Source organism: Cetorhinus maximus, chromosome 8 (genome assembly GCF_964194155.1).
Source record: "Cetorhinus maximus chromosome 8, sCetMax3.hap1.1, whole genome shotgun sequence".
In the NCBI taxonomy this organism is placed as follows: domain Eukaryota; kingdom Metazoa; phylum Chordata; class Chondrichthyes; order Lamniformes; family Cetorhinidae; genus Cetorhinus; species Cetorhinus maximus.
In genome coordinates this window covers 975,132-1,047,220 of record NC_135886.1, presented here as the reverse complement: position 1 = coordinate 1,047,220, position 72,089 = coordinate 975,132, and the positions used below count along the sequence as shown (strand labels likewise).

At 45.6% G+C, this 72,089-nt stretch overlaps 1 protein-coding gene across 1 annotated transcript; it reads right to left on the bottom strand.

Annotated features, from left to right (window-relative positions):
* Positions 1–36,515: 36,515 nt before the first annotated feature.
* prelp (proline/arginine-rich end leucine-rich repeat protein) lies at positions 36,516–69,189 on the bottom strand. Its single transcript, XM_078546287.1, has 3 exons — positions 69,058–69,189; positions 38,902–39,935; positions 36,516–36,949 (listed from the first exon to the last, which is right to left on the bottom strand). The coding sequence occupies exons 2-3, from the start codon at positions 39,914–39,916 to the stop codon at positions 36,774–36,776; spliced, it is 1,191 nt and encodes a 396-aa protein (XP_078402413.1). The 5' UTR covers positions 39,917–39,935; positions 69,058–69,189; the 3' UTR covers positions 36,516–36,773.
* Between the last annotated feature and the right edge of the window lie 2,900 nt (positions 69,190–72,089).

Sequence of the window (72,089 nt, the reverse complement as noted above, 5' to 3'; positions counted from 1 at the left end):
TGCATAAATGCAGAGGATTAGCGGCAGGAAGAGCATCCAATTGTAAAATCACCTGTCAAATCCAAGTGACGGTTGATGTGAATGGAAATAGCACACATAGGGCCTACCCTGCAAGCAACGTGTCCCTGCCCGAGTGCTATCAAACAAAGCTTGGGAGATATTAGGACAGATGACAAAATCTTGGTCAGACAGGTGGATTTTAAGGAGCATCTTAAAAGGAATAGAAAGGGGTAGAGTGACGGAGACATTTGGGGAGAGTATTCCAGAGCTTAGGGCCTAAGGAGCTGAAAGCACAGGCAGCAATGGTGGATCAGTTAAAATAGGGCATGTGCAAGAGGCGAGAATTGAAGGAGCGCAGACATCTTGAGGAAGGGGTTAGAGGAGGATACAGAGCAAGGGAAGGGAAGACGAACTATTTCCAAATCAGCTGTCATTGAAACTGAACATTTTCACTCTTCACTTCAATAGTAACAAAGTCAGTCAGTGAATTTATTCTTTAATTTTGGCATAAAAAGCAACTTGCGAGTGGAGTATTGCCAGCAGATAGGACATGCTTGAATGTAGGCTGTATTCCTTCTCATGGGTTGTGTTCCATTAGACTCCTGGATGAACTAGATCTCAAGTTAACAACAGTTCATTTTGGGGTGGGTGATGCTGGACTGTAGGGACTGAGTGCAGGGGATCGAGTCCAGAAATTGGTCTGGCCATCCTCGCACTCTTATAATTCCCCCAAGAAGTCAAGTCTGTGTTTGCAGACATTACGGCACTGACTACACTTCCTTCAGTGGTAATTCATGAATCGTGAAATGCTTTGGATGTCCCGAAGTCATCAGGGATGCCGTATAAACACTAATCCTCTCGTACTTGCTGATTGGAAGAAAATCTCACCAAAGTAGAGGGAAGAGAGAAAACTGGCACAAAGGGTTCCGGAGGTCAAAAAACAGGGGAGGACAATTCTCTGAAGGTCATTAAATGATGTAAGAGCAAGTCAGTATGCCAAATACTCAAATCACAACTGAATATAAAAAACAGCACAGCTCAATGATTCATGTCAAACTTTTTCAGAAGCACAGATATCTCTTATCAAAAGCAATAAGGTAACTTAGACTACATAATGAAACACAGAACTGGAGAAGATAAAAATCAAAAGCGCTTCACGGATTTGATCTATGACTAATCTCTATGAATCCACCTTTTGATAACATGCCCACTATCCCCTCCAGAGGATGGTGCTCATTGTGTTGTTAAACAATGGAATCGAAGCATCACTGGTTAAAATATATATATATATTTATACATTTGAACAGACGATCTTTATGTGCACTGTATACTTTGAATGAGCTGATCCAAAGGGAAGAAAAAAAGAGCTAAAGTGCAATTGTGCGTGCAACAAGCCACCCTGCACTGCTGATGGTAGGTGTGCTGTCTGTAATAACCCACTGATGTGATGGCAACATTGATGTTATATTTGTTTGTGTGGGAGGTGAGGCAGAGACAGAGAGCTTCTGGTAATCAGTTCTTCTACCACGGTAATTTCAGCCACAGCTTTCAGAGCTAATGGAAAACCTGTTGGTGCAAATACAAAACCACCAAGTGGGTGTCTTTCAGTTAGCTGACTGCTCTGTCCTTTCCATCAAGTGCAGCCTTGCACTTATTATTGCGCAGTGACGTCCCATCAGCCATTGTCAACTAATGTATCCAGAGTCAAGATTGTAGAGGTAATACTCAATCCATTGTCTGCAGAACAATTTCAAGTCCACATTTGCGTCTCTGAGTGAGATTGACAATTAGTGGATGATTAATGACAAATTTAGGTCCTTGCCGAGTGGGAACTGGATCGAGTGTTTCCAGAGTTCTTTCAACTTGGATTCTCAAACCCCCACCCCTGACTGGAGAGGCTTTTGTCCCAACATTCCGGGCTGAATTTGGTGTCCAGCTGTGAAAGGCCAGAGTCCAATCGTCAAGGCCCCAACAAACATTTTCTTTATTCCCGCCAGTTCTTTTAAGCTGTCAAGTTTAGTATTTACAAAACAGAGACAATGAGCTGAATTTTCACCATGGAGGCCATTTGTTGTCGGGTCAGAAACCTGCCTCCAGTGGACAAATAATTAAAGGTTTTCACATGGGAATGCCCTTAATTGGTAAGGATACAGATTTCCTGTCCACTCAGAGCCAGTGGAAGGGAGGGGGTCAGTTGAAATGTGGGAGTCTGTTAGAGTCCTTATGACAGCCACCATTGAGGCTGCTGGTTGTCCTGAGGGAGAAATCTGTGAGATATCACAGGGTGGGGCTGGAGGCCTGGCACTCGGGGCACATTTGCCTTTCACTTCATCAATGCTCACTTGATATCATCCTGGAGGTTGTAAGGGAGAGAAGGGAGGTACTCTTCCCAGGTGGTAGCAGGAGGAGGCTGTCTTACCAGGCAGTAGTCTGTTCAGCATCATTTCCCTCTGCCTCCAATTTCTCCCCCTCTCTCTCCTCCTGCTTCTGTTGCCCCCTCCCCCCGCCCCCATGAACTGCCCCTTCCAAGGCCTCACCAACGAGGTCCATACCTCTCAGGTGGACCATGTTATGGAGAGCGCAGCAGACCACAATGACTGAAACCCTTGTAGGAGGGTATTGGAGGGTGACACCTGACTGGCCCAGGCATCAGAATTGGAAAATGGGATTAGAATAGTTAGGTACTTGTTTGCCCGGCGCAGACTCGATGGGCCGAAGGGCCTTTTTCTGTGCTGTAGATCTCTATGACTCGATGACTCTAATTGCGTCTTCAGTAATTCGATGTCCTACTAAGCAAGTGGAATTGGTTGTATCGTGTCTGTGCCTCTGTCTGGAACTCCCATCAAGGGTGAGTTGCCACCTCTTCAAAGGATATCTCTTGTCCCATAGGATCTATCCATGCACTTTGAGGGTTGGAGTGAAAATCGGGCAGCCTGTACTGCTGGAGAGTCACAGTCTCCTCTGCTACTGGGTCTTTGTCATCTCCAGCTATCTCTGTCTTCGGCAGTAGATGCTGTGGTGAGGGAATGGCCTCTGTTACCTTCCTGCCCCTCTTTCCTCTCTCATGCCTTCCTGTTGCTCTAGGTTCTTCCCTTAGTGTGGAGGGTGTCCCCCCCTCATTGCTACTGAGCCCAAAACCTGTCATGCCCCCATTGCCAGCTGCAGCCTTCTTCCTGGGCAGGTGGCTGCCCAATTGTTTTTGGCAGCATTGGCACCTGCTCTTCTGGCCTCGTGAGGGCAAGGGGTTGGGGAGCGGGTGTTGAACACCCACTCTCCCTGCTATATACCCTACCTGAAAAATCTGACATCGATTCAGTGTTTATAAAAGCTCGTAAACAATCACTGCTGATCTGACTTCAAAGGGTGTAATTTGGAATGAGTATTGAAGTGCTCAAAAAGGTAGTGGCATAGTGGTATTATCACTGGATGAGTATCCCAAGGACACAGGGTAATTCTCTGGGAACCCAGGTTCAAATCCCACCACAGCAGATGGTGAAATTTGAATTCAATAAAAAAAAATCTGTAATTAAAAGTCTGATGATGACCATGAAACCATTGCCAATTGTTGTAAAAACCCATATAGTTCAGTAAAAATCTGCTGTCCTTGCCTGGTCTGGCCTACACCTGACTCCAGACCCACATCAATGTGGTTGGCTTTTAAATGCCCTCTGAACAAGGGCATTTGGGGATGGGCAATAAATGCTGGTCTAGCCAGTGATGCCCACATCCCATGAATGAATTTTAAAAAAACAATCCTGCCCTACAGGATTCATTAAAAACATTCGAAAGCCATTGTGCCTTGTCAAGGCTGTGGAAGCGATCTTCTGCATTTGGAGATGATCATTAGTAATTGGAAGCACTTGGGAATTCAATATAGGCCTTCACCAACTCTGGGGGAAAACAAGAGACGCTTCACCAGGGGTGGGAGAGGTGGTGCGGCCAAGTAATAGTCAACAATGTTAGTAGTAAAGTAAATGTGGCACTGTTGAGAAGTAACAGTGCAGTGGAATTAAATATAAAAGTTAGATAATGAAACAAAAAAAGCTAGCAATTCACCAAGGCTCCGCAACAGCACCTTCCAAACATGTGACCTCTGCCACCTAGAAGGACAAGGTGACAGCAGCTTCATGGAAACACCACCACATGGAAGCTCTTTGCCAAGCCACTCATCCTAATTCACCATTCCTTCATTGTCACTGAGCCAAAATCCTGGAATCCCTTTCACAACAGCTCCTGGGCAGAACTTTCCGCTTGGCGTGTGAACGTGCATCCGATGTGCTCGAGCGTAAAATAGTGCGTGATGACATTGGGTGAGCGTCCCGGCGTCATCGCGCACTCGCGTGATATTTCACTCAGCGGCCATGCACAGTTGCCGCAGTCGTGTCCACCATTAATTAAGAGGTCAGTTCAGGCCATTAAAAAAATCAATTGACGTCAATTTTTCATTGCCCATGTCATTTTGCGTTTGTCGCACAGGCAAAACGGGCAGGTGGCCAGTTTCAAAAACCTTATCCAAGGGCGGGATAAAAAGGGTCAACAGCATTGCCAGTGTGAGTAATGAGGAGTTTGGTAGATAGTTTGTGCTGGTGACTTATTGGTACTTGGCAGCTTCATCTCTGTTCGGGGCTTCATTGTTAGCATTTCCAGGCTTCATTCAGGACTCCTTGGTGCCCCCAAGGAACTCAGACAATTCAGACCATGTGGACGCTTCCAGGTATCAGACAGCCTCCCCTTACCCTGGTAATGGGGATTGTGGTCTCCGCTGGAGGCACCACCTCTGAGGAGGGAGGGGCAGGAGGGAGAGGAGGCCAGGTGTCCCAATGCAGCTTCCAGGAGAGGGACCTGTGGGAGGAGAGGCGCAGGCACAAGGGGTGCAGGGCCAGCAGGAAGTCCAAGGCGGAAGACGCCATAGCAGATGCCACTATCCTGCTGCCAGGGTTTACAGGCGGCGATGTATCTACCTCAATATGTCCAAGGTGCAATGCTGAAGGAGGCTCCACCTCTCAAGGGAGACAGTGACCTCCATCTGTCAGATAATTGGGCCTGAGATCACCTCTGACTGTGTGGGTGGACACCCCATGCCAGTGGCTCTGAAGGTCACAGTGACTCTCAACATCGATGCCTCCGGCTCTTTCCAGGGGTCAGTGGGGAATCTGTGTGGAGTCTCCCAATCAGCTGTCCACAGTTGGATGGCTGCTGGGTGACAAGGGTTATCCCTTAAAAAGGTGGCTTGTGATGCCTCTCCGCCACCCAAGAACAGGGGCAGATAAGCGTTATAATAGGAGTCATGCCTCCACAAGGGCGGTGATAGAAAGGACCATAGGTCTTCTCAAGATGTGCTTCCAGTGCCTGGACCATTCAGAGGGAGCACTGCAATACCCCCCAGAATGGGTGTCACTGATGGTGGTCGCTTGCTGTGCTCTCCACAATCTGGCACTGGCAAGGGGGGGACGCACTGGAGGTAGAGGATGTTGACACAGCTGCACAGGCCACAGAGGATGAATCCTGCAGTGAGTCAGAAGAGGAGAACGGTGAGGGGGATGCTGAGGGTGTGGAGGCAGACTTCAGTAACCTCCAGGGAGGCAGGGACACCGGGGATGCCATATCCAATACTGCTTCAGCTCGGCTGCCAAATAAGCGCTACCAGCTCATGCCAGGGCTGCTGCCTCTATCCCAGATGTCTGAAATGACCCTTTCCTTTGACCCCAAAGTCCACTCAATATTTGTGCTTTGAGCCACCCATGTCCAGCATTACAGACCGGTGTACCCTGCACCACAGTAAATAAAAAGGTGTAGCACACTCAGGTCATTACAACAAATGAAAATTTATCTCATGTTGACAGTCAAAACAAATTAACAGAAACTTCTCTCGTCTTCAACCCCAGACCAGTTAAAATAACCAAAACATTGCACAACAGAAGATCACCTGTGACCAGTCCCTCTTGTGCTTGTGGTGCTTAACCCTATGTTTGCGGGTGTTACGTCTGGGTGCTCCCCCCTCGCTGGCAACGGTATTGGAGACAGCTGCTGACTCTGCTGTCTTGTCCCTCCTTTTCTCTCTCCCTACCGCTCCCCCTCTCTCTCTCTACCCCTCCCCCTCTCTCTCTACCCTTGCCTCCATCTTTCTCTTGACCCCTCCCTCTCTCACTACTCCTCCCTCTCTCTCCACCCTTCCCTCACTCTCTCTCCCTATCTCTCTCTATCTCTATCCAGCCCTCCCTCTCTCTCTCTGTACACCTCCCTCCCTCTCTACCCCTCCCTTCTTCCCTCTCTCTCCCTTTACCCCCCTCCATCTTTCTCTCTTGACTCCTCTCTCTCCCTACCCCTCCCCCTCTCTTGCTACCCCTCCCTCTCTCTCTATCCTCCCTCTCTCTCTGTACACCTTCCTCCCCCTCTCTCTCTGCTCCTATCTCCATCTTTCTCTCTTGACCCCTCCCTCTCTCTCTCATTATCCCTACCTCTCTCTCTACCCTTCCCCCTCTCTCTCTCTCTACCTCTCCCTCTCTCTTTATCCTTTCTTCACTCTCGCTCTACCCCTCTCTCTCACTACCTCTCCTCCCACCCTCTGTATCTTTCTCTCTCTACCTCTCCCTCTCCCTTTCTATCTTTCTCTCTACTTTTCTGTCTCTCTCTACCCCTTCTTCACTCTCTCACTACCCCTCCCCCTCTCTCTGTACTTCTCACTCTCTCTCTCTCTACCCATCCCCCTCTCTCTACCCCTTCCCCTCTCTTCCTCTACCAATCCCTCTCTCTGTCTCTACCCCTCCCTCTCGCTCTCTATCTCTCTCTACGCCTCTCTCTCTCTCGACCCCCCCTTCCCTTTCGCTCTCAGAGTCACAGAAAGAGTATTCTACTGAGTCCCACTCCCTGCCTTATTCCCATAACCTTGCATATTCTCTCTTTTCAGGTAACAATCCAATTCCCTTTTGAACACTTCGATCGAACCTGCCTCCACCACCCTCTCAGGAAGTTCATTCCAGACTCCGACCACCCTCTGGGTGAAAAAAAAATCTTCAGATCACTTTTACTGCTTTTGCCAATTATTTTGAACCTGTTCCCTCGAGTTCTAAATGTTCTCTTGAGTGGGAACAGTCTCTCACTATTCTTATCCTTACCCATCAGGATCTTGAATACCTCCATCAAGTCTCCTCTCAGCCTTCTTCTCTCCAAGGAAAACAGTCCCAACCTCTCCAATCTATCCTCACAGCTCCAGTTCTTCATCTCTGGAATCATTCTTGTGAATCTCCTCTGTACTCTCACCAATGCCTCCACATCCTCCCTCTAGCATGGCGCCCAGAACTGGACGCAGTTCTCCAGATGAGGCCTAACTAGTTTCCTATACAATCTCGCATTCTCATGGCTGCTGAGCAAGAGAAGGAGTTGGCTGTAGTTCCCTCCATCTTTCTCTCTACCCCCCTCCCTCTCTCTACCCCCCCTCCCTCCCACCCTCTCTCTTTTCCCTCTACCCCCTCCCTCCCACCCTCTCTCTAACCCCCTCCCTCCCACCCTCTCTCTTTTTCTCTCTACCCCCTCCCTCCCACCCTCTCTCTAACCCCCTCCCTCCCACCCTCTCTCTTTTTCTCTCTACCCCCTCCCTCCCACCCTCTCTCTAACCCCCTCCCTCCCACCCTCTCTCTTTTCTCTCTACCCCCTCCCTCCCACCCTCTCTCTAACCCCCTCCCTCCCACCCTCTCTCTTTTTCTCTCTACCCCCTCCCTCCCACCCCCTCTACCACTCTCCCTCTCTCTCCCTGTCTCTTGCTCTCTCTACACCTCCCTCTCTCTCTCTCTACACCTCCCTCTCTCTCCCTCTGTAATCCACCCGCCCTCTCTCTCAACCCCTCCCTCCTTCCCTCTCTCTCTCTACCCCTCCCTCCCACCCCCTCTACCCCTCCCTCCCACCCCCTCTACCCCTCCCTCCCACCCCCTCTACCCCTCCCTCCCACCCCCTCTACCCCTCTCCCTCTCTCTCGCACTCTCTACACCTCCCTCTCTCTCTCTGTACTCCACCCGCCCTCTCTCTCAATCCCTCCCTCCTTCCCTCTCTCTCTCTACCCCTTCCTCCATCTTACTCTCTTGACTGCTCCCTCTCTCTCTACCCCTCCCTCTATGTTCTCCCCTACCCCTCCCTCTCTCTCTCTCACTACCCCTCCCATTCTCTCTCCCTCTCTGTACCTCATGATCTCTCTATCTCTACCCCTCCCTCTCTCTCTACCTCTTGCCCTCACTCTCTCTCTTTCTCTATCCCTCCCTCTCTCTCGCGACCCCTTCCTCGCTCTCTCTGCCCTCTCCCTCTCTCTCACTACCTCTCCCCCCTCTCTCTGTACCTCTCACTGTCTCTCTCTCTCTACCACTCCCTTTCTTTCCTTATCCATCCCCATCCTCTCTCTCTACCCATCCCCTCTCTCTCTCTACACGTCCCTCCCGCCCTCTCTCTCTACCCCTCCCTCCCTCTTTCTATCTTAACCCCTTCTTCTCTCTCTCTCTATCCCTCCCTCTCTCTCTGTCTGCCACTCCTTCTCACTTTCTATCCCTCTTATGCTCTCGCTTTCTCTACTGCTCCACCTCTCTCTCTCTACCACCCTCTACCCCTCCCCTCTCTAGCCCTCCTTCATGCCCTCCCTCTCTCTCTCTGTACCACTCCCTACCTCTCTCTCTACCTCTCTCTCCTCTTTCTACCCTATGCTCCACCCTTTCATTAACCTCTCTCCCTCTCTCTCTCTACTCCTTCCTCTCTCAATCTCTGCTCCTCCCTCTCTCTCTCTACTTCTCCCTATCTCTCTCTCTACAACTGCCTCTTCCTCTCTGTCCCTCTAGCTCTCCCTCTGTATCTCCCTGTTCTACGCCTCTCACTAACCTCCCTATCTCTCTCTCTACCCACCTCCCTCTCACTCTCTCTAACCCCCTCTCTCTCTATACATCTATCCCTCCCTCTCTCTCTCCCTACCACCGTCTCTGTCCCTCTACCCCTTCCTCTCTCTCTTTACCCCTCCGTCCCTCTGCTTCTCTCCATCTACTCCTCCCTCTCTCTCTCTAGCCCTCCCTCCCTCTCTCTCTCTCCCACATCCCCCTCTCACTCTCTTTATTCTCCCTCTCTCTCTCTCTCTCTCTCTCTCTACCTTTCCATCTCTCTCTACGCCTTCTTTGCTCTTTCACTACCCCTCCCCCCTCTTTCTCTGTACTTCTCACTCTTGCTCTCTCTACCCATCCTCCCCTCTCTATCCTTCCCTTTCTCTGCTTCTCTCTCTCTCTCTTCCCTTCCCTTTCTCTCTCTCTCTGCCCCTCCCTCTTTCTCTACCCCCCTACTTCCCTCCCTCCCTCTCTCTCTACCCTTCCCTTCCTCTCTCTCTCTCTACTTCTCCCTCTCCCTCTCGGGCCCTCTGTCCCTCTCTCTCCCTTTACCCCTCCTTTCTCTCTCTCTCTCATTCTACCACTCCATCTCTCTCTCTCTACCTCTCTTTCTCTATCCCTCTCTCCCTCTCTTTATACACCTCCCTCTCTCTCTACCCCTCCTCTCTCTCTCTCTCTACCCTCTCTCTCTCTATCCCTCCCTCTATCTCTATACACCTCCCTCTCTCTCTACCCCTCCTTCTCTGCCCTCTCTCTCTACCCCACCCTTTCTCTCTACCTCCCCCTCTCCCTCTCTCTCTCTCCCCTCTCTCTCTCTTTACCCCTCCCTATCTTATTCTCTATCCCTGCCTCTCTCTCTCTCTCTCTCTCTAGCCCTCCCCTGTCTCTCTCTGTCTCTACCCTCCCTTTACCCCTCCGTATCTCTCTCTCCACCCATCCCCCCTCAATCTCCCTAACCCCTCTCTCTCTCCCTATCTATATGTATCCCTCCCTCTCTTTCTCTCTGCCCCTCCCTCTCTGTGTTTCTACCCCGCTCTCACTCTCTCTACCCCACCCTCTCTCTCTACCCCTCTTCTTCCCTCCCTCTGTCTCTCTCTACCCCTCTCTCCCTCCCTTCCTCTCTCTCTCTAGCACTCCATACCTCTCTCTCTACCTCTCCCTCTCTCGCTTTCCCCTCTCTCTCTCTCTTTACCCCTCACTATCTTATTCTCTATCCCTGCCTCTCTCTCTCTGTCTCTCTACCCCTCCCCATCTCTCTCTCTCTCTACCCATCCCACCTCAAGCTCTCTACCCCCCCTCTCCCTCTCTCTATATATATATATCTATATGTATCCCTCCCTCTTTCTCTCTCTGCCCCTCCCTCTCGGTCTTTCTACCCCGCTCTCACTTTCTCTACCCCACCCTCTCTCTCTACCCCCTTCTTCACTCCCTCTGTCTCTCTCTACCCCTCTCTCCCTCCCTTTCTTTCTCTCTCTCACACTCCCTGCCTCTCTCTCTACCTCTCCCTCCCTATCTCTCTACCCTTCCCTCTCTTTCTATTTCTACCCCTATCTCTCTCTCTAATCCCTCTTTCTACCCCTCCCTATCTCTCTCCATATCCCTGCCTCTCTCTCTGCCTGTCTCTCTAGCCCTCCCTCTGTCTCTCCCTGTCTCTACCCCTTCCTCTACCCTCCCTATCCCTCCCTCTTTACCCATCCCCCTCTCACTCTCTCTGCCCGCCCTCGCTCTCTCTCTCTCTCTCTATATATATATCCCTTCCTCTCTCTCTCCCTACCCTTCCCCCTCTCTCTACCCCTCCCTCCCTCTGCTTCTCTCTCTCAACCCCCCTTCCCTCTCTCTCTAGCCCTACCTCTCCCTACCCCTTTCCCTCTCTCTACCTGCCTACTTCCCTCCTTCTCTCTCTCTACCGCTCCCTCTCTCTACCCTTCCTTCCTGCCCTCCTTCTCTCTCTCTCTACCATTCTCTACCTCTCTCTATCCCTTCCTCCTTCTCTCTCTACCTCTCCCTCCCTCTCTCTCTCTACCCCTCCCTATCTCTCTCTATATACACCTCCCTCTCTCTTTCTCTACCCCTCTATCTCTCTCCACCCTCCCTCTCTCTCTCTCTACCATCCTTCTATCTTTCTCTTTCTACCTCACCTCTCTTTCTATTCCCTCTTTCTACCCCTCCCTATCTCTATCTCTACCCCTGCCTCTCTCTCTCTGTCTCTCTAGCCCTCCCTCTGTCTCTCCCTGTCTCTACCCCTCCTTCTACCCTCCTTATCTTTTTCTCTACCCATCCCCCTCACTCTCTGTGCCCTCCCTCCCTCTCTTTCTCCATATCGCTCCCTCCTGCCCTCCCTCTCTCTCTACCAGTCCCTACCTCTCTCTCTACCCCTGCCACCTTCTCTCTCTCTCTCTACCCCTCCCTTCCTCTCTGTCTCTACCCTCCCTCTATTGGTCTCTCTCTCTCTCTATCCCTCCATTCTTCTCTATCTATATACCTCTCCCTCCTTCTTTATCTATCACTCCCTCCCACTCTTTCTCTCTCTGCCCCTTACTCCCTCCCTCCCTCTCTCTCTACCCCTACCTTCTCCTATCTCTCTCTACCCCTCCCTCCCTCCTTCCATCTCTCTCTCCCTACTTTCCCTCCCTGTTTCCCTTGGTCTCTACCTCGTACTCCCTCTTTCCCTCTCTCTCTACCCCTCGGTCTTCCCCTCTCTCTATCCCTCCCTCCCTCTCTCTCCCCTTTGTCCCAGTCCTGTCCTCTGCAGCTTCTGATGGTGCTGGGTATAGAGAGCTGCTGGTCGATCTGATTGTCCGGCAGCTCTCTGAGGTGGGACTTCATCCCGAGTGAGGTCCCGTCTCCAGTCAGTTAATGCTTTATGGAGAACCGAGGGGTCAAGGGTGGGTTTTTGGCGAAGGTGGCAATGATGGCAGATTTGAAAGAGAATAATGGCTGAGGAAAGGGAACCATTTAAAATATCAGTTGGCATAGGTACCAAAAAGGGAAGCTGGGTGGTCAGCGATTTAGAGCAGGAGATGGGTCTCATGGACAAGATGAGATCAGATAGGACATGAAGGGAGTAGATTAGAAAAAAGACAGATGTAATTTTTTGGGTATTGGGGAGGGGGAACCTTGGGGGAAACTCGTCTTGGTGGGCAAGGGAAAAGGATGAATGTGGCAAATGCAGCTGAATGAATACATTTGTGAAGAAAGATGCAGGTTCAGTGAATTAAGATCAAATTCCTCCCCATTCCCATTCAGCTGGTCTGTTGATTGGATGCCTAATTTGTCTAATTATTTTTTGGAAAGGAGCTAAGCCCAGACTTAAAGATTATGATGTTTATTCCGGGAGTTTATTCAGATAGGCATATGAGCTGCTTCCTCTGTGTGCAAGAGAAGGGGTAGTATAAATCAGTGCAATTTTGTCTGTCACATACGTTAATTCAGGCCCACTGCACTCTCAGTACCATAAAGAGGCCTTCACTGCCTATCAGTGCAATGCCAGTGCAATGTTTTCCTACATAACTGATTGTGACTGATTTCAAAAGCTGAAGCCCTGTGAAATATCCCTCTGGGTGTAATCTTCCCAGTCCTTTGGGGGTGATCTCCCCACAGGTGGGTCAGCACTGACAGAGGCTAACGCCTGGCAGCCCACAATTAAATGAGCTGATTGGGGTCACTGCCTGAGTCTTCTCAGTGACAGACAAGACCCCTGCCTGAGGGCCAAGCCTAGCAGGTGCCTGGAGGCAGCTTGCCAGAGCCTGGCCTTGAGAGTCTGCGAGGCCACCTGCTTTAATCCCCCCACTGGAGCTGCAGTAGGTCCCAGCTGTTGGCTGCTGGCCATCCTGGGGAGGGCCATGGGGTTGTCCCGCAGCTTTGGTCATTTTCATTTAATTAGATTTAGTGCCTCTCCTTAGAGGGCGCCTCGAGATGGAGGTGCCTTGCAGTCCCCTCCAGCAGAGACAATAATCTTTGAATGGGCCTGCAGTCTCAAGAACACGCCCACCATCCTTAAGTGGATGGCAAACCCTGAGGTGGACTTTTAATTGGCTGCAGCCAGGAAAATCTCAGGCGGGCGCAACGAGTGCCAGTTACATGGTCAGGACCAGAAATGACCCCAACCCTTGACTGCCTTTTAAAGACCACAAGATTGTACCTGGGTCCGTCAGGTAATTTGGTTTGAAACAGATTATGTGGTTTCAAAAGATCACAGAACTCTAGGGTAAGTGAGTTATGCACAAAACCACATGGCCAAGAGTCCTTGAATTTTTACATCTTTCTATCAAAAACTGGTCCCAATGCAGGCTCTTGAATGTGAGAATTCTCCAGTTGTGCTTGTCTTAGATTTTCAGGCACATCAGGAAACAAGGCTGTGGTGGGACCTGCTGTGGGGGATGCAGCAGGCCAGACAAATATCCTGCCCAAGGTCATCTTCCAGATCTTTTAATTGCAATTTTAAAAATAAATCGACCCTCATTGAGACCCTCTGCTAAATTTTCTGTTTCTTTTAATCCATTTTTCATGGTCTAAATATATCACATTAAAAATGGAAAAACTTCCCTGATTGCAGCTTCCTAAAGCTGCTGTGCCTGATGTACCTGAATGATGGTTAAATGAATTGAAACTTAAAGCAGAAATACACTTGTAGCATTTCCTTGCTGATTCTTCATGCTGATTTATGCTGATTTGAAGTTCAGGTGTGTTCTAAAACAATCCTTGTGGGTACATTAGCAAAATGGGCACAGCTTTGGCAGCAATTCTCAGTTGCACCCAGAAGGAAGCTTCAGATCTCTATTTCACCCCTGCCCATGGTTGGCAAGTTCATGGCCTCATGATGTTCTGCAGTGTCACCCACCTATGAACCAACCTTCTTAATCTTAGAACCCTTCAAGCCCATTCTTAACCAGCCATCTTGAACATAAGAACATAAGAAATAAGATCAGGAGTAGGCCATTCGGCCCCTCGAACCTGCTCCGTCATTCAGTGAGATCATGGTTGATGTGATTGAGGCCTTCACTCCACTTTCCTGCCTGCCTCCCATAATCCTGACTCCCTTGTCAATCAAAAGTCTGTTTAACTCAGCTTTGAATATATTCAATGACCCAGCCCTCCACTGATCTCTTGGGGAAGAGAATTCCAAACAGTCGGGGATCTGTATCATGTTGAACACAACGTACATTAATAAGAGTAAGAGCAAGCTGACCGTATGGAAATCATTTAAGCATGGAAATTGGCTCATTAATATAGTAAAATGTGCATTAGGCCAAAATCTGATGGGAGCAAGACATACAATTTTGTTCCCAATTTGTTCATATGAATTTGTGGATGAGAGAGTGAGGAGAAATGTAAAGACATATTAATGCCAACTTTGCAGTTACTGGAATGGATCAAGAAACATAATCTAACGTACAGTTAGTTGATTAAGAAGGGAATTCCACATCAATAATCTGAAGAAGATTTTATTGCGGTGAAATTTTAATAAGTACGAGTGTTCGTGACTATTAATTTGTGTCCCAGACAATCACATAGAATTTACAGCAGACTCAAGCTATTCGGCCTATGCCAATATTTAATGTGCTACAGAATCCACCTCCCACTCTATTTTCTTCACTTCATCCTATCAACTTGCCAACGAAAGCAACGTTATTAAGATGGAGACATAAATTATGGGTTTGTTCAACATTTTGAGGTTTTGAAGTTAGTCTAGGAAAGTTAGGGCTATAATCGCTATGTGCTGTGCTTACTCACTAAGGTTTCAACTAGGATTCAAATAAATGAACGCGATTCAATTATTTAAAAACAAATAACTGCAACAGGGATATTAATAAAACATTAGACTTGTCCTTTTAGGATCTAAGTGGTTTAAGAGCCAGCAGTGGGTACAGCCCCTGCTAATAACCTGTTCTATGCATGCTATATATATGCTATATATATGCTCACTGATACTGTTATGTGGAATTAGATCGGCCCTTAAATGCCAATGAATAGAGAGGCCCAAAAACAGTCAGAGCTTTTGGGAGGGCTGGGAGAGTAGAATCTGGAAATTTAAGCAGATCCACCCCCAATATATGTTCTGTAATGTCCTGTCCTGGTGCCAGTTGCTTGTTAAAATGTATCTCCCTAAACAGTTTTTTTTAACTGGTTTATTACATACTTTTAATTAAATGAAGGGAGTAAAATCATGCCAAAAATAATAAACAAAGTTTGACTAACAAACAACCAACTTAGTCACCACATGAGAATCATAGCCAAAAAATTCTCTACATGTTATCTTCTTGGCATTGTTTAATTTGATGGTGACTTTCACAGCAGGTCCCAACAACCATCCTGTCCCATATCACTGAAGTGTGATCGCACTGAAGAATTAATAAGTGTGGCACAATCAGTAGCAATATATTAACCCAGAATGCTTTAACTAGGAAATAAAATGTCAGTTGCAATAATAACAAGAGGAGCTTAACTTCATTTCGCTTCCTGGAAGCCAGACTGCTCTTAAAATGGAATAGAACAATTGACATTTCACATAATGTGCTAATGGATCATCTATGCCACTGAAATATTGGGTGATTTTATCAGAGTAGCAGTAGTGTGCCATAAAATGCACAATGTATAAATCTGCTGCAAAGGAAGGTTGAGATTAAAGTATTATGTAGAAAGAAAGATGATTTGCATTTCTATAGCACCTTTCATGATGATAATACGTCCTAAGGTACTTTATAGCCTATGATGCACTTTTGAAGTGTAGTCACTGTCATAATAGAAACATAGAAACTAGGAGCAGGAGAAGGCCATTCGGCCCTTCGAGCCTGCTCCACCATTCATTATGATCATGGATGATCATCCAACTCAATAGCCTGCTCCCGCTTTCTCCCCATACCCTTTGATCCATTTAGCCCCAAAAGCTATATCTAACTCCTTCTTGAAAACATACAATGTTTTGGCCTCAACTACTTTCTGTGGTAGTGAATTCCACAGGCTCACCACTCTCTGGGTGAAGAAATTTCTCCTCATCTCAGTCCTAAATGGTCTACCCTGTATCCTCAGACTGTGACCCCTGGTCCTGGACGCCCGCACCATCGGGAACATCCTTCCTGTATCTACCCTGTCTAGTCCTGTTAGAATTTTATAGGTTTCTATGAGATCCCCCCTCATTCTTCTGAACTCCAGTGAATATAATCCTAGCCGACTCAATCTCTCCTCATATGTCAGTCCCGCCATCCCAGGAATCAGTCTGTTAAACCTTCGCTGCACTCCCTCTATAGCAAGAATATCCTTCCTCAGATAAGGAGACCAAAACTGTACACAATATTCCAGGTGTGGTCTCACCAAGACATCCCTGTTCCTGTACTCGAATCGTTTGGCTATGAAGGCCAACATACCATTTGTCTTCTTTACCGCCTGCTGCACCTGCATACTTACCTTCAGCAACTGGTGTACAAGGACACCCAGGTCTCGTTGCACATTCCCCTCTCTCAATTTATAGCCATTCAGATAATAATCTGCCTTCCTGTTTTTGCTACCAAAATGGATAACCTCACATTTTTCCACATTATACTGCATCTGCCATGCATTTGCCCACTCACTCAGCTTGTCCAAATCACACTGAAGCATCTCTGCATCCTCCTCACAGCTAAACCACCGACCCAGCTTTGTGTCATCTGCAAATTTGGAGATATTATATTTAGTTCCCTCATCTAAATCATTAATATATATTGTGAATAACTGGGGTCCCAGCACCGATCCCTGCGGTACCCCACTAGTCATTGCCTGCCATTTGGAAAAAGATCCGTTTATTCCTATTTTTTGTTTCCTGTCTGCCAACCAGTTTTATATCCATCTCAATACGCTACCCCCAATCTCATGCAGTTTAATTTACACACTAATCTCTTATGTGGGACTTTGTCGAAAGCCTTCTGAAAGTCCAAATAAACCACATCCACTGGCTCCCCCTCATCAACTCTACTGGTTACATCCTCGAAAAATTCCAGTAGATTTGTCAAGCATGATTTCCCTTTCATAAATCCATGCTGACTCTGTCTGATTCTGCCACTGTTTTCCAAGTGCTCAGCTATTAAATCTTTTATAAGGGACCCTAGAATTTTCCCCACTACCAATGTCTCGCTGACTGGTCTATAATTCCCTGTTTTCTCTCTACCTCCCTTTTTAAATAGTGGGGTTACATTAGCTACCCTCCAATCTGTAGGAACTGTTCCAGAGTCTATAGAATCTAAGAAGATGACCACCAATGCATCCACTAATTCTCGAGCTACTTCCTTAAGTACTCTGGGATGTAGATTATCAGGCCCTGGGGATTTATCGGCCTTCAATCCCATCAATTTCCCCAACCATTTCCCTACTAATACTGATTTCTTTCAGTTCCTCCCTCTCACTAAACCCTGTGTTCCCCAACATTTCCGGTATGTTATTTGTGTCCTCCTTTGTGAAGACAGAACCAAAGTATGTATTTAGTTGGTCAGCCATTTCTTTGTTCCCCATTATAAATTCCCCTGTTTCCGACTGTAAGGGACCTACATTTGTCTTCACCAATCTTTTTCTCTTCACATACCTATAGAAACTTTTATAGTCAGTTTTTATGTTCCTCGCAAGCTTACTCTTGTACTCTATTTTCCCCTTCTTAATCAATCCCTTGGTCCTCCTTTGCTGAATTCTAAACTGTTCCCAATCCTCAGGTCTGTTGTTTCTTTCTGGCCAATTTGTATGCCTCTTCCTGGGATCTAATACTATCTCTAATTTCCCTTGTAAGCTATGGTTTGGCCACCTTTCCTGGTTTACTTTTGCGGCAACAAATTTGCGCACAGCAAGCTCCCATAAGCAGCAATGTGATAAATAACCAAAATCATCTGTTTGAGTGGTATAGGTTGAGGAAAGTACGTTTGCTGAGACATCGGGAAGAATAATTTTACGCCAAGAAGATATCGTAAACACTTTAGCCGCGAATCTCACTTTTAATGTCTGATCTAAAATAGAGTTCAGCACTCCCTGTTTACTGCTCTGAAATGCCAACCTAGATTTCTGTGTTCAAGCGTCTGGAGTGAGACTTAAGAGTCCATGACATTCTGACATGGTAGTAGCCCTGAGCCACTACTGACACTTATATTTGTAACAGCGTGATTGATAAATGTTTAGCAGTGTATTGTTAACTAACCGGCAACTGCTGGTTATTTCTACATCGCTACATGTCTGTTTAAAGTCACAAAGTGTAATTGCTGTCAATAAGTTAAAGGTCAATTGGATTGGTGAGGGAAGTGGGTTTGCCAGATATTCCTGTATGTCTAGATCCAGGAGCATCTGTAAACTTCCTTCAACAGCAGCAAATACCCTTCACATTAATGATTGCTTTTGTTTCTTTTCTTTGATATTTCGAACTGTGATAGCTGAAGTATAAGCGACAATTTCAATCTCTCAATCTTTTGCTGAGGATGATTTTTTTTTTAAAAAGAAAGACCTTTGGCCTCTCGCCTTTAAAAACAATAATGAAGGGAATCGTCCGCTCATGATTCCTTTGTTCTGAAAGATGCTGAGGTGCTTCTGTGGATTCTGCAATTCAGAAAGACAAGGGCAGGTGTGTGGTGAACAGATTGGATTGGGCTGTGACTAAATACATTGCCCACATAGACAGGTGGCATTCGTGGTAAAAGGAGCAGCTTTGTGGGCTTTTTAACCAACAACAACTTGTATGGGCGGCCTGTTTGTATGGGCGGCCTGTTTGTATGGGCGGCCTGTTTGTATGGGCGGACTGTTTGTATGGGCGGCCTGTTTGTATGGGCGGCCTGTTTGTATGGGCGGTCTGTTTGTATGGGCGGACTGCTCCATTAAAGGCTTGGGCTGTTGCCATGTTTTATGGGAATTTTACCAAAGGGCAAGATAGTTTGGAATGAACTAGGGAAAATGCACAAAGAATATAATGCCCTTTCTGTTCAACACTGCTTTTGGAGGTAACTTCTACTGTCTACAGTGTGTACTTTATCTTCCGAGGTAGGGATATGCCAATGACTTGTAAGGTCCAAGGACTTTTTTCTTAAATTGTATTTATTTTATTTTCATTAGTTGATCTCCCAAGGCATTGCCACTCTTATTCCTGGTCCTTGGAAAGGGAATAGTCTATTTTGGTGCAGAATACAATAAGGAGCCAAGGAACGGAAGAGTTGGATAAAGTTGGAGCTTGGTTGGGCTTGGTCATAAAGCTGAACTCCTGGCAGACTGAAAGTTAGAGATAGGCTGAAACTTTCTTTGGGCTGATGCTGGGAGTGGGGATATTACTGGGATTAAGGCCACTCTGATTGAGAACAGGGGTGGAAATGTTCTTGGGATTGAGGTCAGGAGGGTAGGCATCCCAGGCCTTGATGCCATGCGTAGAGGCATTCCTGGTTTTGGGGCCAGAAGTGGAGGCGTTTTGGGGGCTAAAGTCATCATGAGGGCATTCTTGAGGCTGGGAGTAGAATCATTCCTGGGTTTAAGGATGAGGCAAAAGCTAATAAGAGCAACAGAGTTTGCTCTGTATAAATGCTTCACATTTAGGTTCATGCCTTAGATATTGGGGTCAACTTTCATGATCACCGTTAGGCAGGATCAGGGTTGTAGGCTGAGGAAAGTCAATGCCGCACTGCCAACGCTGTTCCAGTCTTTGCCATTTTGGTGGGGGCCTCCAACTAGATGTCCCAGGTGTCTGCTGGAAACAACTGGGAGTATCCCAATTGAAGCCCTTTATCACCAGTAGGTTCCATTAGCTGTAGAACGATGGGGAAGAATTTTACCTGACCCCGGTGGCTGCCTGGGAGGAGGGGGTGGTCTGTACAATAGCCGGGAGCTGTGTTGGGTTGGCTCCAGGATGCAGTTTTGTCACTGATGAGTCTCCCCAGTGGAGGGCTGCGAGGTGGGTTAGCTGCCTGATCCATTGGTGGGTGGGCAGCCGATTTGCATAATGAAAGGCCCTGTTAAGAGTCAAATTACAGCAGGGCAGGCCCCATCATGTGAGGAGGGGGGCCAGCTTTATTGAGCTGGTCTCCCTGCAACACCCCAGGGGTCCATCAGAACCAGTGGCTCCATGGTCCAAAGAGGGGACCTGCAGTAGGAAAGCCTACTTTCCCCAGTGATCTCCCTGGAGGAGTTGCCCTTCTGAACCACAGCCCTGTGAATTTTTTAGTTTCAATCTATTCATGGAGACATCCCGAGGTCTCCTGCCTTTTTTGTTATTCCTTCACGGGATGTGGGCATCATTGGCTAGGCCAGCATTTATTGACCATCCCTAAGTGCCTTTGAGAAGACAGTGGTGGGCTGGCTTCTTGTACAGCTGAAGTCAGTGTGATGTAGGTGTTTGATGGACGTGCTAGGTCCATGTGTCTTATGAAGAGGGACTGTAGCCTGACTCAGGTAATTACTCAAAGCTACCTTATTTACACTATGCACAAAATATACAAAGTGGGTTACTGAGTAGGTACATCTCCCCTGAGTGCTTCATGTCTGCTTTTTTTGTTTTTTTTATTCATTCTCGGGATGTGGGTTTTGCTGGCTGGGCCAGCATTTATTGCCTATCCCTAGTTGCCCTTGAGAAGGTGGCGGTGAGCTGCCTTCTTGAACCGCTGCAGTCCATGCAGTGTAGGTACACCCACAGTGCTGTTAGGAAGGGAGCTCCAGGAGTTTGACCCAGCAACAGTGAAGGAACGGTGATATATTTCCAAGTCAGGAATTGTGAGTGACTTGGAGGGAACTTCCAGGTGGTGGTGGTGTTCCCATTTATCTACTGCCCTTGTCCTTCTGGGTGGTATTGATCATGGGTTTAGAAGGTGCTGTCTAAGGAGCCTTGGTGAATTCTGCTATACAGAGTCCCTAGCACATGACTGCTGATATCACTGATACATATAGTCTACATCAGTCGTTAGCATGTTTATTCTTTTAAACCATTACACTACAGTAGGTACACCCACAGTGCTGTTAGGAAGGGAGTTCCAAGATTTTGATCCAACGACAGTGAAGGAATGGTGATATAGTCAGAATGGTGTGTGGGTTGGAGGGGAACTTGCAGGTGGTTGTGTTCCCATGCATCTGCTGCCCTTTTCCTTTGGGGTGGTAGAGGTCGCAGATTTTGGAAGGTGCTGTTGAAGAAGCCTTGGTGAGTTCCTGCAGTGCATCTTATAGATGGTACACACACTGCTGCTACTGTGTGTCGGTGGTGAAGGGAGTGAATGTTTAAGTTCATGGATAAGGTGCAATCAAGCGGGTTGCTTTGTCCTGGATGGTGTCAAGCTTCTTTAATTTTGTTGCAGCCACACTCATCCAGGCAAGTGGAGAGTATTCCATCACACTCCTGACTTGTGCCTTGTAGGTGGTGGACAGGCTCTGGGGATTCAGGAGGTGAGCTACTCGCCACAGTATTTATATGGCTGGTACAGTTCAGTTTCTGGTCAATGGTAACCCCCCAGGATGTTGATAGTGGGGGATTCAGCAATGATAATGCCATTGATTGTCAAGGGGAGATGGTTGGATTCTCTCTTGTTGGAGATGGTCATTGCCTGGCATTTGTGTAGCGCAAATGTTGCTTGCTACTTATCAGCCCAAGCCTGAATATCATCCAGGTCTTGCTGTATATGGACATGGACTTCTTCAATACCTGAGGAGTCGTGAATGGTACTGAACATTGTGCCATCATTTTTTTAATATTTGTTCATGGGACATGGGCATCACTGGCTAGGCCAGCACTTATCGCCCATCCGTCATTGCCCTTGTTCAGAGGGCAGTTAAGAGTCAACCACATTGCTGTGGGTCTGGAGTCACATGTAGGCCAAACCAGGTAAGGATGACATATTTCCTTCCCTACAGGATTTTGATCCAACGACAGTGAAGGAATGGTGATATAGATGGGTCTTTACAATGATCGACAGTGGTTTCATGGTCATCATCAGGCTTTTAACTCCAGATTTTTATTGAATTTAAATTTCACCATCTGCCATGGTGGGATTTGAATCTGGGTCCCCAGAGTATTATCCTGGGTTCCTGGAATATTAGTCCAGTGACAATATCACAATATGCCATCATCTGTGAACATCCCCACTTCTGTCCTTTTAATTAAGGGATGTCATTGATGAAACAGCTGAAGATGGCTGTAGGGGATTCTGCCCATTGGTAATGCCAAAGAGAGATAGATAGATTCTCTCTTGTTGGAAATGGTCATTTCTGGCACTTGTGTGGCATGAATGTTACTTGCCACTTATCAACCCCTCATGCCCAGTACATGTATATCATATTATTAACTTTCAGTGAATACTTTTTAAAAAAATTGGACACAAACAAGCTGTTAAGGTGGACTTTTAGCATTTGGACTACAAACAGTATCAAGTCACAGTGACTGAGATGATTGACCTCCAACAACCACAACCATCCTCTAGTTGTTTGGTAGTACAGAACTGGAGTATTGCTGAAAAAAGAAACATGCCAAAGCTTTTCACCTTGCACTCATCAGGACGCTTTGCAGGAATACCAACATACGAGGAAAACAAAAATTTATACTGTAAAGGAAGAGAGTGCTGATTGGTCGGCAAGTGGACTCTGATTGGTCGAGGTGTTGCCATGGATAATGCACCAATTGATGGTGACTGACAGTTAACTGCTGAGCATTGTTTGCAATTTAAACTCGACAGCTTGCCGCTGATTGGTCAAGGCATTGCCCTGAGGAATGAGTCAGTGAGTGGCTGTCTCTTATTCTGTTTAGCTGAAACAGGCACAATTTGTGTACATGCTCTTTCTCTCTGCAATACAACCATCTTTCTTTTCAACAATACAATCATCTTCCTTAGTGCTCGGTATGACTCCAACCAGTGGAGAGTTTTCCCCTTTATGCTCATTGACTTCAATTTTTCCAGTACTTTTTGGTGCCATATTGGTCAAATGCTGCCTTGATGTTAAGGGCAGTGATTCCGCCTCTCTGCCTCAGCGTTGGTTGCCTCTCCTGGTATTGCTGCTGAATCTGCAGAGCTGCCGGCCCTCTGATTGGTCCAGAAGCATCAGGAACCCACCCATTGTCTTTAATTGGATGGCAAGCCCACAGGCAGACAATTATGGGTTCCGCTGCCAACAAGTACAGGCTCAGCACCCGCGTTTTGCACCAACACCATGGTCCCAAAGCCTGGGGTAAGATTCAGCTCATGGAGTCATTATGGCAGAGAAGGAGGTCAATCTGCCCATCTTATGCATGCCGGCTCTCTTTAGAGCAATCCAGTCAGCCAGTCCCATTTCCACACTCTATTCCCATAAACCCGCATTTTTATTTCCTTGAAGTGACTATCCAATTTCCTGATGAGATTTTGCAGTAGCAATCAATGATATTTGATAAGGTTCCTGGGAATTTGACTGTGTTAAAGATATTGTTGGAATGTGCATGCTCTGTCCATTAGTTCTTGGCATTGAGTGTCCTAACCACTCCATAAACCTCAAAAGTAAGTTTTTAAATGATTAATTCTCCTTCTGGCTCCAGAAAGACATTCCTCTCACACCGGCTCCCTCCCTTAGTAAACATTCTGAGTGTCCTACATTTAGTGCAGTGGGAATATTGCCCAATATCTAAGGTTTAAAATTATTTCTAGGGCATCACAGACAAGGCAAGCATTTATTGACAATCCCTAGTTGCCCTGAGAAGGTATTGATACAAGTGAGCCACTTCCAAGTGCAGTTAAGATTCAAGCACATTGGTTTTGGGACTGAAATCCCAGACCAGTTAAGTACAGCAGCTTTCCTTCTTTAAAAGACATTGGTGAGCCAGTTGGGTTTTTAATGGCAGTCAAAATTGTTTTCTAGTCACTTTTACTGATGTCAATGGGATTTGTACTTATGTCCTCTAGATTACTAGCACAGTAAAATAACAGCTACACCTCTGTACCCCCGTCATACAATACAAATAATAATATAAATTAAGGGTTGTGAAATAGTATCCCTTTGTGTTCTGAACCAGATGTTCCTGTCTCTCCCCTTCCCCATTATCTTCTACTATGTTTTGCCATATAGGCTCAGAAATGAATTGCATTCACGAAAATACCTACACAGAGAGACCCTGGTGCATGGCAGGAGCATATATTGTGCTGTTTGGTCGGGCTACTCAGTTGAGGATAGCTGATAGGTGACAGCTGACACAGCTGTGGGGAAACAAATAAAAGTCTCCCATAAGCCTCTAAAAGCATGATGGTGGCAAGTGTGTCGCTTTGAGAACTCAATTATTCATTCCATGCTGGCTGTGGTACTGCTTCCCCCCACAATTCAACTTGACTATTCAGCCCTCCTAGATATGTTTTCTTTATTCATTTTTTGGGGTGTGGGTGTTGCTGGGAAAGCCAGCATTTGTTGCCCATCGCTAATTGCCCCTTGAACTGTGTGACTTGCTAGGCCATTTCAAAGGGCAGTTCAGAGTCTGTGCTACATGATGTTATATTATCTGTAAATATCTGTAAATAGCTAGGAATTAATGTGTTATGTATGTGTTTCAGGGGGCCACATTTCACAGCTGCACTAAAGTTAGTACCAGGCAGCGTGGCAAAATTAAACATAACGACTTTCTGATCTTTACAAACTTTAAATGTGATTATTCACAACATTTAGGAACCAAAAGACAACAGCAGCACACAGCATGGTGGCAGCGAGTGTCCCTGAGTAAACCTAAAGCATTTGACATTAATATAGCGCCTATTTGGAAAATCGATCCACATTAGTGCCTGAAGGAAAAAGTAGTGAGGCATGAAAAGAGAAAAAGAAGGTGTTGAACGGCACAGCAACGAACGCTCAGCTACAGCTTATTGTGAATTGGGAAGCTGGTGACGTTATAGGGGCATTTGCAAAGTTTAAACAGAAGTACAGATTGACATTCAGTAGTTTCCTAAAATGCGCCAGCAATGAAGAGAGGGTTAGTTATATCCTTTTGTGGGCAGGGGATATTGGATTAAATTTACTTACCAGCTGGGAGCTTACTGAAGAGGACAGCAAAGACCCAGGCAAAATTCTTGAAAAATTCAGCACCCATCTGCAGGCAGAATCGAATCATCGGATCTACTGGTATGAATTTCAAAGCCTCAGACAGGAATTAGGCGAGCCAATTGAAAATTTGTAAGAAAATGCTTGTCCGTAGAAAGGTGTCCTGAAACCAAACAACGTCATGCTAACAGCATACAGGGAAGCTGTGATTTGACGGCCAGGAACAACCCAATTCAGAGGGACACACAAAGGCAAAGATGTTTACAGTATGTCCTGCGTCTCTGAAACAGATGGCCCTGTTAGCCTGGGGTTGAGCAGCTGTGAAGAGCTGCAGATTATCTCAGCAAACCATGAGTAAAGGAAGTGACCCTGAGGGTTCAAGAGAGTACACCCATTTGGGGGAGGCAGCGGCATAGTGGTATTGTCACTGGACTAGTGATCCAAAGATCCAGGGTGATGCTCTGGGGACCTGGGTTCCAATCCCACCACGGCAGATTAAAACCATTGTTGATTGTCAGAAAAACCCATCTGGTTCATTAATGTCCTTTAGGGAAGGGAATCTGCCATCTTACCTGGTCTGGCCTACATGTGACTCCAGACCCACAGCAATGTGGCTGTCTCTGAAATGGCCGAGCCAGACACTCAGTTGTATCAAACCACTGAAGTGAACCTGGATGTGTTCCAGCAGATAATAGACAAGACATACAGGGAATGCAAAGGAACAGTCAGCATTGCAGACAATACCCTGATATATGGTGTAGATGAAAAAGATCATGAATACAATCTACATGAGGCCATGGAGAGAACCAGGAAAACTGGGATCAAGTTAATTGTGAAAGTGACAGAAAGCCAGTTCTCCAGAACGGTGTGCACACCTTACAGAATCAAGCCAAGTCCTGACAGAATCATGGCTATCACTGGAATGGAGCCCCAAGAGATAAGAGAGAGTTAAGAAGTTTCCTTCGCTTGATCCATTACATGAGTTTGTTTGTACCGCATATATTCGAGCGCACAGAGAACCTACGGGAGCTGAAGAAGGAAGATGTGGAATACCAATAGTCAGAGTCACATGGCAGGAGTTTTAACAAACTCAAAAAGCAAGCTACTGAGGGATGGTCTGATATGATACAGCAATATGGCAGCGCTGGTCTATCACTTCTGTCAGATGTACAGCAGAAAAAGGAGATGATAGGTACTGAAGTACCACCCAGACCATGGCTTACTGTCAGAGCTGATTTATTCACACACAATCAAGAATATTATCTCATAGCCGCAGACTACTACTTGAAGTTTCCTTTTATCTGGAAGGTGAAAGACTTGAGAGCCACAACAATCATCTCAGCGGTACGAGTTCTGTTCACTGAGCAAGGGATTCCTGAAAGATGTTAAAATGGAACCCGGTTCATATCCAGGGAAATTAAGAAATTTGCTGAATAGTATGGGTTCAACATCATCACCTCACCATCATTACACTTGAGGACATGGGTTTATAGAAGGAGACGGCCAGGCGGTAAAGAGAAACTTTGCGAAATGCTGAGCGATAATGGAAGGCCCAAAACTTGCCTTATTGTCACTCCGACCCACACCTCTCAAGGCTGACATGAAATCACTTGCAGAGTTGCTGAATGGAAGAAAATATAGGACGACTCTGTGAAGCAAAATAGATTCTCCAAGTGACCAGGAGAAAGTGAGACAACAACTCACTGAAGCACAGGAAAGAGGAGGTCAGCACTTCAACCAACATGCTAACTCCCTACCTGAGCTGCTGAAAGAGCAAAGTGTACGTGTACAGGATCCAATCATGTAAACCTGGAGCCCAGCAAAAGTTGTTGCTGAAGCCGAGTCACCAAGATCATGTGTAACTGAGACCGAAACCAGTAAGCAAATGAGGAGAAACTGAGTCCGTATTTGACCTACAGCAGATTGGAAAAATGGAAAAGACCAGAAAAAACAACAGAAACATCATCAGGTGATGAGGCAACATTAGCAACGGCAAGCACGGCTTCTGCAACACCAAGGACAACATGCACAACATTGTCTATAAGATCAATACCAGTAAGAACGACGAATGCCAAATCTACAAGATGCAGGCACAACGTCTTAGTGAGACTGTGATTAATATTTTAGAAGAGAATACACACTATAAAAAACTCTAAGAAGGGGTTCAGTTCATTTCCAAAAGTCAATTGATTACCTTTAGCTTTTAAAAGTTAATGATTGGAACAGTTACATGATAGGGACATTGCGTTTTATAGAAAGAGGAACGTTATATATTGTATTATCTGTAAATACCTGTAAATAGCTAGGAACTACTAGCTAGGAATTAATGTGTTATTTGCAAGTGTTTCAGGGGACCGTATTTCACAGCTGCACCAGTCTGTCCCAAACAGCATGGCAAAATTAAATATAAAGAGTTTCTGATCTTCACAAACTTAAAGTGTGATTATTAACAACATCTGGGAACCGAAAGACAACAAGAACTCATGTCACTGTGGGTCTGGAGTCACAGCTAGGCCAGACCAGGTAAGGATGGCAGATTCCCTTCCCTAAAGGGCATTAGTCACAATTACTGAAACTAGTTTTTAATTCCAGATTTTATTAGTTGAATTTAAATTCCACCAACTTCTACGGTGAGATTTGAACCCATGTCCCCAGAGCATTAGTCTGGGCCTTGAAATTACTGGTCTAGTGACATTACCACTACATCATCATCGTCTTGTTTCATAGCGTTAAATTCAGCCGAGGTTCCTCCTTTCAGTCATTCACCAGTGAATCCTGCTGGAAATGTATGTGTGTTGACATCAGGCAAGAACAGGAATTGGCTTATCTTATCCATCCACCCTCACTCATATGAAGAACGGCCAATTAGGTGGGTTACCCATGGTTGGCCAGCGCCAGACAACCATACTCCATCTCAAGTTAGCACCTTCAGAAAAGACAGAGAGAAAATTTGAAGCAAAAATTCTGAGCTCTATTTAAGAAGAGAGTCTCCTGTGTAATACTGCTTACCAGTTGCATCTGTTTATGTGGATCTTTCCCCACTGTCACCGATCCTTCCACTAGCAGAAGCCATGATTCTTTAGTGTAATCAAACTGAAGTTTGGCTCCTGTCCTATAGGCACCATCAAGCACATCCCCTTAATGTCCTTATTTTCTTCAGAAGTATTGGCATGCTACCTAAAATGAGATAAGTTTTAGAAAAATATGGAGACTTAAAAGTAGCCAGCCATTTGGTCAATTTTGTTCCATTTCCATCCCGTTGATGAAGGCAACTATTTCTCACATATCTTTTGCCCCATAACTCAAACTTAATTATTATTGAAATACTAAATCTGTTACAATCCTACCAATAGATCTAGCCATTCTTGTTTCACCCTTCATTACATCTATTTCTTCCCTCTAATGATTAACAATGCAATCTTCTGCTCTCTCTAGTGGCAGGCTTGGGGGTGGGAAGGGCATGTACTTAAGCCAGGTGGTGGAGTACCTGAACCCCCCTGCCTTCCCCCCTCCTTAATTTCTGGGTGGAAAGGCCCATGGTCGACCTTCTCTCCCCACCACCAATTGAAGCCCTTAATTGGCCATTTTATGACCACTTCATCCTGCCGCCAGCGGTGGGTGGACCTGTCACCATGCGGCGAGTACGGCAGCTAAAACTGTGTGGTCAGCTTATCATCTCCGGTGGGGCTGTGAGGGTGGTGGGGTCCCTCAATGAAAAGCACTCAGTGCCTGATCGAGGGACATCGGGAACAGGGGGACCCGCTGAGAGCTACTCCATTGCCCTTGCTGCCAATCCCCCTGATCCCCTCTGCCCCCGGTCCCCACCCCACAAAACACCCCAGCCCACATTATTTACCTATGGTCTGGTTCGCTCCACAATGCTGGGACTCCTGCGGGTGTCTTCCCAGTAGCTGACATGGCCTCCCAGTGGCTCTGCTGAGCACAAGAGCTGCCGGCCTCTGATTGGCTGGCAGCTCTCGGTAGGTGAGATTTCTGCCCCCCACCCCGGTTCTTGACTCCAGGGGGAGGGTCTGCCGCTGCCGCTGGTCTCGCCATTGCCTGATTGTCCTGTGGGTTGATGGGCTTTCAAAAAGAGGTAGTGTGGGTCTCTCACAGGCTGTCGGTGGGCGAGACCCTGACACATCAATAAGATCCTGCCCTCCATATTTTTAAAATGAATTAAAAGCTTTAGCTGTCACTCTGCCAACTGACGTGTAAAGGTACAAAACTGACATTCCAAACCATCCTCTTTGATTTACATTTGACTGTATTAAGAAAAAAACCCTCAATTTTCTGCAGTCCTTTCCTGAAGACCCTGATTCATGCTGGGGTCCAGATCCAGGCATGTGTCGGGGAGGTTAAGATTTACGGAATGGATGAAGAAAAGGTGGGTAAAGATGAAAAATGGTCTGCCTGGGAAAAAGTCATCAATGGTATTCCACAGATTTCATCTGGGGTCCTTGCCGATTGTAGTCGTTGTGCATGACATAGAACAGGGTGTCTGTAGTCATTTACCGATGCATAAAACTATGTGGGTAATGAACGGAGAGGATATTGAAAGCTGGGGTGTGGAACTAAGCACAACTGTTCTTTCAAAGAACCAGCCATGGGCACAATGGGCCAAATAGACTCCTTCTGTTGTGCTGTTTCTATGATTCTATGATTATATTCAAGGAAATTAGACCAATTGTGGAGTATGGTATGGCATGTAGATTTTAATGTGTGTAATTATAGAGCAAATGGATATAAGATGGGTAACTAGAAACATGGGAAATTGAAATGGTCTCCATTCATAAAAACTAAAACAGAAAATAATTTAAGAGTGATTATTAATCATGCCATGAAAGTATTTTGTTAGCTGATACAATTAGCAATGAGGACAATCAGATATTGATTGGAAGATGCTGGATTCCAACAATTCACACTGACATTCTACAGATCATTGGGAAGACCAAATTCAGGAACATGGCAACATGGCATGTGATGTTGATCATCCTACTTGGAAGAGGATATAGCTGCATTATGAAAACATTCTGAGGAGAGTGGATAGACTCAGACTCATTCTAGCCCTTAGACATGAAGAAAAGGTCAACTGACTAAACTATTTTTTGACAGCAGAACTATGATCAAGTGGGGAGATGATAGAATCCTTTAAAGGTATAGACAAGTTGAAGTAAATAAGCTAATTAACTTGGAAAATCAACATAGGACTAAAGAATTCACAAGAAGCATGTTTACGTGTTGGAAAACGTTACCTAACTCCCACAAGTTGATGGATCGGACACAACAAAGGAAATTGACTCAAAGACAAGCAGCATCTTTAGAATCAAAATCTGTTGAGAAGGGAGATTAAGGAATACAAGGATATTAACAACATGGATCGACTTTCTCAGGTGGGGTGAAGAGAAGCCACTGACCCTAAAAGTAGTGATTAAATAGGTAATGTTTAGGAGAGGATGGAACAAGTTGATGATAGAATGGGTCAAATGGTCTGTTCTTGTTTCAGGCTTTCTGATATTCAGACCATTCATTCTGAATGGGTGATAAGTTTAACCCTCTGATAAGCATCATCCAACATGTCACTGAGGTAACCATGTTTCATGTATGAGATGTGACAGGGGAGGTGGATGGGGGTGGTGTTTGGGGGGTGGGTGGGCATCACAAATAAACTCATTAATCATGGGAGAATCCCAATTGACCATAATTGTGTCTTGTCTTAATTTATGTTCTCATCTGCATATTGTACAGCAGGGGTCAGTACATAGCCATCTCCCTCACTGATTTTCCCTCACTTCACTAAAGTTTCTGAGCATTCACCTTAACTCCTGTCTTTGCTGAGGTTAATAAATTCAGCATTGACAAGGGACGCAACCTAATATATTCCTACTGTATATGGTTGTGTTCCACAACACTAATTAGCTAATGGATTACAAAGCACCTAGATTGATTATGCAATACAAGTCTTGGGCCTAATAATTGTGAATTCAAGCCCTGCAATAGGAATTAGAACTCACAACCTAAACAAAGCAGTCTTATATTGTTGCCAGTGCTATCGTTTAAATGATGCCTTGTTGCCTGTTTAAAGGAATGCTACAATTTCAAACAAAAATTGGATTTTCTCCTGACTTCTCCCTCAAACCAATATCATAAGAAAAACAGAATGACTCATCATTTGTCTCACTGTTGTTTATTGGAACTTGTTGAGCGAGTAAAGTCGAGTAGAACTGTTTATATAAGTCATTTGACTTGAGTCAGAGCCTTTAGAAAATTCAGTAAAATAATAAAATTATTGTGCAATAGAATGTTCTTCGTGACATTCAAGTAACATCTGTTCTTCCTTAGAACACTGGAATTCAAAGCTGGGTCTAAAGTAACTATTAGACAATATACATTCAGAGTAGCTTTTATTGAACTCAAGGTGCAATGGTATGCTTACCAACAATTCAGTTTTTCTTCAGATAGGGTGACATCCATAAGACTTATTTCTAAATACAATCATATGTGGTCCCTCTTGAGTTATTATAGTGAAAAAGCACCTCATTGCAACGAAAGACTCAACAAGGTAACAAAAGCAAGGAAAGACAAACCCAGCTGTCTCCAAATCATGCATATTCTCAAGGAACAATTCTTTCTAAAGCATGATACAATGCTGAATGCTCATTCTTCACGATGTGGTGCATAAGCCAACAGTCTTGAAATCCAGTAGATCTAGATTTATAAATCATCGCGTCTGTTTGCAGGGAACTAGAGAGATCAAAGATTGTAGGTTGTTGGATGATATGTGATGGACAATTGCATCTGATTTAGTTCACTGAAACACATTCCTGTTTATGAAAGACCTAACAATCTTTAATTTTCACTTCTTATGGAAGCTGTACCAGTTTGAAAATGAACAGAGTACCAATTGATTGGGGCAGTAGATCAAACACTGCAGCACTGTCTGTGTTTGAGGATTCCAGCCTTGACTGAAAGACACAATTTCTTCCAGGTGGACAAACCTGACCAAGTTCAATCTACGGGCAACCACTAAAATGGTAGGCATGATTCCTTTCCCACATCACTCACATTTCCCAGCAGGACACCCAAAGCGTTTTACTTCAAACATAATATAAAATAAATAATTTTGATTAATAAAGCGACAGACTAATACTGCATGGCTTTGCCAGTATCATTCATAATTGGTAAAAACAAAAAGCTAAAAGCTACTGCGGATGCTGGAAATCCAAAACAAAAACAGAATTACCTGGAAAAACTCAGCAGGTCTGGCAGCATCGGCGGAGAAGAAATCAGTTAACGTTTTGAGCCTTCATGGCCCTTCGGCAGAACTGCCGAAGGGCCATGAAGGCTCGAAACGTTAACTGATTTCTTCTCCGCCAATGCTGCCAGACCTGCTGAGTTTTTCCAGGTAATTCTGTTTTTGTTTTTCATTCATAATTGGAGCTTTTAATTTCAAGGCATTAAGCTCTATTTCCAGTGACTTTATTAAAGTATTTCAAGTATTGAAATAACATTCATTTATTGACGTGTAGGACAGCAATTTTACAGTTCTTCGAATCAAAAAGTACACCAGCCCTTTCATTGATCCGCCAATTATGGGATTTAAATCTTAACATAAACTCATATATTATCATTTAATTATTTCATAAGCTGAAAAATGATTACAGTTTTAATTGTAAGCATTGACAAATATAGTGCCTTTTGGGTTAAAAGTTCAAGGGAACTTAAGTTTTTTTTGTGAAGTGTCTCACATGTTAAAATTGATTATGATCATTACAGTTTGAACTACCAAATGGATTTGTTACATTTAAAGGAAGAAAAAAATAACTTAAATTAATTATGCCCTGTTTAAGCTCCCAAGCTATCCCAAAGTGCTTGACAGCCAATTAATTATGGCAACTTGCAGATACTGTTATCTGAGAAAACACGGCAACTGGTTTCCACACAGCAAGATCCCACAAACAGCAAAGAGAGAAATAATCAGTTAAGTTGTTTTTGGTGGTATTGTTTGAGGGATGAATATTGACCAGCATGTTGGAAAAATTCATTATTCTTCTTTAAATAGTGACGTGAGATCTTCCACATCTACCTGAATGGACATTTTGTGCTCATGTGCCTTCCCAGAGGCTCTTGGAAGGCAAATTAGATAGACCTTGCCCCTTTTTACATCTAGCAATTCCTATAATCCAACAAAAATGATGATGTGTATAAAGGTTTCATATTAGTAACAACAATTATGAAGAAAATCTTATAATAGTTAGAATTTATCTTGCGGAAACATGTTCAATCCTTTACAAGCTAGTGAGAATTCTCCAGGGTGTCCTCTATTCCTGTTGGATTCTGTGTGATTTATCCATTGGCCTCTGGTAGATTTTGTATGAGATGTTTCATTAAGGATAGCTGATCCAATAACTTTGATTGTCCGCTATTAATTTGCTTATAGGAATTCACACCAAAATTGCGATTTAAAAGTATTAAAGTGGTATATATTTGCAGTATTCTCTGTTTTTGCTTCAGGATTCCAGCTCAGCTTTGAGGTTAAATGTAAATGCTGCAGTAAAGGCTCTTTATTGCTGAGAATTATAGTTACTGAGAAACCCTTTCCCCTTTTCCTTTCCATTGGTTCTATCCCATATGTTTAAATGACTATAATTTACCACTTTTCAAACATTTGCCAGAAGGACCACAAAAAAACAGTTTTAAAAGATCATTTACTGCATTTAAAAAAATCTCTCAATGTCCTTTTATGCTGAAGAACTGTTATTCCATTTATTTAATTTTTATTAAACGTGGAGTAAGCAATGCTGACATTATTTGCTTTTGTGCAAGAAATGCATTAAACTGCACTGCAGTAAATTACAGATCTCAGCAAATAAATGGATAAAACAAAGCAAATGAAAACAATTTGCATATCAACTTCTATGGGGGAGGGGCTTAAAGCTGCAATTTGTTATAGTTGAATATGTTGGCTATAATTATTGCTACAAATATTGCTTAATAAAATATGCATGCAAGAAATGTGAAATTTTTGAAAGTTATGATACAATTAATATTTGACAGATAAATTTTAAAATAAACATTCTTCAAAACAAAGGCGATAATAGCAGTAATCAATCATTGTATAAAGCAAAGCTCTGAGAGTGGACATTTGTAAACACAAGGCTTGCCAGGCACATTTTAGCTTTGAAAACTTTTAGCTCTTTAGGTTTAATAGTTTATGTATTTGTTAACTGATGTATAGGTGAGGCAGAAATATGTGGCATCATTAAAATAAAACCTTATCTGCTATAAAATATTGCAGCTTTAAAGACCTTTGTACTATATTATCCAGGATGAATGGATTTCCATGTGAATTCCTTGCCATTAACACCACTGAATCCCTCACCATCAACTTCCTAAGAGTCACCATTGACCAGACATTAAACTCAACTGGCTGCATCAAGTCCATGGCTACTAGAGCAGCCCAGAGGCTGGGTATTTTGCAATGAATGGCTCATTGCCGGATTCCCTAAAGCCTCTATACTATCCACTAGGCACAGTCAGGATTGTGATGGAATTCTCTGCACTTATCTGGATGAGTGTAGCCAAAGCAAAACTCAAGAAGTTCAACATCATCCAGCGCAAAGCAGTCTGCTTAATTGGCACCCCATTCACCACCTTAAAAATTAACTCCGACCGTTGGCATACTATAAAAGATGCACAGCAGAAACTTGCTGAGGCTTCCTTGGAAGCACCTTTGTAACCCATAACTTCTGCCACCTAGAAGGACAAGCCAACTGATGCACATGAATACTAGAGCCTCCCAGCTCCCCTCCATAGCACATACCGTCTCAACTTGGACATATATATTGCTGTTCCATCATTGTTACTGGGTTTAAATCCTGGAACACCACACTAAGAGTATTTTGGAGTATAATGGACTGCAGCCATTCAACAAGAAAGCTCACCACAACCTTCTCAAGGGCAGCTACATGATGAGCAATAAATAATGGCCTTGCTATCAACAACTACATCCCAAGAATGAAATTTTAGTAAATTGAACCAAACCAAGCTGTTCTATAAGTGAAAGCAGAATTCAGGAACTTTGGTTGTGGATACAAAATCTAAGCCAACCTACATCAAACCAATTTTATTGAAGACATGTATACTGCTGATGCATAATGTGTATTTGCTAGTTTCAGGAAGATAATACTATTTGCAAGCTAAAACAAATACAGTCTCCTCATGGCCTAATATTTCCTGAAGCATCATTCTGGATCCCTACACCCTCCAATAGTACTTCTTAGCCTAGAATGAATTCTTGGGCATAAATAATTGAAAAGGCATATATAAATAAGGAACTGCTTCCCTATTTCAATTCTCCTGTTTACTTCTCCTGCACATTTTAGATGTAGATTTATCTTGCTGAATCTGCAAACTTTCGAGTTTGTGAAAAATATATACAGTGCGAACAAAGAGAGAAGTGAAATACCCTCACCGATGGCCTGGTGATACACTCTAGAGAGTCTAAGACTCACATTGTGAAGGCTGCTATGTAGTTTGTGAAGATTGCGTTAGGGTTAAGGATCATTGCTCATTGCAGTGCTAGTGGCATCACTGATCTGCCTCAAGCGAGGCTGTCAGGAGCAGCCCAGCCGCATGAGGATAGACAGATTTAAATAAATTGAAGCAATTGAGCAGAATGCAAAATAGATCAATTTAGCATGTTTGAATTACACTACAAACACTAATTTTGTCCTCCCTTTCTGGATCGCATACTAATGAATTTTGGAAGTGATAATTATGTCTGCTATTATCTTGTCTATTAGTTTTACATCAATGGAGCCAGCTGCCGAAAAGGGACAAAAATGACTATTTAATCATTTCCAAGTCAGCGCAAATTCAACAGCCTGTGGACTGACGACTGTTAACTGACTGCGCATGAAATATTAAGTCTGTGTGCAGGATAAAACTACACAGTGTAAACAATTAATAATGACAAAAACCTTTAGTGGGACCAAATAAACCAGAAGTAGCTGCTAACGATGCATTTTTACTTCTAAAACCTTTATTACCTTACTCTATGTAATTGGTGATGGACTTACAAGCAAGACAGAATCCTGTTGATAGCCCCAGCACAGCTCTTGTTTGGTTCAATTTACATGGAAGCCCATTCATCCCTTGATTTTTACATTGAGAAGTGAGGACAAATAGGCAACAAATTAGAAAAAGAGAAGAGGAATAGATTGTAACATTTCCAGCAGCGATTACCAGACCGTTACACAGTGGCTTCACATAGACAGTAGCACCTGAGCTTCCACTAGAAACAGAAACTAAATTAGAGAAACACAATGCTAATACATTCTTGTGGAAAAACACAATGCTAATGCATTCTTGTGGTCTCCACCATAGCTGGAGCAATTACCAAGGTCATCCTTTGCGCATAGTCTTAACTTCACAAGCGCATTTAAAAATATTACTCAGACCCAATACACCCCATGATTGGAGAACTTGAGAATCAGAAAGGAGATCTCAAGGAATTCCAATCTGTGTTCTGTAGGTACAAGATTCCTAACAGTTTCACTGTTTTATTCTTCCTAAATATTAACCAATTTTTTTTTAAAGCTGTTTTCTCGTTGTCTCTTACACGATTGATTGGTGTGTGTGGAGGCTGAACCATGTCTATATGCAACAGACTGAACAGATCAGCTGGTCTTGTCGTTCTTTTCCATATGGTACTTCTGTGGAGAGAAAGGTGGTGTGCACTATCGCTGGTTTAATACAGGTGTGATGACCCCACTTGGATCAGTTTGGACCTTTTGAGTCCAAATGTTATTCTGAAAGGAAAGAAGCTGTTTCTGCAGTACTTTGTGCCTGACCATTTAACACAATCATAGCAATAACCTGACAGACAGAAAGCTGGACCAAAGGCCCTATTTTAAAATTGGCTCTGTCGAAAGAGGAGAAAAAGAACTTGCAAGGATCTAGCTTTCAAACCACTATTGCCTGCAAAAGTCTAAAACACATCCTTATTTCCATTGGGATTGGGGGCGCCAGCGCATTCCCATCCAACCGTAGATATCGAAGGCGAGGTATCAGGTCCAAGTCATGGGCATGTAAAGCAATGTTACCAAGGGGACAAGGGCAGATTTCAGTTCCATTGATTTCTGTGAGGAAGGAAAAAAAGTAACTTTACTATTCATACACACATATAATTTATTTTGATAACCATACGTCCACAGGCGCTTCCTGCATCAACCTTTCCCTCAAAGTCCTCTGTCCGCTTTTATGGGGGCATATGTCTATGTAATCCAGTCACACTGTAATGATAGCCTTTTTCCAGTGGTGGCACTGTTGGCACCTCCAATTTGTACCTCCCAGCTCCTCATCATGTACTGCAGAAAAACATTTGGGCTCTACCCAACGATACTATTAGGAAAGAATTGATAGGTTGAGTCTCTGTTATCTTTAAAAAAGAAGGGCTGAGGGGTGACCTCATAGGGGAACTTAAAATACTGAGAGGTTTTGGTAGGGTAGATACAGACACGAGTCTTCCTCTTGTGAGGAAGAACATAACCAGAGGCTATCAATATCCAATAGGATTTCTTTTCCCAAGAAATGATGAGAATATGGAACTTACTAACACAGGGAGTGACTGAAGCGACCAATGTTGATGCATCTAAGGGAAGCTAGACAAACATATGAGAGGAAAAGGAATGGAGGGCTATGATGATAGATTTAGATCAGGAAAGATAGAAGGAGGCTTAACTGAAGCATAAATACTTCATGTTTATGGCATGAACTGGTTAGGCAGAATGGCTTGTTTTTGTCCTGTAAGTCCTATGCAATCCTAAAATTCTATGTACTTTACAGGTTCCAAAATTGCTTTAAACTTTGTGAAATTATTATATAAAAATAAGGGGAGAATTCATAAACATGCAGTCTGAATTACACCTGCCTGCCTTGCTCAAATTCTCCTCACCCTCTGACCCCATTACACTTGAATTACCTTCACTCCCTGAGTGCAATGACTCATAGGGCAGCCACTGCCAGAGGCCACAAATACCAGACATCATTGTGACGTGCAGGGATTATAACATCACATGGGGGGGAGGAGGGGACTGGGGGGGTTAGTGGCATCATCATCGTCATCTATAGGGTGACATCATCACATATGGGGATCTATCGCAGTTTGAGAGATAATGTGTGGAGTCTGGGGAACGCCGAAGAAAATATGAAAATCAATGTTTTCTGTGTCCCAGTTGCTTTGGAGCTGCTGCAGAAGAGGAAAGTTAATGAGCACAGGCCCCTTCCAGTGCTACACTGAAATAAGTGTACGAAGGATCAAAATGCCAGAGACAGTGGGCAGATCGGCTAAAAACTGGACTGCCCAATATAAAACCGGAAGAACGGCCACCATAATGACGGGGAGGTTAATACATTAATTCTTTTGCATTGCATACATAAATTTAAAAAAAACGTTCTGAACATAAATTAAAAAGCATTCAGATTTATATATATATATATATATATATATATATATATTCGTATATAAATTGAAGTTATTTTATATAGATGCCTGATTTTTTAAATGATATTTTAGTGCCTTGATGCAAGAGGGTTTTAACTTCAAGATTAATGTAGGGTTTGAGGGATGATTTAGCAGGATATTGTGATATGTGGTGTCATTAACCAACACTGTAGGCATGAATGAGTTACGTTGTTTTCTCATGAATGAAAGAACATCCAGAACTCATCACTTTACTGTGACATTGTCGACATTCTTGTGCAATAATGAATCAATGCCAACTATTAACTAAAGCATTTAATAGCACCCATTTTTTTCTATATAGTCAACTGCCCCATCTTGCATTAAAATAATTGACTTACCAAACGTAAATCAGACACTAAGATGGTGATTTAGTGATAAAATATTTTGAATGATCAGCTAATTTGAATTAAGAGCTAAAATTAAGATGCTCCAAATAATGAAGTGTTTGTCGTCAATAGTTTAACAGGTATCTTAAAGTAAATGCTTCCTAATTCAGAGTAGTTTACCGTACTGTATAAAAGTACAACAATAAAAAATGGAACCTACAAATAAAATGTGAGAACTTACTTTCAATATAGTTGTGGCTGAGATACAGGTGTTCCAGCTTTATATTAAACATTGGTATAGAATTGAGTTTGTTGTTGGACAGGTGGAGATCCAGGAGAGTTGATACATTAAAAAGACCATTGGGGAGCCCTTGATCTGTCAACTGGTTGAAATTCAGCCTTAAAAAGGCCAAATGGTGTAAATTCTTGAAATAGTTATTAGGTATTTCCGTGATTTGATTCTTATCCAAGAAGAGTTGAAATATATGCTGAGGGACAGTTGGAGGCATTTTCTTCAAAGAATTGTGAGCCAAATTGAGCTGCATGAGGCTTTTGAGACCTTTGAATGTATTTTTGTTGAAGACACTGTCAGATAGCTGGTTATGGTGGAGATCAAGCAAGGTGAGGTTCTCCATCTTGCTAAAGCTGCCTGATGGAATTTTGGAGATTTGATTCCTAGACAGTCGGAGTTGCTCTAGACTGGATGGAAGATTCGGGGGAACTCCATTTAACTTATTTCTATCCATGTACAAGAAGAGAAGTTTGTTCATAATCTTAAAAACCTCCTTGTCAAGTTTTTGGCTGGAAATCCTGTTGTTGTCCAAGTTGATCCATTTGATTTCAGTTGCATTCCTGAAAGGCCGTTCAGGAAGAGCTTCTATGAAGTTATTTTGGAGATAGACATAATGGATCCTGGGTGGAATGATGGGTACAATTCTCAGATTGCGGCTGTCACAGTAGAGTGCGTTGGGGTAGTCAGGAGGGCAGTTACACTCTCTTGGGCAGTCCGGGAACACTGACTCTGGACCTGGGGGTAGAGGTGGTGGAAGCACTGTGACATGACTTGGCTCTGTAGGATCAATGACCACTGCTTTTGCAGGCTTTGGAGGTTTGGGAGGTTTGGGAGGCTTGGGAATCTTGGGAATCTTGGGAGGCTTCGGAGGCTTTGATGGCTTTGGTTTAGGTTGACGACGCTGGCAATGGACAACCGTGGTCAGAATAAGACAAATGGAAAGTATGTATCCGAAATGGGTCATGATCCAGTTGAACTTGTCCCTGCAAAAGAAATCACAGTTGCTAGAACATTTTTTTTTGTATCCAACATAAAAGCAGAGAAACAATTGAAAACTAGAGCCTGAACTATGCCTCATGAAACAAACTTGTATACAAACAGGAGATAAAGGGGGTATTGTAGCTCAGTTGGTGGCGCTCTTGCTTTTGAGCCGGAAGGCCTTGGGTTCAAGCCCCACTTTAGGGCCAGGATTTTTTGCTCCTGTTGGTGGCAGGCATCATGGCAAGCGGGGCCAAAAAAAATCGCGAGAAGGCCAAAAATCAGCTTTACGGCATCAAAAACCAGTTTGCAACTGTGCACTGCAGCCTTCAATGGCAGGCTGCCGCGGGGGGTGGGGAATATCATTTCAGTATATTTGCATCTCATTATATGGGCTCCTCACTGGAATCATCCCCTGACGATGATCATCAGGGCACAATGGTGTACAATTAGAACGACCTGTTTCACTACAATACAGATGTGACGTGCACCTGGCAACGTGCACTCCGCTCATGACTTCCTTCACCTACCTTGCATCGCGCAATACTCACAGAAATCAGTGCCAAACTTCACCAACAGTACCACATCGCTTTCAGGGGCTGGCAAGTCTCTACCTACCAGATCAGTGGTAAGGCGGGGGAGGGGGGGCTTTTAATGGGCTGCAAGATTAGGGCTGTACTGGGGAAGGCGGAGAACTGGCCTCAGGTATGGGAAGGGGCTGAAGGGCTAGCGCTGCACTGGGGTGTATGAGAGGGGAAGGTTGCATTCAGGCACATGACTGTGGGGGAGGGGTGCAGTTGTTTAACATTATCATCTGAACAAGGATGGGGAGACAGTGTGTTACAGAATGACATCAGCTTGGGGACAGAATGGGGGGAGCGCTGAGTGAAGAAGTGCTTCAGTTTACATTGTTGAACTTGCAAAGGCTGTCCTTGTCCCAGTCCAGGAAGGGGGAGGGCACCTCAACCCAGTCTCAGTTGTGCCCAGCATGTTGAGCTCAGGGTGTGATCGTAACATCACGCGCCTCGGTCCCTGGGGTTTCTGGCATCATACTGGGTAGCAGATGGCACACTCAGTCAGGAGAGGTATCTGTAGCCTACAGATGGGGAAAAGGCATTGTGGGGTATCCAAGGGTGTGTGTTTGTGTGTGTGTGTGTGTGTGTGGTGGGGTGTTATATGTTTAACTGTGCAAGTTGGCACAAGATGGAGAGGGGTGAGGTCCACACGGGGCACAGGCATATCCACCTCAAAATGTTCAGGGGCTAACAAATGATATTCACCACAATCATGATGGGATCAGTGAATACAGGGGGAGGATTTAGGGGTTCTTGGAGGGAGGGAAACATTAAGCTCCTCTGGGATGATGGGAGGACTTTCCATACTCACACGGGGGGTGGGGGGGTCCAAGCCTGTCTGGCAGGAGAGCTGAGCAGCACCATTTTCCAATCTGCAGTGATGGTGCAGTACAAAATAAAAATGAGGAGAAACTCTGGTCTCTGCTGCTGAGGGCTGTGTGGGCAGATTGGAGGGCAGGTGCATGCACTGGGCAAGGGGGGGCAATTAAAGGGGCACCCAAGTGAACTGTTCACTTCCCAATAAGGAGAGATGCACAGCTGAGACATGTTAGGAGTCTTTCAATGACAATGCAGGGAATCAGGAAAGTGAAGCAATGATGCGAGACTAACCCCGCAAAGTGGCGCTGATCGATCTCCTTGTTTTAACCTCTTGTTCACGTGTGGAAATTACCCAGAGCAATAGCGAACTTCAATTGAGTGACTGGATGAGCTTCAGAAGTGTGTTAGGATCATGGTGCTGAATGGTCCACAGAAGAGAATGCTCAGGCCCCCTCAAATAATCTCATTGCCTGACTAAACATTTACCCTCAAATTTATTCCGTAGGGTGTAGTATTAGAGTGCGGTGAATGATGATCCAGTGCCTGGGCTGAAAGCAGCACATCCAAGCAACTGGCCAAAGCAATGTCACAGTAATCGGTCATGTAAAGGGGAGGGGGGATGAGCACCTTGTAACGCACCCTGCACTGGCCATCTTTTCAAGGGAGAGTAGTTGCCAACACAGGAAAAATACCCTTGAACCCACATGTCACAGATGAGGAAGGACCTTTGGAAACTAATGCTGACTCTTGTCTGTTTCTCATTGAAACTGCTGAGAGGGGACCATCAGGAAGATGGAGCCTGGATTTATTGCTGCCCCATAATCGCATACAGGCAGGAGAGAAGAAAGAGAAGATTTGACACCTAGCTCGCCAAGGGGAGGAGCAAAACCCTCAAGACCAAGGGCCAGCAAGGCCTCCTCCAGACTCAGGGGAAGAGGCTCACAAAGACGTCATGCATAGACGGCTTGTGATACCAAGGGTGTACAGAACTCTCATCTCTTATCTGCAGATAAGCAAGAACCAGTGTTGCCAATACCTCCGCATGTCCAGGGATCTGGTGACTCGCATTTGCCGCATTCTCCAGGAATTTGTGCCATGGGGACTGGGAGGCCATCCATTTCCAGTGGCTCTGACAGTAATGGCTGCGCTCAACTTCCATGCCAGTGGATCCTTCCAGGGCTCCACTGGGGACCTCGTCAGCATCTCCCAAATGTCCAAACACAAATGCAAACATAAAGTCACAGATGCCCTTTTTGCTAAGGCCCACAATTATGTCAACTTCAATGGAGATCAAGCAAGTCAGGATGCCAGAGCACTGGGCTTTGCCGTGATTTGTGGATTCCCACAGGTGCAGGGTGGCAACAGGCACTCAGTACATAAACTGGAAAGGCTACCACTCGCTCAATGTACAGCTGGTCTGTGACCATAAGAAATTTATCATGCAGGTTTGCGCCAGATACCCAGGAAGCGCCCACGACTCATACATCTTGAGTAGGTCGCAGATCCCTTACATCTTCGAGGGACTGCACAGGATCCAGGGCTGGCTCCTCAGTGAGAAGGGGGATCTGCAAAGGACATGGCTGATGACACCTGTGCAGTAGCCTTTGGCTCCTACAACGAGGCTCATGCCACTAGCTGAACACTGGGGGAGCACCCCATAAGGATCTTAAAGATGCGATTCCAATGCGTGGATTGATCTGGTGGAACTCTCCAGTAAACCCCCCCAGAGGGTATCACAGAATATTGTGGCTTATTGTGCACTGCACAACCTGGTGCTGCAAAGGGGAGAGGGCTTGTCAGGCGCCGACATGGAGGAGCTGCACATCTCCTCCGATGAGGAGAATATCGAAGGGGGTGAGGCTGTTGGGTTGGAGGAAGCCAAGGGTGCAGGGGAAGAGGACATAGCAGGGGCCAAGTGAGGCAGGTGTGCACTTGAGGCCCTCATTGCCACCAGATTCCACAAGGATGAAGAGGTTGGCTAGTTGCAGTGAGTACCCTCTTGGGCAAGTGCCCTTCACCATGGGCCAACATAAACACCAGTGTTGCTATTCCTCTCATTTCAACCATGCACTTCATTATTGTAATGATGTCTCAGTAAGAACTTTACTCATAGGAACTTTTGTAGTCTGGGAGAGCTGCTGTTTGGGGAGGTAGGCAGGGCGTGATTGTATGAGACACATTCTTCTCTGCAGGAGTCCATGTTTGCTCATGTCTGTATTCTGCGTCTACATTCAATAAAGCACTTGTTTATTCTAGTAAACGTCTCAGAATATTATGACTAGGTACAAATCCTAATAAACCTGAGACTGAATAGTTACATATGAAGCTCACATTGTGCAGATCCTTTAAAGGATGATGAAGCCTCAGGAGCTTGTGTTCTTGCTGAGGTGAAGTGTTAACTGAAGGAGGGTGTTCTGGCATCAGAAGGTGCTGCCTCTTCAAGGGTCTCTCCAGCATCCCAGTCACAGTAGCAGCCTACAAGAGCCAGGGGCTGTTCCACTATCCCCAATGGGCTCTTGGTTGTATATCTTCAATGTGACAAAGCTCCTCGAGGAGATCCATCTCCAGCAACAGGACAATGTATTCTGTGTAACATCGATGCTGAAGCTGTTGGTGACTCTTGGGCTAAAGCAGCCAAGGATGTTTCACAGGTGTGAATCTAATCTGAGAGGACTCAATCCTCTTTGTCACCTTCTTCTCTATCACATTAACATCCAGCATTCTCAGTTAATCCTCACCTTTCTATGCATGTGGACCACCTGAAGATGACATTCAACCACTTGCGTGCCGAACGTTAAAATGTCTCCTCTTTAAGACACATATTGTGCCCTCAGGGCCAGCCCTGGCCCTTACAAACTCCAAAATTATCAGACGCCATGAAGCCCTCTAGGTCACAAGTCATTGCTAATAAACAGCAGACTTCAGTTTCAGTGCATTCTCACTCCTATCCCACTGCTCCCCTCAACATTGTCTAAAGCTGTAATGCGCACCTCCAGAGCCTGCTCAAAGCCTCTATTGACTACCAAAAATCACCATTTGCAATTAGCATCACTCATCTCGGCGAGTGTTTCGATGATGGGATGCACAGCGCTGCAACCTAACATTGTGACAAAAGCCTTGTGGCCACAATCCAGACAATTACAGATTGAGAAACTCTCAAAATGTTTCAACTGCTAGGACAATAATATGCCTGAGAGGGGCAGAGTTTTGGCAGCTTGAGGTGGCAAGGTCCTCCCACTGATTGGTGAGCTTAGCAGATGTACACTCAGAAAGTGGGAAATGCGGTTGGCTGACAGCGACCCACACGGGCTCTGGGAATGGGCTCATAGCATGAAACCCTGCCAAGAGATAGAGAGCACATGGAGTTGCACAATATATGACCCTTCTCTATGCGTGAACACATCTCTCCTTATACACTACACCATCACCTTTCAAGAATGCAGAAGAGATAGGAGAACAGCTCTGCCTCAATCTTACACAGCCCAGAATAAACATGACATGACCCTGCAAAGCATGTGAACGAGGTTCATTCCACAAGGACACTTAACATTAAGGTCGAGACATCACTGATATCGAGGATGATCTGGAAAAAGGCCAATCTCTGTGGTGATATGGAAGCACACGACATAGACGAGAGGCCCACGATAGCGACATGTGCGATAAGTGGAGGGAGGGACCATGGTATCGCACCTGACTGACAGCAACACAGTTCATCATAAAAAGGAGGCAGACATGAGAGGAGATGTGCAATCTGTGAATTTCTATTTACATTTGTGAACATTATATAGAAGCTGTGAATACCAGTGTCACTATTGTGCTCCTAAATCTTTTTAACTTTCCTAACCGCACCGCTAAGAGTTGGTGCTTCCTGACATCCACAATGGATTGCAGGCAGCCTGTTGACTGCTACACCCTGTTGCGTGTGTTGATTTTAGTGGGTGTCCTGTGGAGGGCCGAGACCAGGAGGGCCCTGACCTTTGGGTGTCCTCCTATGAGGCAGGTGCACACTCCTCGCGTGGAGCTGGTGGTGATGGGGGTCACAGGCAGAGGGGATTTGGATCAGACAGTCCCAGAGTCACCCGGGCGGATGGCCCCGAGGTGTCCAGCTCCTGGTATTCCTTCCTATGGGTCCCCGAGGGCCGTGGCTGACTCCTTGAGGAGAAGGGGCAGATGGATTGAGATCTAGGTGCCCCGCCAACCCTCACGTGCAGCCACTGATGGATGCCACCAATGGTTACGGCGATGGAATGTTGCTCCTACAGCACTGCAGGATTAATGTCTTAGACCAAGGTCTCCATGGCGGCCGCCATCCTACCAGTGTTGGCCTTGGTGCGTTGGCATGCTGGCACCTTTAATCTCAGACTGAACGTGGACGGACTCCTCCATCACCTGTTGCAATCTGAGGAATGCATCTGCCATCCCTTCCTGACGTTCCCATGATTGTTGCTGCAGCTCCAGCAATTGATTCCTGACCAGGTCCGGAGGCTCGTCATCGGACTCAGCAGGATCCTGGCCTCCAGCAGTCCTCCAAGTGCCAGTGACCTCGGATATCCCTGCCTCTGCCTGCTTTGGAGCAGATGGTGTGCTGTGCTCGCCAGGTTGTGACCCTGAGGCTGCTCGAGAACTAGGTCCCACTGAGGTGTGTACGCCTGCACTGCTGGAGGGTGTGGTTGGGCGCTGTGATGGCTCTTCTATGGTGCTCTCCTCTGGTTCCTCATCCAAGGCGTCAGCAGGGCTGGAGCTGGGGGCCTGGTTTGTGGATGCCCTTGGGCACTTTCCAGAAGTGCCTATGAAAGAAGGGAGAGATAATTAGTACATGGCAGGTGACTCTAAAACAGGACAATGCACTCACAGTTTGGTTGTCTGAGGGATGAGCTGGTACAGGACCCTCACTTGGTTGTGCACCGCCCACCTCACCTATGGCACAGGCAGGGTCCACTTCCTCTCTGGCCAGGCGAATGGCTCAATTCTCATAGGGAGTGAGCACTTTGATTTCGGCCACTGCAGCCCCCGGTCCAAAACCTCTCCCTCTGATTGTGTGCGAGCTTGTCCTGCATAAAGACAGATGGCGAGTGTAAACAGGACCCATGCCAGGGCAGGTGATAAGGATCAAAAATAGAAAAAGGTGCTGACAGTGGCATTAAGGTAAGAAAGCAGAATGTGATGATAGCAGAATAAGGGTAAGCACCCTGTGTGAAAGAACAACATGGAACAAGTAACAGTGCTTACACTTGTTCTGTTAATATCACATTCTGCTTTCTTATCTTAATGCCATTATCATCACCATTTTTAGCCCTTACCACTGCCTTTAACACTCCCTTTATCCTTTTGTCCATGGCATCTTTGTCAATCTCTCCTTTGTCCCCACCTATCACTGGCCTTCTATCCAGCTTCACCTGCTCCACCGCCCTCTTATACTGCATACATTTCATCACATTTCTACTTCTCTTTGGCTCTGAAGAAGGGTCATACAGACTCAAAACGTTAACTCTGTTCCTCTCCGCACAGATGCTACCAGACCTGCTGAGTTTTTCTAGCATTTTCTGTTTTTGTTTCAGATTTCCAGCATCTGCAGTATTTTGCTTTTATCAGATGATAAGGATGCCTGGCATGTGTGGGTGGTGAGTGCAGCCATGGAAGTGAACTGCAGAGGATATGAGACCAGATGGATATGTGAAAGTGTGTGTGAGAGAGTGAGTGGTGATGTCCCCTGAGCTGGCAGTGAGTGAGATGCCAGTGAATGTGTGGTAGCCCTGTGAGTGTGTGAGTTTAGAGTGATGAGATGGTTGGCTTACCCTGCTGGCAAGGATGAGATCATTCATCCTTTTTCTGCACAGGGTCGTTGACCTCTTCTGTGCTACGTTGGCACTGACCACCGCTGCCACCGCCTGCCAAGCCAGAGTGGTGAGGTTGGTGGTCATCCTCCGGCCATCACAGGGTTCGAAGACATCACGGCAGGCCTCAGCTGCGTCCAGTAGGTGTTCCAGTGAGGCGTCACTGAATTTCACTGCAGCATGCTTCTTCCCTTTGGGGGCCATGTCGTCCGTGGAGCAGTCCTGGGATGCAGACATTGACAAATCTGGTGCCTGGGGTGAGGAAGCTGTGAGCTCACGATAGGGCAGGTGAATTAGGGGCTGGCTGCCTGTGATCCGGTATGTTTCCCGTGTGTGCATAGTTAATGCAGCAGGAAGCACATGATATGGGGGAAACCTGCCATTGTGGTCAGCTATTGATCTTAACGCAATGAGGGGAAAATTCCACCCTAGGACTTGATGGCCACAGGAGGATTGCGCATAATGTTTTGTGGTTTGGTCTTGTGGCCTAATCTAAACAAGGAAGGTTTCCCTCTTACCATGAGTAACTCTAGTCTGACTCAGACTGGTTGCTTCAAAACTGCTTTATTAACACTATATACAAGATAGGCTTCAAGGTAGGCACATTGTTCTTGAGGATAGACTGTTCCCTCTGCTCCACAGGATGTCTAACACATGACTGCTGATGTCACTGTTACATCATGATGCCCATCACTAACTCATTACCATAACTATTAATCCATTATACTACACCTCCCTCCAAGTATAATGTCAGCTTCTTTAATAACAATGTTAAAGTCTTTACATTACTTTCTCAAACGTCTGTACCCTACTTTACTGTGACAGACTCTGTCCAACTCCTATTCTCCCCACCCCCACCACCGCCACACCCCCCACCCCCACCCCCATCACCATCACCACCGCACCCCCCACCCCACTGCCAAGTCACTATTATAAAGGTTTCAATCTCCCACAGTGTCCTCGGCTCTCTGGGAGGATGTTGTGGATAAATGTGGGCAGTCACCTGTTCCCTAGAGGACCTCATCATCAGCGGAGTGGGACAGCAGCTTTCCAGGACAGCCGGCCACTAGAGGTGTGAGCTCCACAACTGCTGTAGTGTAAATACCGTGACATCTTTCCAATGAAAGTCTGATCCAAAAGGGAAGACTGAAGGGTATCAACACTTGCGCTCTCTTCAACAGGAAGCGGATAGAGTAACATTCGCTCAGGGATCTTTGGATCACTCTTAGCGCACTGGAGAAAGACCTGAGAAGATGAAGTACCTTCATCGAAGAATTGCACAGCTATATCATTCACTGCTATATGGAGGACGAAAAAGTATACAATATCTGAGATTCCAACAAATCTGGATGATGAGACGAAGAATGAGAAAATTCCTGTAGACGTTGTAGGAAATGAAGAAGATAAGGTTTCCCAACAACACGTTGGAAACTACTTTCACTTTCTGTGGGCAGTGGTAATATCGCCACAATATCTTCAGAATGAGGCTGCTGCTTGTGGCAATGCGAAGCCTGTGTCGATGTAAGAAGGAAAAAAAAACCCACCATTTTCATCAGTGGAATGAATCTCAAGAACAAAATCTAGGTGAAATTCTTGTACAGAATTCTGAAGCTGTCAAAGTTCTAAGGATTTGGCCTCAGCTTCCTTGCTGAAGGACAACTTTAATGGAAAGATGATTTTCTTTCTCTCTGATGAGAGTAAAGTGTGGGTGTTGACTTACTTTCAGCCAAGCTAATAGGTCCTACCAACACTCTGGCAGTGTGATCCTCTATGGAATCAAGCATTTTGCTCTTCCTGGACACCTCTTCATGGTCAACCAGCAACATATAAGGCATTTCATTGGTGGGTTCAGTGGGACAAAGATACGAATGCTGCTCTTTTGCACAAACACGGCTGACTCCTGAGAAAAAGCAATGCAGACTTCATAAACTTCGGCTGTAGATTCAACTAGTGTACCAATCTCTCAGACCTCATCTTCTGACTGATCTCTCGGTGCTACAATGGCTTCTTTCTCAGAATTGTCTTCAGGAAAGAACCAACCCAGGTTCAGAAGCGGACGGACACCATCTGCTGCAGTGTCTTCTGTGTCCGCCTCCTCTAGCCTAGCTTCAAAAAGAACTGAGAGGTCCACAATCTCAATCTCCGCCCGGGGTCTAGTGGATGATGTCTCTGTGTTGGTGAATGAACCACTGCTCAATGAATAAATCTCAATAGCTGCTGTTGGATGAAAATCCATTGGTTCTGTCCATGACTTCAAAAATTCTTCCATGAAAGGCACCCAGTTGACCTGCTGTAGGTCGTCATCCACTTTTTCCAGAATGCCCAGTTGTACGCGTACATCTCCATTCATTAAGGGTAAGCTTTGATTGTAGACAACATAGAGGGTCTCAAAAATCTGTTGCCCCATATAGTGAAGGGGAATGGTTATCTGACCTTTTACTTGAAGATTCGTCCCATCTGGGCCTTGAAATTTAATATCTGGTGGATAGAGGGGGGTATGGTTTGGAGCCAGCCCAGGTAATCAGCTATTATTGTAATGCCAGCTCCGGTGTCAATTTTAAAATCAGTGTTAAAGCCTTTAACACTGCCACATGTCTGACCAAAAGTCTTGATCAGGACCCTTTACTTCTCCTAGGAACTCTGTAATTTTGTGTCTGCCGTTATTTCCAATTTTAAAAAATATTTGCATTTCATCAATGTTCCCTTGTCTTCTTCCTCTGCTGAAATTGTTAGACTTACAGACCGGTTTGAGGTGTCCCATTTTTCTGCATTGAAAACAGTCCGTGTTGTTTCTTTGCCCTGCAGCATAGGCACCGCAAGATGGCTGCTGTAGAGTTTCCTGCCCTTGTGCCCATTTTGGCAGGCCTTTGAGTGGCTGGGGCTGCCACCCTTGGGCCTACCCAACTAACAGAGTCATCCAAAGCCTCAGTGTCACAAGATTATAGACCATTTTAGCTGTCTGAGTTTGGCCTGCCTAGCATTCTGAACAACTTGATCAAGTGTTAGGTCACCTTTCATCTATAAAAAAATTTGACAGCTTTTCATTGTGGACTCTGAGGACAATGTAATCGTGATTAAGTTAATCTTTCAATGCCTCATATCCACAAGTACAGGCTAGGCAATATAGGTCAATTACAAACAATTCGATGGATTCTCCTGGTCTTTGGGATCTCTGTTTAAATCACGCTCGCTCAATTATAAGGTTTTGTTTCAGACTAAAATACGTGTTGAACACTTCTGGAACAGTTTCAAAGGCTGTGGAAGTCTCTTCTACCCCTTGTCTCAAGAGGACATCATCAATGACAGGCCCTACGGTGTAAAGGAATGAACTGACCTGGCTCTTCTACTCTTTGGCATGCAAGCCCAATGCTGCTCAGTACTTTAGGAAGTGTCTCTTCCATAGCTCCCAATGTTGGCCTCTTGGTGGGCCCTCGAGGTTCTCGAATGGGCACAGAAGGGGCAGTGATTGCTCGCCCGGTGCTGACATCACGACCAGTTCTCAGTGTGCCTCTCACCAAAGTAAGTTTTCAGATTCTCACTACTTACAGATCTTCTTCCAGTTGCTTGCTGTGGCTGTTCTGTTGATGGCACCAAATTGCTGTCAGATTGGTGGCACCAATGCTGCTACCATGTTTTGTGGGTTGGTCTCATGGGTAATCTATACAGGGAAGGTTTTCCTCTTACCATGAGGAACTCTAGTCTGACTCAGGCTGGTTACTTCAAAACCACTTTAATAACACCATACACAAGGTAGGTACATCTCTCTTGAGTACAGGCTGTTTTACGGGGTCTCTAGCACATGACTGCTGATGTCACTGTTACACATGATACCCATCACTGACTCATTACTATAACTACTAACCCATTAAACTACACATAATGCAGCCTATCAGGCTGTTAATCAGCCTGCAACACCCCATGACATTCTCCAAGGGAGAAACAAGTGCAAAGATATGTCAAACAAACTTATGAAACGTTTCTGACATAAATTCTTGGACAATGCAGCCTGGTATGTTCTGATTTTTGTTATTTTAAGGCCAGTTCTAGCCAATTACTTTTAATTCCAGAGGTAGGCAACATAATCACCTCACATGCATTCCTATGGCCAGTCTCACTACTGGTGGGGGAAGTAACCCATGTCACTATAATGTCAATATAAGAGTCTGGTTAGGTAACACTTTCTAGTCAAGGCAACCAGGAAAGGATCAATCACTTCTAGTTCAGGTATACCACAGTTGGGAATGCAGCAGGGTTCCGACCACACTACATAATAACCAAACGTTACTTTTAAACAGTTGAGAAGCTAGATATGCAAAAAAAAACAAATCTGAAATACTGAAGAAATGTTGGAGCACAACACACACATCTCAAGCACCTAAAACATTTCCAGCAGAAACTGCAGCCATAACCTTTTCCAAATCCAAATTATTGGGTACAGTTCAGCACTTGTGGCATAATGACAGATTTTTTAAATATTGCTTTCCAAATGATCTCACTATTTCACTAACTTGGACTGATTAATTACTCCTGGCTACGCCCTGAAGGGCTCAGTTCACACTGAAGGATTCCATTCTTTGCAGTAGAACTGCATCAGCCTTGGTCAGAGAAGAAATAAGAGCATCTGGTGCATCACATAGGATCTTTCAGAACTGCTGAAGTCATGGAATAAAAATGGGATTTATGTTAACATGGTGCACCCTATGTCATCCCTTTGGCAGCCTATTGTTGGCATCTCCTGCATCCTACTGTTGTGCTGAGACAGGGTCAACAAAGGTGAAGCAGCAATCGTTAACCAAACACTGCAGATGCTGGAGATCTGAAATAAAACCAGAAAATGCTGACAGCACTGTATGGCTTGGAACTATATTGGGTGATGCCTTTACCCATTAGGTAATCAGCAGAGCCAAAATATCCATTTTGGTGGCAGTTTGTTCATCTCTAGGTGGCTGGTTATGAAGTATTGTATATGTCAATAAGAGAATAGCTGAAACAAGATTTCAATGTTTATTTTTTATATCAGAATGATGTCAGTAGCACATAGCCCAGGGCAGTAGAATGGCCACACCAACAGTGTGTCCTGACTGACTGGATCAGCAGTATGTTACTTGTATTTTCAATTGATTTTTATCATTAGGTGTTAGGCTAATTAGGGCCAACACTTGGACTGAAATGAACTGCACCACAGTTGCTGTCATTACTGCAAAATCTCAACATGTTTTATTGATGAATAAATGTCAACATTTGCCCATCAACCAACGCCTAAATGAGATTATCTACTCATTTATTTCACTACTTTTGGTCGGAGTTTGCTGAGCATAAATTGGCTGCTTCATTTCCTACATTATAACAAAGACCATGGTTGAAAATTACTTCATTGGCCGTAAAGCACTTTGGGACATACGAAGGTCATGAAATGCACTATAGAAATGTAAATCTTTCTTATTTATACAATGCACTGTTACAGCTAGACTTTATACATGTGATTAAAAGTGCAGTAACATTTTTAATTAAATTAGACATCTTCTAATAACATCTTGCTTTGAAAGAGAAGATCAGAGAGGTGAGAGGCTGAATGTTAAATTTTTAGCCTGTTGTATTCTGCTTTCTGGTTTTATTTTGTTCAGTTGAATATTAAAACACTCCAAAACACAGTATATTGGAATGATTATAATATTACTGTTCCACAGAAACGCTCCTTTGTAAATAACATCATCATCACTTGTGGGTTGTTTGTTCAAAATTTTATCGTAATTGAGCTTTTCCTCAGCCAAATTAATGGTTTTGGAGGAAATTAGTAATGTTCCTACCACCAGTTTTTACCCACGTCCAACATGGGGATGTTATTAAAGTATAACAAATGTCATTTAATTATTAAAGTGGGAAAATTAATTTTAAAGGTTACTGTGGAAAAATATTACAGGATGCCATTTGTAAAATAATGTAAGGCTTTCTTTATTTATAGCTACATGTTGGTTCCTAAACAGTGGCGAAGAACTTTGCATCAAAAAAATCAGTTAGTTATTTACATGTATTTATTCAACATTTAAAGCCAGAACATAGTAATTACAGTGCAAGCCATCTAATGATTCATATTTTTGAACATTTATGTGTCTATATTTCAATACAATCCTTAAAAATTTGTATTTCTTTAAATTTTGATTTCATATAATCATAGAATGTTGTATGATCCATTTAGGGACCTTTAATAATTAAAAAGAAATCTGAATACCTTGTTTTAACCAGTAGAACAAAGCCACAGGATTTCACTTTTCTTTACAGGAGCAACTTAATTGTATAAACGACTTTAACCAAACAAGCACTATTAGCTTACAATATGGTTTATAACAATGTATGTTATGCACTTATGTTTACTTCTTACATCTCCCAAGAATTCTCTTATAAGGCACATCAGTCCTAAAGTTATTGACATCTGCAGGGATCACCCAATTCTCTGGAGGATTTTCCTCAACTCCAGCTATTCTCAGAGGTAAAACTTTCATTTACCCTCTCTTGGCTGTGGATGTCTCAGCCCTTTGTTCTGGTTACTTATCCAATACTTCCAAGCGAATCTGCTTGTTGCTTTCTTTACCATAAGACTCTGTAGGATCCACTGTGGATTCTTCCACCTGTTTCAACCTAGGTAATCTTCGAGCTTCTGTTCCCTGAATCCTGCCCCCTTTCTGCCTCCATCAGAATTAAGTTCTGGCGAGTAGGCTAATGGTCGACCTTCCTGCCCTGGTGCCAATTAATGATCACTTAAGGGCCTCATCCCTTCGCTGCTGGTATTAACCCAGTGGTGGGTGGGCCCTTTAGCATGCAGCATACGTGACAGGTGAGACTGTGCGGCTAGCTTGTCACCTCTGGGGGCTCCCTCGATCAAAGGCACTCAGTGCCTGATTGAGAGACTGGAAATCAAGAAGGGGGGTGTGCCCACTGAGAGCCACTCTCTGCCCCTGCTTCCGGTCCCTCTGCTCCCCTCCCCCCACGACCCCTTGCCGTGAAACCCCCAGCCTCCATATTACTTACCTGTAGCCTGGGTCGCTCGGCGATCCTGGGAACCTGGAGGGGGAGTGGCAGTAGTCCTTCTAGCAGCAGCCATGGCTTCCCCAGTGACACTGCAAGTGCTGCCAGCCTCTGATTCTCTAGGCCAGACTTCCACCCCTGGGGTCTTGATTCCAGTGGGGAGGTCCGCCAGTGGCCTTGCCCTCTGCCTGATTGGCATGTGGTTCAGCAGGCCTTCCTGAAAAGGGGAATTATGGGTCCCTTGCCAATTTTCCATCCAGTAGGTGAGACCCCCAGCACCACAAAGGATTTTACCTCACGTATCCATTTCTCCAGGTAGATTAGTTCATCTCCTGTATTATGGTCCTACCTTTCTAGCTGTTAACCTCTTAAAGCTACATGGCCCAAACATTTTAAGTGTAATGGACTCCAAGCTGCTTTAATTGCATTTTCCCCATTTTTCTACAGTTAAACTTTAATTCCTAAAACTAAAAATTATAATTTAAAACACTTGAACCATGATCTACATGTTCACAACAAATGAGACAGCTCAGAAAGAGACCATTCGGCCCATCAAACCTGTGCTGGCTCTTGGAAAGTGTTGTCTAATTAGCCTCACTTCCCTAGCCTATCCTCACTGCCCTGAAAAAGAATTTCCCTTCAATCTAATTCAAATAGCTGATTAAAACGCTTACAATTGGTTTAAAATAAAATTATTTCTACCAGTGGCACAACTGCATCCAGAGAGATGGGGGTAGGAGTGACATCAAGGGGCAGTTTCAGAACTTGAACAGTGGGAAGAGATGGACATTACCATGACAAGTTTGATGGTAGGAGGGCATCTAATCAAGTGGGAAGCTGGTAATTGGGGACCCTGCCACCTTTGTGCCTCCATCCTGATCAAGAGCGTGGGGGAAGGCTTGTGGACAACCTTCTTACCCCGCTGTCAATTTAGGCCCTTCATTAGCCAATTAATGCCTATTTAAGGTCCTCAATCAGCTGGTATTACCCCAGTAATGGCTGGGGTGCTCACCAGGTGAGGGTGTGGGCAGTAGGACAAGCGAACCCATGCGTAGGGGTGGGGAGGGAGAGCAAGGGATCTGGCATTGGAAAGGAGGGTGCCTACAGAGTGCTACACCCTCACTGCCGAACCCTGATACAAGGCCTGAGCGACGAAACTAGCCTCGGGTAGATCTCCTACCAGCAGCAGCCACCAGCTCCAAGGTGGTGCTGCTGTTCAACAGAGCTTCAGGCCTCTAATGAGCTGGAGCTTTTCAGTGGGTGTGACCTCCGCTCCTGGGGTCCTTGATCTCGGGAAAATCCCACTGCTGTCCTTTAAAGTGCCTGAGTGGCACTTAATTTGGCGGGTCGTTCCTAAAAAGAGTGGATGTGGGCTCTCACCGTCTCTCCAGCAGGCAGGCAAGATCCCAGCCACCTCCGTTAAATATTGCCCAATGGGCAGAATTTAATTCCCTGACCCCGTGGCAGGTTTTAGTGGCGGGGGTGCATTTAATCAGGTGGGAAGGTGTGGTGTGTGGGCCCTGCCACTTCCGCCTCCCCTCTGGTTAAATCTGTGGTGGGGTAACCTGTGGATGGCCTTCCTGCCCTACCACAAATTGAGGCCCTTAACGCCCACTTAAGGGCTTCACCCCACCATCGCTGGTATTAACCCAGGAGCAGGTAGGGGGAGGGGGAGGGGGTGGGGGGGGCAGGGTGGTGATTGCTACACAGGGAGCACAACAAGCAACTGTGCCAGGTTGTTTGTGGGGTCCCAGAGTGGGGAGAGGAATCCCTTGTTCAAAGGCACTCAGTCCCTGATTGAGAGACCCAGTGTCAGGAAGGTGGGGGTGGGGGTGGGGGCTGGGGCTGGGGGTGGGGGGCTGAGGGTAGGGGTGGGGGCTGGGGGTGGGGATAGGGGTAGGGGTGGGGGCTGGGGGTGGGGGTAGGGGTGGGGGCTGCAAAGACCCACACCCCTGTCCTTACCGCCAAAATCCCTGCACCACCATTCCCATGACCCAGCGGTCACCCCCCGAAGGGAAAAAAGTTCAAAATTTCCCAATCTCACTAATAATCAGTAATACTGGCACCAGTAATATCGGAATTCCATTCTAAGGTCTGCATGACCAGTTGGGAAAAGCTTTGCTGGTTAGCCTTCACTTCCAAGTTTTGCTAGTTTTCCACAGCCTCCCTCCCGCTATCCGTTGTGGCCTGGGATGCAGCAATGATCCTGGGCCTGGGGTGGGTGCCACATTGTCAGCAGCCACTGTCTCCGCTGCGGTGCTGCAGTTCACTGTAGCTGCCGACCTCTGATTGGCTGGCACCTCTCAGCAGGTGGGACTTCTGCCTCTCGGGTCCTTAATCCCAGTTAAGGCCCTGCTGCTGTCCATTTAGGTGCCTGAGTGGCACTGATTTCGGCTCCAGCTCTCTTAGCAGGCGGCCGAATCATTACCTCCATTAAATATTGCCCTGTGATGTAGATAAAGGCCTGAAGGTTTCAGTACATGAGCGACTGTAGTTTGGATAGTGTGCACGCTACCATAATGGTAGAATATGAAGCAGAAAGAAATTGCAGGAATGTTAGCTGATGCCTTCAGTTCTGCTTTGATCTGACTATTGTGTACCTACCAAGAGCAAACCACAGTGACTAAGTGAAATGATGCTACTTAAATGGAGAGCTAGTGTCTATATAGTGTGTTCCACAGCCACAGGACTTCCTAAAATGTTTAGAGCCAATCAGTACTTTTGTTTTGAAGTGTAGTTGCTCCTGATACAGGGAAATGCCACTCCCAATTTGTGTACAGCAGGTTCCACAAACACTAATGAGATAATGACCAGCTAATCTATTTTAGTTGAGGAGCAAATATTGGCCAGGATCTCCCCTGCTCTTTAAATAGTGCCATGGGATTTTCTACATCTACCTGAAGGAAGAAAACTTAGCATTTATTTAAAAAGTAAAGTAATCCTGCTTCAGTGCCAAGCTCACCATGTGCCAAGCAAAATGAAAAGACGAAGACGGCTTGACAGTTGTAGACTTGCCAAACGCTTGAATGAAGTCATCGGTTATTTTAGATGATAAAATAGGACTCAAACCGCCTCATAATTGTACACAGCTATCCTGAATCTTAAACCAGCACACTAAGACTCAGTCAAAATTTAATGCCAAATTATTATACAATAATTTCAGTCTCTTGCTCCACGTCCCTTAGCACCAGATCCAAAACACGACCAAAGCTCTTGGCAACACAGAGAACTTTCTCATAGCAGAGCTGAGAAGTTGGGTCTGGAGCTTATCAATTGTTTATATTTTCACTGGCATAGCTTCCAAATCTTAATTTGAGACACGTTGAGGCATTTTGGATGGCAAGGTTATTGAAAAAGAAATGACTGTGAATCAATTTTATAAAAGGGCAGCTTTTCCTATTTATACTTTGTGTCTAATTGATCAAAACTCCTGCACTCAGGCACTCAGTTCTGCCTGTCATTTCTTGAGTAGATATTCCTTCAAACTGCTCTGTACATAAGAGATATTCTCTGTCTAAAATCATTGAGTATTCCATTGTATATTTTCGATTTAAAAAATGACAATATTCTAGCATTCAGAAAAGAAATCCATGGATTCTGATTGACAGGAATGTAGACAGCAAGAACTGTCAGGTTGAAGTGGAAAATAAAGTACAAGTAGCCTGATATTATATTATTCTATTAGTAACTTGGAGGCCTGGATATAAACTCAAATCTCACTGCAGCAGCTAGGGAATTTAAATTCAGTGAAGCAAATTAATCTAGAATTTAAAAAAGAGCTTAAAGAAAAGCTAGCATCAGTAATGGTGACCACAGATCCACAGGAAATGCTGTAAAAACTAACAGGATGGATTTTACAGGGCACCGTAATTCCTCACCCACCCGCTACTGACACCTCGGTTGGTAGCCCGTCCACTGAAAAGCCGTCTGCCCTGCAGCCATATTATGCAGGTGGTGGAGCCCGCACATCAGCGCTTAAAATGTCACACAAGTGTCCCGACGTCAGCGCGCGGCATTGCGATATTTCGGTCGGCAGGCGCGCTCAGCAGCGGAACGCTCGCCCGCCATTAATTAAAGGCCTCGTTAAGCCCCTAAACTTGCCAATTGTCCAGGATTTTGAGGGGCTCATGCGAACATCGGGTCGGCGCACGGGCCCAACGGGCAGGCGGAGATTTTTTAATAACACTCACGCACTGGCAGGATATGTGGACACAAAGTTTTAATTGCAGAAAGTGTTTAAAAGTTGCCTGTGTGATTGTTAGCAGTTTCTCATCGATTTCCAAGAGCTTCTTGTGTACTTTGAAACCAGTCTGCAGACAGTAATCTTTCTCGGGCCTGCAGCCATCCGGAGGCCTCCATTTAGCCTGGGGATGGGTTCTGACATCTCCACTGGAGGCAGCTCCCCTGAGGAGGAAGGGAGGGATAGAATAGGGAGGAGGCCAGGAGTGGACAATCAGCCTCCAGGGGAGGCACCTTTGGGAGGACAGGCGCAGGCACAAGGGGCGCAGGACCAAGAGGTCGTCCAAGGTGGAAGGGGCCGCAGAAGACGCCACTATCCTGCTGCCAGGGTTTACAGGCGGCGAAGCAGCTACCTCAATATGTCTGAGGTGCAGTGCTGAACGAGGCTCCGACTGTCAAGGGAGACAGTCAACTCTATCTGTCAGATGACTGGCCCTGAGATCTCCCCTAACTGTGTGGGTGGACACCCCATGCCAGTGGCTCTGAAGGTCACAGCTGCCCTCAACTTCTAAGCCTCTGGCTCTTTCCAGGGGTCGGTGGGTGATCTTTGTGGTGTCTCCCAATCAGCTGTCCACACTTGTGTCAAGCAGGTTACAGACGCTCTGTTCAGACGGGCATTGACCTTCATCCTCTTCTGTTGGGACCAGGCAAGTCAGACACAGTGAGCCAGAGGCTTTGCGGCCATTGCTGGCTTCCCCCGTGTCCAGGGTGCTATAGACTGTACACATGTGGCCATCAAGGCGCCAGCAGGTGAGCCCGGTTCCTTCGTCAACAGGAAAGGATTCACTCCATGAACATGCAGATAGTGTGTGATCACAGGATGCTGATTCTACAAGTCTGTGCAAGGTACCCAGGCAGCTCCCACAACACCTACATCCTCAGACACTCCCAGGTGCCGGGGCTCTTCAGTGCTCCAGCCCGGCTGGATGGATGGCTGCTGGGTGACAAGGGCTATCCCCTCAGAAGGTGGCTCATGACGCCTCTTCGACATCCAAGAACAGAAGCTGAGCAGCGGTACAATAGGGGCCACGGCACCACAAGGGCTGTGGTGGAGAGAACTATCAGTCTTCTCAAGATGCGCTTCCGTTGCCTGGACCGCTCAGGGGGCGCACTCCAGTACCCCCCAGGTCGCGTCCCTGTGATAGTGGTTACATGCTGCGCTCTGCACAATCTTGCGCTGGAAAGGGGGGATGCAGTTGATGATGAAGACCTTGACGCAGTGGATGAGGCTGCACATGATGAATCCAGCAGTGGCTCAGAGGATGAGGAAGCACAGGGCGATGATGAGGGGCAGCACGCCGACCGGCTACTACACCAAGGAGGCAGGGACACCCGGGACAATTTAATCCAACAAACCTTCAGCTAGCTCCACACACATGGATCTGCAGGACCAGCATTGCCTGGAACTTCCACACGTGGCACTTAGGTGCTACACCTTCCACCTCATCAGCTGCAACTAAGGGCTTAGTACAGAAACATCAATGTCCACTCAAACACTCATGAGATGTCTATGAAACAGACAAATGCAGCACAAAGGAAACACCCTCAGCCATGGTCAGAAAAGTGGACTTTATTATGTCCAAAATATAACAGAAACGTCTCCGTTGCAAACATAAGTATTTTGTTCCCTATTCTAAGGCCAACACAAAATCACCAGTGACAAACCCGTGGAGTGCCTAACGTGCCTTATGTTTACGTTTTCAGGTGCTACGTCTAGGTGCCGCCCCATCGCTCGGAGTGGCTTGTGAGCCAGCCTGCTGACTCTGCTGTCCTGTTGGCCTCGATGACCTTGGCGGGCGTCCTCTGGCCCGTGGAGCCTGTGCTGGCCCCGCCTGGGAGGGAGTGGCCAGTTCCAGAACTGGCACCTCCCCAGTTGTCACAGCCTCAACGGATGCAACGGTCACTGGCAGAGGGGTGGAGGAGCTGTTGCCCTCATCTGGAGCGCCCTGAGAGGAGCTCACAGAGACGACAGGCAGCTGCTACGCCAACGTGAGGTCACATTGGACCTCCCTGCTCACCGTGGATGCATGGGCACCGAGTGCCGACACTTGGTGCCCAGAACATCTCCCACATTGGGAATGACCACCTGTGGCCATTAGCGCTGTGAGGGCTTGCAGGTCAGAGCGTAACCCAGTCAGAAGATTTTCCATCCAATCAAACCCCCCTCTCCATGAGAGTCGCCAATCTCTCAGTGGAGGAAGCCTGAAGCTCGGTCCTGAGGTTCATGCCATCACTTACACTCTGCCTGGATTCCTCCACCACAGAGACCAACTGAATCATACCCTCATGTAACCCTGCCAGATGTTCCCACGCACCCGGCCACTTGTCCTGCAGCTGCTGCATGGCTGACATCTCCAGAGGCACATCATCACTGCCCGACTCAGCATGTGCCTGGTCCCCTGCAGCCCTCCGGCTGCTGACGCCATCGGAACTCTCTGTCCATGCCATCTCCTCCAGCGATCGTGAAGTTCCCTCTCCACTGTGCCCCGGGACACTAGCCGATGGTAAAGTCCCCACCGAGGTGTGTGTGTCTGCGCAGGTGCCTGGCTGGCTGAAATGATGTGACGCAAGTTGCAAGTCTTGGCCCTCAGGTGTGGAGAGGGGGCTCTGGACGTGTTGGGGGTGGCCATGCGGTGGTGATGCTAAAATTAACAACAAGGACAGTGCATCAGTTAGCGTTCAGTCAGTAACACCTTTCATCCCTTTCCCCCCCAGCCTCATAAGTCGCTCACCCTTCAAGAACCTGAGGAGACGAACATTGGTGGGGTGGAAAAGAGTCAAATGGAGGCCCAAACATTAGATGCGCATACAGACAGGCTGGTCACATGGCCTCAGGAATGCCACATGGAATGTTATGTACCATTGGAGTGGGGAGAGTGCAGAGGTACCTGACCTGGATGCATTGTAGCCTGGAGAGTTGGAGTTATGGGGAAACATTACAAACACTTGCGACATTTGCCGTGGATCACAGGAGATTGACAGGTCACATTATTGACCTTCATACCGTTATGAGGGGCATAGACCGGGTGGACAGAAGGCAACATTTCCCCTTGGCGCAGGGATGACTAACGTGGTGGTATTTATTTAAGTTGAGTGCCATGAGGTTGACAGGTGAGGTGTTGAGGACCTTTTGGACAGAGTAATGTGGGACGCACTGGCTGAAAGGGTGGTGGAGGTACAAACCCTCCTAAGATGCAATAAGTATTTGGATGTGCAGCAGCGATGCCATGGCATGTTAGGCCATGGGGATAGTGGTCACAAATGGGATAAGGCGACTTTGGAAGGTGCTAGAGACGCTCATCCTCAAGGGGCCGAGGGACCTTTGTGTATGACCCACACGTCTGACTGTATCAGTCTGTGAATGAGCAGTGTTGCTGCATTAACGATTGCAGCAACCATCAGTGCTTTGGATGGTGGGGAGACAGAGTGGATGGGACTGTGGCCCTCAAATACCTGGCCGCTGGACCCCAGCCTCGCCAACACCTGCCAACCTGGCCGCCTGCCTCCTCCCCAGCTCCATGGCCTGTTCCTCATAGGTGTTGAGGTGCTGCAGCACGGTGTGCCCACCACCAGTCCGCAGACACTCCCGGCTATTGTGCTCTGTTTTTGCCTGCAGAACAGAGAAGAGGATTTATTGGGGCTGATCACTCATGTACTCTGCACGTGCACGCCGCACCCCAACCACAGTGGCCCATCTGAGGCCTCCAGCGGCTCCTGTCCACACGACTGGTGATCAGTCCCCAGAAGATAGTCCGGCTGCTCCCAACCCCCTCCCCCAATGGACACCTTGGACACATTCGGCGTCCATCACTTTGAATAACACACGGGTCTTAGCGCCCATGGCAAGGAGGGGTAACTAGGTGCGGCGCCGAGGCCAGCAGATGGCTCTTGGCCACGACACCTTGAGGCTCCCCTTGCACCATCTCATCACCATCAATAAGACATGTGTTGGAGTTCTGAGTATGTGTCTAGCTGCCTCCCCTGCAGGTTACCCCCAGACTACTCAAATACAACAAACACCAACATATGCTGCAGGGAGAACCCATCTTCTCCTCAACCACTAAGGCTGATGTAAACATGGTCACTATCTGTTTGCCCAACCAGCGTGTGCCAAATGCCCGATGCAGTAACGACACTAAGACGGGGGCGGGTCTCAAAGACTAAAGCTACCTTCTGGGTCAAATGGCCAAGGCCGACATGGTACTCACCCTTCCAGAGCGCAGCAAATCATTGAATCTGTTCCTGCACTGGGTGCCCGTGCACCGCACATCATCATGGGCACTGACAGCATCACCAACCTCCTCCCATGCCTGGCTGGTGACATAGGGGGCCTTCCTCCCCCCATCATCCGGATACAATACATCCCGAAGGCTGGTCACCTCTTGGAGGAGGACAGCAAGGCAGGTATCGGAGAATCGAGGGGCACAGTGACCCCCCGCTGGCCTCTCCTGCAGCCTGCCCCCCTCCTCATGCTGCTGTCCACTCGGACCTCCCTCTCTCTCTCATCGAGTGGCCATGGTGCACTCCCTCAAGCAGGCTGTCCGGCCACTCTTTATACAGACTGCAGGCTCCCCATTGGAACCGGCCGTCTGAGCACGCCCGCCCCCAGGACTATTTCCCGTTCCCCATGGGAGTCGTTAACCCGCTGCGGGGGCCTTAAATAGCCGCCCGGCCCATTTTGGCGGCGGCAATTGGCTGCCCACCTCTCAAAGGCAAACTTCTGGCCCTGGAACCCCCGCCAATTGGATTAGCTGAGAACTTTGTCAGTGCCAGGTTTGCGCAGTGGGCACTGCTGGGACTCCCGGAGGAAGAGGAGGTTATGGAAGCTGGACTTAACGTAAGCCCAGGGTATCGCTGGGGCTTGACTGGCGGGTCGGTGGGGGTTCGGTTTGAGAGGCCAAGGCGGGGAAAGGTTAAAATGGGGTTATGGTCTTTGGGGATGAGGGGTTTGGTTGCCTCCAATGGACACAGGAAGGAGGTTTCATCCCCCCATTCTTGCCCACCACCAGCTCATCCAGTAAAACCTGCCGGGTTAACCACTTGACCTGAGCCTCCCCTGCCGCAGGCAAAAGAGTGGTGGGGCAGAATGAGGCAGTTAAGTGGTCATTAATTGGCCTCTTAAGGGCCTCATTAGGCCCAAGGGTGAGCAGCCTGCCCGTTGCCTCCACCACCTTGTGTAAAATGGGAGACAGGTCGAGGGTGGGAGAGAAGGCTGGCGGGGGATAGGCCACGCATTGCATTTTATGAGCTACCCCCACTTTCAAATCTGCCAGTGGTGGGCAAAGGGGTAAAACCCAGCCCAATGCCCTTTAGGGAAGGAAATCTGACATCCCTACCCGAGCTGAGCTGTATGTGATTCCAGTCCCACAACAATTGTTGCTGACTCCTAACTGCCTTCAGATATGGCGTCCGAGTCACTCAGGGACAGGTGATTAACGCTGACCTCACCAGCGACATCCACATCCAGTGAGTTAGAAACAAAAGGAAGAAAACTTGGCTTCAATCAGAATGTGTAGCTTTGATCCTTTGGACATTGTCACAAACAATATGGATTGCAATGTTTATGGAATATTTCCATGTAGAAATGTCAAACTTTCTTCATCGCTGGATCATTGGAAACAATGCGCAGGATTTTCCCTTCGTCGTGCGGGCGAGGCTGGCGGGCCTGGGAACGGCCGTGAAATGGACTGCCGCCCACGATCGGGCCCTGACCGCGATTTCACGCTGGGCGGCCAATTAACAGCCAGTGTGAAATGTGAGCTGAGAGCCTCAGTGCTGCCGGGGTGGGGGCGGGAGGAGAGCGAGCGCTGAAGTCTGTGCATGTGCGGGGGGGGATTGCACACTGAGAGCTCCCTGAAGGCACAGAGCTACCTCAGGGAGCTGAAGAACTTTACAATGACAAATAAAGATTCTAAAAATAAGGAGAACATGTCCCCACGTGCGACTCAGTCACATGGACAAGGACATATTAAAAATGATGTCTAAAAATTTTTTAAAAAATTACTGTTGGAAACCTCGTCCCGCCCGTGGATGAGGTTTCCTAAAAAATGCAAAGGCCGCCTAAGCCTATTTGCCCGCCTGCCGACTGTAAGGTTGGAAGGGCAGTGAAAAATACATATCAATTGCTAGCTTAATGGCCTTACTAGGTCTCTTAATTATCAGCGGCCAAGTTTCACGCATGCGCCCGTGCGCTAACTGAAATATCGCACGAGTGTGCGATGACATCGGGACGCTTGCCTGACATCATCGCGCACTATTTCACCCCCGAGCGGGTCGGGAGTGCGTCTGCCCAGGGAACGTAACGGTCTAGACAATTTAAAAGCCATGGCATGAAGAGGGTGGCACAAAAACCGATGACTGGGCTTTCAGACACACGCAGCAAAGGGGACAAAAAGTTGGAAGTGTCCTACATTTATAAATAATGGAATAAATGAACGGATTAAAGATGCAGTCATGTGCAAACACAGCCTAATTAGGAAATAAGTATGCATTGCCCAACAGAAAGTAATTCACTGAAGTTAATTGGCAAAATCTATAAGTATATTATAGCCTGTTATAAAATTTTCCATTTTTATGTATAAGATTTTATTAATGGTGCAACACAGTTTATAACTCTTGCAGCTACATATTAGGAACATAATCTTACTAATTCATATTTCTATGCCAAAAAACGTCGTTTCTTCATTTAGCATTTTCCTTCTCACTTCTTGGTAACAAAAACTCACAGATTTTAGATGGGATTTTATTCTTTAAAAATAACAGAGTGTTATAAACAGGGGAGGGCTATGGGATGTGATTCTTATTCCACTGAATAGGTTGATCCTAACTTGCTGAGTGTTTGCCGCTTAAGGACTTGTTTGGGAAAGTAACAATATGTGAGGTGCCTTGGAGGAGAGAATTTTCATTATATGTTTGTTCATGGAATTCAGGCATTGCAGGCAAGGCCATCTCTAACTGCCCTTGAGAAGATAATGGTGAACTGTCTTCTTGAACCACTGCAGTCCATGTGGTATCAGTACTCCCATAGCGCTGTTAGGAAGGGTTTTTGACCCAGCACTGATGAAGGAACAGTGATATAGTTCCAAGTCAGGATGCTTGGAGGGGAATTTGCTAGTGGTGGTGTTCCCACATGCCTGTTGCCTGTTGCCTTTGTTCTTCTAGGTGGTAGAGAGCCTCAGTTTGGAAGGAGCTGTCGAAGGAGCATTGGTGAGCTGCTGTAGAACATCTCGTATATGATACACACGCTGCTACTGTGTGTCGGTGGTGAAGGGAGTGAATGTTGAAGGTGACTGAAAAGGTGCCAATCAAATGGGCTGTTTTGTCTTGGATGGTGTTGAGCTTCTTGAATATTATTGGAGTTCTCATATAGACAAGTGGAGAGTATTCCATAACAACCCTTACTTGTGCCTGTAGATAGTGGAAATGCTTTGGGGTGTCAGGAGGTGAGTTACTTATAATTTCCAGCCTCTCATCAGCTCTTGTAGCCACAGTATTTATATGGCTAGTCCAGTTAAGCTACTGATCAATGGTAACCCCCCAAGATGTTGATACTGGGTGATTCAACAATGGTAATGCTATTCAATTTCAAGAGGAGATGGTTAGATTCTCTTTGACTGGAGATGATCATTGCCTGAAACTTGTGTGGCAAAAATGCTACTTATCACCTAACAGCCCAAATCTGAATGTTGTCCAGGTCTTGCTGCCTATGGACACGGACTGCTTCAGTATCTGAGGAGTTGCGAATGGTACTGAACATAGTGCAATCATCAATGAACATCTCCAATTCACTGATGAAGGTCATTGATGAAGCAGGTGAAAAAGGTTTGGCCTAAGACACTACTCTGAGAAACTCCTGCGGTGATACCCTGGTGCTGAGATGATCAAACTTCAACAATCACAACCATCTCCTTTTATGCTAAATTTTCCCCTTATTCCCACAGACTTCAGTTTTGCTAGGGCCCTTTGATGCTACACTCAGTCAAATGTTACTTGAATGCGAAGAGCATTTACTCTCACCTCACCTCTGGAATTCAGCTCTTTCGTCCATGAGTTTCACACCTGATGCATTTGATGCTAGTGTGTACCTCCAGACCGGTGTTGAAACAGATTTAAGAAATGCTCACAAATCCACCTGTAGTTCAATTAAATTCTTAGACAGTGCAAGTTTAACAGTCAACAACATTTTAAACATTTAATTTCCATTTTCTGGGAGTGAAGCTCAATGTCTATATGTAGCCGTACATGCCACTGGAATTCTCTCATGGACTCTAGTAAAGTAACTCCAGCCAGGGAGCACAAAGTGCTGTTTAGCTGCAGAGCAGCCTCAGACCACTGACCATATAAGTGGTGCTTGGTTCAGATGATAATGTCAATGTACAATGTGGAGCTAAGCCATTATAAACCAGGAAGAACAAAGACTTGATTATTCATTTAGTGCTGAGTTAGCGTCTCTGGGTTAGGATATGTGTGTGGTGTGTTCCTAAGCTGACATTGATTCCCTTGAGTTTGGGAATTAAATCATGTTGGCCAGGATTCTCAGTTCGGGTTGCTCTCCTGATGCCCCTGATGGAAAATGCAAATGTGTGGATAATTTGTCGGCATCAGTGTGGACTTGGCTGTGTCGCTGCTATGGGAGATATCCAGTCAACATCAACTATCTAAGCTCAAAGCTGCATTACTGGACCCATATCCCAGTCACATGTGCACTAGCAGACATGTATTCTTGTCACACATACACTAGGAGACATGTATTTGCGTCAGACATGCACTATCAGGCATCTATTCATGTCACACGTGCACTAGCGAACACATATCCCAGTCACAGATGCACTAGAGGATGTGTATCCCAGTCACATGTGCACTAGCGAATGTGTATCCAAGTCACACATGCACTTGTGAATGTGCATTTAAGTCACACGTGCACTAGCAGATGTGTATCCCAGTCACACGTGCACTAGCAGATGTGTATCCCAGTCACACGTGCACTAGCAGATGTGTATCCCAGTCACACGTGCACTAGCAGATGTGTATCCCAGTCACATGTGCACTAGCAGATGTGTATCCCAGCCACACGTGCACTAGCAGATGTGTATCCCAGTCACACGTGCACTAGCGGACCTGTATCCAAATCACAAGTGCACTTGTTGTCCTCTATTGGACTTCAGTCATGCAACTTATGAAGGTGTGGGGGTTGGGGGGGGGCGCGAGTTTAAAAGCCCCACACCTTTGCTGAGGACAATAGGTTACCAGAAGGTTCAAAGGACTGTGGCCTCCCGGGAAACAGTTTACCACACAATGTGTTTTGGTGCCTTTAGGAGAGAATTGGAGTGGAGCTGACAGGAGAGGGAGAGCAAGAGATAAAGAAAACTGAAGGGATACAAACTGTTAAACGAAGCCATTGTTTCACAGAATCATAGAGGAATTCAATCAGCTTTCCTAAACTGAGGAAAGCAGCAAAAATCAGCGTTCCCAGAGGAACTGGCTATAAAAAAATAACACCATTCAGTAATCTTCACACAACAGGCTGCCGTACAGCTGAGTCTGCAGTTGTTCACAACACAAAATTAGGCTAAATCACATGGGACTTCACAGAGATGAATCGCAATATGTTAGAGGTTTAACAACTTTCTTATTTGCTCTCTAATGATCTACATTTAATTTGTGCTGTAGTTTCCTTATGTTTTAATAACTCAAACCTTTTCAATCGTCTGAACCAGTGTAGAATTCTGCACCATCCTAACTTGTTTTATTTTTTTGTTGTTTGAAGGATCACCGATTGTATCACTGTGCAGATGTGTGGAGCCGGGACACTCAAAAGCTTTAGGGGGGGCAGCTAACAGCCACAACTTACAAGTACTAGGGAAGAGTGAGTTAATTAAAGTAAATAAAACCATGTAGTTCAAATCTCAGATCCAATTGATTTGAGTGCTACTTTCAGAGAAAAACAGGAAGTCTGCTCGAAGGTTAATTTACTGGAAGTATTTGGCAAGGGCCAAGTAACGGAATTGAAGTAACTTGTTGGGTTCTGTAAACTAAAGGACTAAAGTTTGACTCAAAATATCAGAACACATGCAAATTGAACAGGGAATGTAATGTCTGTAAACACATTCACGTATCTGAGTGTGAAGGGCAATATTCCTGAACTATTGGCCCCAGCTCAAGACAAATGGCAAGCTCATTAGTAACTAATTACAATAAACTCTGCTACACGAACATGTCTTCACTTACAATGGGTCCCTCATATCTTGGAAGTAACACTGAATGCCAAGTCCTTTATATCAATCGCAATGAAAGTTCAACTTCAGTAAGAAAAGTATCTTAATATTTATCCAAATTTAAGCAAATGCTATAACTTTAAAGTTTTGTTCCAATCTATCAAACTAGAAGTAAAAATGTTTTGTTAATAAAATGTATTCACACTGACAAATATGGATTGAGAGTTGTTCTCCTGAATCATTAAAGCTCACTGAACAAAACATCTCCAGAAATCTCTGATGTTTTCTTAATACATCCCATCAAAAGTGTCAGTAACTATCATAAAACCACAAACATTTGATACTAGAAACGTTTGGTGAGTTTTTTTGTCCTTTTAGATCAACACTGTCGAATGTTAAACTTGCAGCAAAATGCATGCTTACCACGAGTCTCCAGAATCTGTCTGCTTCTTCCTAAATGCAGTCTCGACTGATAGTGCCGTATGTTTTTGTTATGTTTCAGTTTGTTTCTACTCCCTCAGACTCCATTGGAGCAACAATACATCCTTTATCTCCCAGCCAACTCCTTAAGATTGAATCCACACCCCCAATTCCTCATGCACAAATTGCCATATTTAATAACGTTTACTTCAGTGAAATAAATGCATTCTTTCATCACTGCATTCCCCACATTCTTTCCAATATTTATGCATCATTTCACCAAGAGTCATTCTGGCTGCTACCTATGTCCCCAAAGGTTCTGGGTGAGGGATATGCAATTCTGTGGAGACTTATTAAGGGAAGGTAGAAATAGCCTCCGAGGTTTTTTTTTTCTGGGCAGGGTGACATTTCAGAAAAATAAACCTCTTTATTTTACAATGTGGATAGTTTATATGCATTCCTAGTGAATGCTGCAGAGTTATAAACTGTAGAATGTCTGCCATTCTGGTGAATTCTTGAAAAGTACTCAGCAGCAGAAGTTAGCAAGCTATTATAGACATTGTTTCACATTTTCTAATTGGGGACAAAACAAAGAGTTTCACTTTTCTTCAGTTATTTTGTTGTTTTGACACTTTGGTATCTGGCAGCAAGGTTTTTGTTTTTGTTTTTGTACATTGGGTCCTGCCAGCATTCATTTCCGTCAATATCTGGAGACAACCGAATCAAGTGAGCAAAGACCTTTGGAACGTCATAGGTGACTCAAAATGATAAGGCATTGCAATTTAGTGTCATTGTATCTAGAGGGATGTATTTCCTGGCTCCACTAAAAAGTCATAAACATTAATAATAACCGTCCTGCCTTCCCCACGAAGATCCCTCCAGATTAAAACCCACATGGCTTTATGATTTTTTAAATGCACATTTGGCCCACAAATGTGAATCTGCCTCAAGAAGAAGATCAAGTGACTAAAATGAAATTCTCAGTGTGAAATTTGAGCATAATGACCCACACCTCGTTGTACTGCTGCCTTTAAATGGTGATGAAGGGCTGCAACCAAAGGCGCCATCTTGCTTTGATGTTTATTGCTCCTGCAGCTGCAGCTCGGTGAATGGTCTTAAAGGTTGTTACTTCATCTGGTTTTCTTTCTCCAGTGGAGGGGCACATTCCTGTGTTGTGAAAGAGAGACTGCTTTCATTGTGGGAAGTAGGAGTGGCTGGATTAACTGGTACAGCTGTGTGCAATGGTAAACCCATTTGGGTCAATTTTCTGCAGAGCAACCAGTCTTTTCCCAAATGCTAAGGTTTTAATGTCATTTGTTTATGCTAGCACTGTGAAACAGATAGTCAATTAACTTCCAGTGAACATGAAAAGCAATCATTGTGTAAAAGGTCTGTTTAATTCTTTTTGAGCCTGTTTTGTACCACTGCTGTAGTCCAATTTCAGGCCCAATAATTTAATTAGGAATTTTCACTTTGATTGCACACCAAACAGCCAAGCAGAAAAGCTAGGTAAATCTCCCGAGCTGATCATAACATCAAGCACTGCCTGCAATATGGAAATAGATTCGGTGGTTCACTAAAGTAATATAATCTTGGTTCAGTTACCAGCTCTCTGAGTCAGAAAGCTGTATGTTCAAGTCTTAATTGAGGATATCATTCTGACATTTCAGTCCTGTTTTGAATGCTATACTGTTGGAGGTATTGGCATTTGGAGAAGAATTTAAACTCGGGCCATATTGCCCTGTTCCAGTGGTTCTATTTAAAGAAAAGCAAACTTTGCCTCAACCAAGACCCCCCCCCCAAAACAGATTAACTATTGAAAAATTGAGTGGATCCCCATCAATCTTCATCCTCTTTGCTGTTTGTGACATCTTGCTCTGTGCAAAATAGCTGCCATATGGCCTTAATAACAAAAGTCTCTGCAGTTCAGCAAGAATCTATAGGTTGACACCCTAGTGCAGCACTTTTTAAATTCATTGTTGGGATGTGAGCATCGTTGGCCAGGCCAGCATTTATTGCTCATCTTGCCCTTGAGAAGCTGGTGGTGAGCTGCCTTCTTGAACCTGCAGACCTTATGGTGTAGGTAAACCCACAGTGCTGTTGTGGGGGGGGTGGGGGTGTTGTGGGGGGTGGGGGGGAGGGGTGGGGGGGGAGGGGTGGGGGGGGAGGGGGGGGGGGTGGTGGGGGGGAAGGGGGGGGTGGTGGGGGGGCAGTGGGGGGTGGTGTGGGGGGGGATGGGGGGTGGTGTGGGGGGGCATTCCAGGAGTTTGACCCAGCAACAGTGAAGGAACAGCACGATAGTTTCAAGCCAGGATGGTGTGTGGCTTGGGGGGGAAGTTGCAGGTGGTGGTCTCATGCGTCTGTTGCCCTTGTCCATCTAGTTGGTGGAGGCTGCAGGTTTGGAAAGTGTTCTCAAAGGGAGTACTTCATTGTCGGGAGTACCGTCATTCTGATGTGACGTTAAACCCTGGCTGTCCTGTCAAGTAGATTAAGAGATCCCATGGCACTATTTTAAAGAAGATCGGAGGAGTTATTCCCCTGTCCTGGCCAATATTTATCCCTCAATCAACATTGTAAAAGCAGATTATCTGATGATTGTTACATTATTGTTTGTGGGAGTTTGGTGTGTACAAATGGGCTGTCCCATTTCCTACATTACAACAGTGAGTGCATTTCAAAAGTACTTGTTCAGCTGTAAAGCGCATTGAGATGTCTGGAGGTTGTGAAAGTGTTTATCGAAATGCCAGCCTTTCTTTTTTTTCTTTCCATTTGACAAGCATTTTTATTTCCTAAATATATGCAAAAATAGGAAGATGCATGTTGGAACAAATTATGTACGTCAAAATGATTAGGGCGGAATTTTCCCTGCCCGCTGGTGTCGGGCGTGTTCGGTGGCGTAAGCGGACAATATGGTCAAGAAGGCCAAAAATCGGTTTCACAACGTCGTGAAATCAGTTTGCGATCGTCCACTCAACCTGTCAATGGTGGGTCATGTTGCCAGTCTTCAGACCTCGGGAACCTCATTGTAAAACATC

Coding starts and splice junctions, on each gene's coding strand:
- prelp (XM_078546287.1), bottom strand. CDS start 39,916: ATGACCCATTTCGGATACATACTTTCCATTTGTCTTATTCTGACCACG. Junction 36,950..38,901: donor CAGCCACAACTATATTGAAA/GTAAGTTCTCAC, acceptor CCTTCCTCACAG/AAATCAATGGAACTGAAATC.